We start from the raw sequence: 72,089 nt of genomic DNA, 5'->3' as shown, positions 1-72,089 counted from the left end.
GTACCAGACTTTTGTAATATTAAATAAGGTTCAAGGGCATTTTGGTCATTTCGCGTGTGAGCTAGATTGGGATCTTAAATCCCATCCATCCATTTCATTTCTTCATTTTTTTTTTCCTTTTCTTCTCATTTTCCTCTCAAAAACTTCAAACCCCAATTTATTCTAAGGAATTTTTGGAAAGGAAGAAGCGGGTTTTGATCGAAAGCGTAAGAGACAAGTTTGTTCTCCTCGTTCTTAGCTACAAGGTGATACTAGCGGTAAGCTCAAACTCCGAAATTCGTTTTTGTATTCATCATTCAAATTTAGGGCTTTTGATTGTATGATCATACATGGAACCCCACTAGTTGTTAATGGAAGATAATAACTAGGATTCGAGTTTATTAGTGATGAAGGCGGGTTTTGGGTTGGTTGATGATTTAGCCTTGTTTAGGGCTTTACATTGAGTGTAATCACTATGTTTAGTGATTATGGAAGCGTTGGAACTCATTTGGGTGTGTTTGGTTGACTAATTTTAAAATTGGTCAAAATTAGGATTTTGGTGTCAAATTGGGCAAGACAAGTGTTTAACACTTGAGTTCGGGTTTAATTAGCTTATTAGGACCATTGTCACTAGTGTTAGTGATTATTGGTTAGTTTGGGCGCGGTTTATGCTTGGAGGTGCATTTGGGTCGAGATTGCACTAGTTGTCAATTTGGGTTGGTTTGTAAATCCTCCCTAATTGTGTTTTTGTATTTGTGATAATGGAATAGGTACATTTCATCGGCGAAGTTCGGATTATTCGGTGGCATTCATCAAGGCGACAAGGTGAGTGTTAATATCATATGTGCATATGTATGTGTAGGATGGGTGCGGGTCGGGTGAAGTGATTCTCGGCTATAGAGCTCACTTCACATATAGGTGGATTTGATGGACTTGTGTATGTGTCCAATTAGCACGGTTGTGCGTTTTGGTTGACCACCTTTGACGAGGTGCACACTTTGTGTGTACGTTATCACATGTGATTGTGATGTGGACTATTTAACCCCAATGGCGAAGGGTTGATATTGAATCGTGTTGTGAATTGGATAACCCCAATTGCGAAGGGTTGATGGGAGAAGTCAGTCACGCGTGGATGCGGATTCACGATGACGCGTGTAGTTCGGTCATCTTATCGGAAGTGAGTCTCGTGTAGTTCGGATTCACGATGACGCGTGTAGTTCAGTCATCTTATTGAGGTAGTGATCTCGTGTGGTTGCAGATTTACTAAGGCTCGTGTAGTTCGGCCAACCTCGATGTTGTTGTGGTATTGAAGATAGTAGTCTCGTGTGGATGCGGATTTACTAAGGCTCGTGTAGTTCGGCCAATCTTCATTTTGGTTTTTGGTTTTCGGTATTTGGGTTAAAGGGGTTAACCCTGGGTGGTTTACGCTTTGTTATATATTAATGTATTGTTGTGATGTAGCTAACCCTCCGGGTGTAGCTTTTTGGCGTTGTTCACATCGTCGTTAGTGAACTTATATTTGTTGTTAACTTAGCTTGTTGCTTAGTGATCGTACGGTATGCTTAGCTTAGCTTGCCTTTATGATTGGATGCTCCGGTATGTGTTATTTGATTGTTATCGTGTGGCGTATCCATTTTATGCATATATATGTATGTAGTATATTCTCACTCACTAAGCGTTAGCTTACCCTCTCGTTGTTGATATTTTTATAGGTTCGCGTGATGGCGGCTCGGGTAAGCGTGTGGATTAGAGATCTTGGCTAGGTTGCTTTAGAAGATCTTACTTTTGTACTCGATTTAGGATTGGGTAGCGTAGTCCCGATCACCATGCTCGGTTTATGATTTATCTAACGTATTATTGTATTGAGAAGTTTAAATTATTGTTGTACGTTTTTAACTTCGATGAACTTACTTTGACGAAAAAATACATTATGGAAATTGTGCAATGGGACCTAAAGTGTTATTTAACGTATATTAAAAGGAAAAAAATTTTGTGGGCCGGTTTAAATACGGGTTGGGTTGTTTCAAGTGGTATCAGAGCATGGTCTAAGGGATTTAAGCGACTTGAGATAGGTGCCTAGACTTAGACTTTTGTGGAACGGGTTACAGTTAGTGCCTTGTTTGTAGGTGGACTAACTAGGATTTTGGCTTGTGTTGTGATGTAATTCTTGCGTGTGTTTATAACGCGTAGAATTTTTGGTTTGTGTTGGTTTATATCATCGAGCGAGGCGGTCGTTGTACTAACGAGTTGAGACGACGTGTGTGCGTAATAAGGACTTGCAAACCTTATTACGGGTGCAAATCGTGTCTAACAAGTGATGTACGATGAGTGTTTAGAAAGATGGGGCGGTGTGGTGCGTGTGATTTTATACGTTCGTGGACTAATCGTTTTGTATTCTTTAGAATGACGAGACGAAACGAGTTCGAGACGAATGACGTTGAGTTTAACGCTAGAGTTGCGGCCGCCGTTGCGGAGCAAATGGGTGCGTTTCAAGAAGAAATGGATAGGAAGTACTCTGATTTTCGGAGTTGTGGTGTAATGGAGCGTTGTCTTAAGAGCTTCATGAGGACTAAACCTCCGATGTATGACGGGAAACCGGATCCTTTAGTAAGCACAACTTGGATCTCGGCTGTCGAAGGGTGTTTTCGTACTATTGAATGCCCTCTTGAGAAAAAGACAAGACTCGCTACTAGTTTGTTGCGGGGTAGGGCGAAGGATTGGTTGGATGGTAAGATTGATCTTATCGGTGGTGAGCGGTTTATGGCGTTATCGTGGGACGAGTTTAAGGAGGAATTCTTTGAGGAGTTCCGGACATCAGCTGACTTGTCGGAATTGCGTAGTGAGTTGCGAATTTTGCAACAGGGTTCTATGGATTTGAATACTCTCAAGACGACCTTTATGGCGAAGGCTCATTTTTGCCCGGAGTATTTAGGGAATGATCGTTTGTTGATGGAGGATTTCTATCGAACTTTGAATGATGACTTAAAGAATAAAATTAGCCGGGGTTACGCGAAGTAGTTTGCAGAGTTATTCCCGGTGGCTAGGGGTTTGGAGTCATATTTGCGATCAAAGATTGGTGAACCTTCAAGTGAGAGAAGGGTTGTTTCGTATGGTGCTCCAAGTAAGAGGATTAAGGGTCCGAGTGTGAGCACGGGTGGTACAAGGACGAGTATATTGGATTCTAGTGCGTCTAGATGTTACAATTGTGGCGTGAGGGGTCACAAGTCTTGGGAATGTTCGGTGCCAAAGGGTGATGGCCTGGTATGCTTTAATTGCCAAGAGGAAGGACATCGTAAGTCGGAATGTCCCGAGTTAGCGGGGACGGGTGCGGTAAGGAGACGTTAAGGTACGTTTCATTTTAATAAATATGTCATTTGATTATTTATTATGTGTCGTTGAGTTTGGGTTTGTTAATTGCATCGTGTTGTGAATATTATTGTTGTGGGTGACGTTCCTAATGGAATTACCCTACGGTGATGTTTTGATAGATGGGCGAAGGACGTAAGACTTGGTGCAACCAAGCATTCCTTAGTGTTGGGAAATGTTTCTACCAAGCCATGAGTATGGGCTTTGGTGTTCAGTTGTTAAGCGTGTATTTGCTTTGTATTGAAGTTGATGAACCATGAGGTTCGACGGGTGGTTAAAACCCTAAAGATCGAGTGTTTGATCTCGATGTGTATGTTGGTAATGGAGTCTACGTGACGCGATGTTAGGTGCCTCTTTCATACCTACTAGCATGGTATTCGACTCCGATGGTGTTCCGGTTACATTGTACTTAGGGTACCGGAGAGAAACCCTTAGGTACATGAGTGACTAGGTGGAGATTGGCAAACTATAGCAATTGGAAGGTTGCAAGAATGAAGTTTGTGTGAGTTGTGGTAAACTCTTCGTTCGAAGTGTTTGAGGATTTGTTAAAATCTTTCGTATGCTCAAGGTTGGAGCAAGATGTGGTGATGGGTCGTGTGAACCCAATTGTTAGTAAAGTCTACCCTTGGTAGCATTGTACGGTTGTACAAGATGCGGTTATGGAACGTGATTCCAAGTGGTGGAGTTACACTCCCGCACGAGGAGGTTTTAGTGTGAGATTTTGGATGATACTCTTAGTAGATCCGGAATTGGTGTCGGGACCTAGATTTGGTCGAATTGTGGTAAGAGTACGATTTGGAATAAATTGTACTTATGATTTTGAATTTAAATTATCACCGAGGTGGTAATGTGGTGAATCTCGTTGAGAGATAATGGACGTGTTTGATGAGCAAGTGAGATCCCTCGGTTAAGGGATGTGCGTGTCGGATTCTCTTCTAGAGAATTATTATTTTATGCCTATGTGCGGTATGGACGGTTCTTGCTCGATTGTGTTGGCGTTGTGTACGCATACGTATGATGCGTGTACGTATATAATGTATTTATTTGTGTAACGTGTGTAATGGGTGGGATTGTCACGGTGTTTAAGACACCACTCATTGGTTTGATTGACATGTGAAATTGTCGCGGTGTTCAAGACACCACATTGTCATGGGGGTGAGTTAGTCGCGGTGTTTAAGACATCACCTGAGGAATTAGTGATTACACGGCATATGTACACTAATGGATGGTTAGTGTAATCCGTTAGGATTCACTATGGCGTAGCAGTGCGCGATGTTACACTACTCGTTGTATGAGGCCAAAAGAGCATGTGTGATAGGAGTAGTGTTATATCGGCATGGTATAACATTATCGGGAAATGCGAGTACCGGTGGGAAATGGGAGTACCATTCCTGTGTTGAGATTTGGGAAGTGGATCACGTGTGGATGCGGATTCACGGTGACGCGTGTAGTTCGGTCATCTTATTGTGGAAGTGAGTCTCGTGTAGTTCGGATTCACAATGACTCATGGGGATGCGGTCATTACATTGAGGAAGTGAGTCTCGTGCAGTTCGGATTCACAATGACATGTGTGGATGCGGTCATTCTTTTAGGGATAGTGATTCTCGTGTAGTTCGGATTCACTAGGGCGCGTGTAGTTCGGCCAATCCCGATTGTTGTGCGGTGGAGGTAGTGGTTCGCTTGTGGTTGCGGATTCACTAAGGCGAGTGTAGTTTCGGCCAGCCTTCATGATTGTTGGATGTGTGATCTATTGGCTATTTTATACGCCAATGGTGGGGTCGTAAGGACCATGTTGTGTGATCTATTGGTTGTTTTATACGCCAATGGTGGGGTCGTAAGGACCATGTTGTGTGATCTATTGGTTGTTTTATACGCCAATGGTGGGGTCGTAAGGACCATTTTGGTGTGAATAGTGATGCAATAGTCGTATTTTGCTCACGTGTTTGCGGTAGTTGCGTATTAGACGTGTTTGCGCACTACAAGGGATGTTAAGTGGTAAGTGTTATCCGTTAGATTTCACTTTTATTTGGTCTTCATCGGTTAGATGGTTGACTTTAGTTTGGGACGTGTTTACTTTTAGCATTGTACTTGGTATGGTATGCTAAAGGGTTGATATCTCGGTACGAGATTGGTGGAGTTTTCCCGATATGAGGGATTGAGCAAGTTTTAGTGCTCGGATTTGTGGACTTGATAAATCGCGAATGACGATTTAGTTGTTAAGGGTAACTCTAGGAGAAGAATTGCCTAGAGGAGTTGGAAGGATACGTGGCGGATTCGCGTATTCTATGTGATCGTTATAGACTTCGGATGTCGCGTGTATTGCACGGCTCGAAATGCGTGCAAGTGTGTAATTAGTTAATGAATTAATCTTCGGGTTAATGAGGAATGTGTTAGAAGTCGGATTGGAACGATTGTTTGAGAACCATCGAGTGTAGGTTCGATTTGGTTAAGTGATTAGGATCACGAGGACGTGATCGAATCTAAGTGGGGGGAGTTGTAACACCCCGTTTTTCCCCGTACATGATTTACAGGTGTATCGTGTATGTACGATAGGTGTATGAAGGAATTGAGACATGTTCGTGCGTTAAAGTTCTTGTATGCGAAAAGTGATCAGACCAAGTTAAAGGTCGCGGCGCGGAGGAGTGGGTCGCGGCGCGACATTACAAACAAATCAGGATCAGGAGGCATGGTAAGGAAGGCACCAGACCACGCCTTGGGTCGCGGCGCGACAAGGCTCGTCGCGGCGCGGCATTTCACTGGTTTCAATTTCAGGAGGCTCGACAAACAAGCATTAAAACACGCGTATTCCCGCGGCGCGACGAAGAGGGCCGCGGCGCGGCGTTCTGGGCGAACTGGTACCAGACTTTTGTAATATTAAATAAGGTTCAAGGGCATTTTGGTCATTTCGCGTGTAAGCCAGATTGGGATCTTAAATCCCACCCATCCATTTCATTTCTTCATTTTTTTTTTCCTTTTCTTCTCATTTTCCTCTCAAAAACTTCAAACCCCAATTTATTCTAAGGAATTTTTGGAAAGGAAGAAGCGGGTTTTGATCGAAAGCGTAAGAGACAAGTTTGTTCTCCTCGTTCTTAGCTACAAGGTGATACTAGCGGTAAGCTCAAACTCCGAAATTCGTTTTTGTATTCATCATTCAAATTTAGGGCTTTTGATTGTATGATCATACATGGAACCCCACTAGTTGTTAATGGAAGATAATAACTAGGATTCGAGTTTATTAGTGATGAAGGCGGGTTTTGGGTTGGTTGATGATTTAGCCTTGTTTAGGGCTTTACATTGAGTGTAATCACTATGTTTAGTGATTATGGAAGCGTTGGAACTCATTTGGGTGTGTTTGGTTGACTAATTTTGAAATGGGTCAAAATTAGGATTTTGGTGTCAAATTGGGCAAGACAAGTGTTTAACACTTGAGTTCGGGTTTAATTAGCTTATTAGGACCATTGTCACTAGTGTTAGTGATTATTGGTTAGTTTGGGCGCGGTTTGTGCTTGGAGGTGCATTTGGGTCGAGATTGCACTAGTTGTCAATTTGGGTTGGTTTGTAAATCCTCCCTAATTGTGTTGTTGTATTTGTGATAATGGAATAGGTACATTCCATCGGCGAAGTTCGAATTATTCGGTGGCATTCATCAAGGCGACAAGGTGAGTGTTAATATCCTATGTGCATATGTATGTGTAGGATGGGTGCGGGTCGGGTGAAGTGATTCTAGGCTATAGAGCTCACTTCACATATAGGTGGATTTGATGGACTTGTGTATGTGTCCAATTAGCACGGTTGTGCATTTTGATTGACCACCTTTGACGAGGTGCACACTTTGTGTGTACGTTATCACATGTGATTGTGATGTGGACTATTTAACCCCAATGGCGAAGGGTTGATATTGAATCGTGTTGAGAATTGGATAACCCCAATGGTGAAGGGTTGATGGGAGAAGTGAGTCACGTGTGGATGCGGATTCACGATGACGGGTGTAGTTCGGTCATCTTATCGAAAGTGAGTCTCGTGTAGTTCGGATTCATGATGACGCGTGTAGTTCGGTCATCTTATTGAGGTAGTGATCTCGTGTGGTTGCGGATTTACTAAGGCTCGTATAGTTCAGCCAACCTCGATGTTGTTTTGGTATTGAAGATAGTAGTCTCGTGTGGATGTGGATTTACTAAGGCTCGTATAGTTCGGCCAATCTTCATTTTGGTTTTTAGTTATCGGCATTTGGGTTAAGGGGTTAACCCTGGGCGGTTTACGCTTTGTTATATATTAATGTATTGCTGTGATGTAGCTAACCCTCGGGGTGTAGCTTTTTGGCGTTGTTCACATCGTCGTTAGTAAACTTATATTTGTTGTTAACTTAGCTTGTTGCTTAGTGATCGTACGGTATGCTTAGCTTAGCTTGCCTTTATGATTGGATGCTCCGGTATGTGTTATTTGATTGTTATCGTGTGGCGTGTCCATTTTATGCATATATATGTATGTAGTATATTCTCACTCACTAAGCGTTAGCTTACCCTCTCGTTGTTGATATTTTTATAGGTTCGCGTGATGGCGGCTCGGGTAAGCGTGGGGATTAGAGACCTTAGCTAGGTTGCTTTAGAAGATCTTGCTTTTGTACTCGATTTAGGATTGGGTAGCGTAGTCCCGATCACCATGCTCGGTTTATGATTTAACTAACGTATTATTGTATTGAGAAGTTTAAATTATTGTTGTACGTTTTTAACTTCGATGAACTTACTTTGACGAAAAAATACATTTTGGAAATTGTGCAATGGGACCTAAAGTGTTATTTAACGTATATTAAAAGGAAAAAAAATTTATGGGCCGGTTTAATGTAACAACCCAACCCGTTATCCAACTGAAAATGCTTAATTTTTTATTTTTTTTTTAAAAACAGTCCAGTTTCAGGCATATGGAGCGCCGCTCTATATAGGGGCGCGCCGCTCCAAAGTGGCATGTCCACTTTCTTTTTATGCTCGTTCGTAAAACACGTTCCGCAACACTTTTAAATGAAACAATTTATCATAACACGTCAATATAAGTAAAACTAAGAGTTTCCCACAATAAAATCGAGTTTTACAGCACCGGGCTCACATCGACCCAAATTACGACAAAGTGACCATTTTGACCCATTTTAGTTTAATACAAAACATAGACCGAGCATGGCGATTGGGAATACGCTACCCAATCCTAATCAAATCTAACATCACGTCTTCTAAAGCAAACTACGCAATTCCACAAGTCCCGCACACTTACCCAAGCCATCCTCCACGCAAATCTATAAAAATGTAAACAACGAGAGGGTAAGCTAACGCTTAGTTAATGCAATAATTATACACATACATATATAATATACCTACTTGCAAACACTTACTCACATACCGCATACATGCTAGCAACACAATTAGCTTATCATCACAAGTACAAAGCTATAACCTTTAATATCACAAGCTAGAACAACAATAGCATATATATAACCCGAACAATATAATATGCTACACTACAACACAATAACCATGGTTAACCAATCGTACAAGGGAATGGCGCCCGCGAAAGGTCATCGGAGTTCACAACATCCATTAGTGTACTTAGCACCTCGTATCACTAACCCCCGGGTGGCATCTTAACACCTCGATACTTCACCCTCAGGTGACGTCTTAACACCTCGACACTTCAACATTTATTATGGAGTGGCATCTTAACACCTCGACACTTCACTCCTAGGTGGCATCTTAACACCTCGATGCTTCACCTCGAGTGGCATCTTAACACCTCGATGCTTCACTCGTCACGTGAAACATGGTGTCTTAGCACCTCGACACTTCACATCTCACGCTACAACAAATAGATACATTATATACCTACACATATAATTATTTCACTCACCTTGGAATGCCCGCACAAGTCATGTACATCATGATCTTCGTACTCAAATCCGAGCAAGTAACCACCTATATCACACGTAGGTACAATATACACATAAATAGCCATTCTCTAAAAGAGAACTCGACACAAACACCCCTTAGCTGAGGGATCACACCTTGCTCGCCAAAACCCGCCCATTTAATCTACTAATCGACTTAAACCAATTACCACTTCGGGTGGTAATTCAAACCAACATAACAAAGTACAATTTAACCCAAATCATACTTTACACCAATTAGACCAAACCTAGGTCTTAATGCTAAATTACTACTTAGGTAGTAATCATTTCAAACGCCAATTACACCAAAACCTCAACACGTGCAATATTGACCCATAACACGGTTGACCACGTTTGACTGAATCTTAAAATATCATTTTTAACCCAAAATTACTTCTCGCGAGTAATTACATCCAAAAACATCATTTAACACTTAACAAAAGCGTTTAACATCCATTTAATCTAAATTAGTGTCATCCTCAATTTTGACCCAATTCAAATTACCCATTTTGACCAAAGTCATAAAACGCCCCAAAATCACTAACGACTAGTGATTATATTTCCAAGACAACCACTAACACTTAAATCAAGTATTTACCTACTTGATTTACCAAAACATGACTTAAAACTTAATTTAACACCGAATCAAGCTTACTTGTCCCAAAATACCCATTTGACTCGTTTTGACCTAAATTAGGGTTTACACCCAAAAACCAAGTCAACACAAGTGTTCTAACATTTAACTAATACACGCAAGACCCAAACTCAATATTTCATCACTCGAAACCCTAAGTCACCCATTTAGGCTTACTTACTTGAATCTTACCCAAAACCCCCAAATTTCACAATAAAATGGGTTTATAACACTAACTAACACAAACCCTAACTCAAACAACAATCTTAACAAAGAAATTCGGATTTAGAATTTACCATAACAATCAAAACGTAGCCGAGAACGAAAGGAACAACTTTAACACTCGCACCTTTGATCGATTCAAGCTTCATCTTCATCAAAGCTCCAAATCTCTCTCTAGAATCTCCCTCTCTCTCTCTCTAAGATAAGATGAGAGAGATGTGTGGATGTCAAAATGATCCAAAAGTGGATCTAAAACTGCTCTAAGTGCCACAAATCCGTCCACAAGTGAAAGGACCAAAGTACCCCTCATTTAACCCTTTAAAAATGCTAAAAATTGCATCAGACGCGATCGGAGCGCTGCTCCAAAGGGTGGAGCGCCGCTCCAACCTTCAGGTCAGTTTTCAACAACTTGTTTTGGCCATAACTTTTTTGACCGTAGCTCCGTTTTCGATGAATCAAATATCGTTGGAAATGTAATAAGATTTCCTTTCTAATGGTAAGATTTTGAAATATCAACTCAAACTTTATTTGGGGTCGAAAAGGTAAGTACAAACCTTGTGACTCCAAACATGTCTCGTACACATCATACACGCATCATACACCATAAATACATTATGTACAATAAATATTTAGGTCTTACAACTCTCCCCCACTTAAACTCGATCACGTCCTCGTGATCTTCGTCACTCAACCTGTAGTGACCCGAACTTTTCCATGGTTATATATATTAATTAAGATTGATATTTACATGATTAAATATTTCCAACATGTTAAGCAATCAAACTTGTTAAGACTTGATTAATTGAAATAGGTTTCATATAGACAATTGACCACCCAAGTTGACCGGTGATTCACGAACGTTAAAACTTGTAAAAACTATATGATGACATATATATGTATAGTTAACATGATATTATGATAAGTAAACATATCATTAAGTATATTAACAATGAACTACATATGTAAAAACAAGACTACTAACTTAATGATTTTTAAACGAGACTTATATGTAACGATTATCGTTGTAAAGACATTTAATGTATATATATCATACTAAGAGATATTCATACATGATAATATCATGATAATATAATAATTTAAAATCTCATTTGATATTATAAACATTGGGTTAACAACATTTAACAAGATCGTTAACCTAAAGGTTTCAAAACAACACTTACATGTAACGACTAACGATGACTTAACGACTCAGTTAAAATGTATATACATGTAGTGTTTTAATATGTATTTATACACTTTTGAAAGACTTCCATACACTTATCAAAATACTTCTACTTAACAAAAATGCTTACAATTACATCCTCGTTCAGTTTCATCAACAATTCTACTCGTATGCACCCGTATTCGTATTCGTACAATACACAGCTTTTAGATGTATATACTATTGGTATATACACTCCAATGATCAGCTCTTAGCAGCCTATGTGAGTCACCTAACACATGTGGGAACCATCATTTGGCAACTAGCATGAAATATCTCATAAAATTACAAAAATATGAGTAATCATTCATGACTTATTTACATGAAAACAAAATTACATATCTTTATATCTAATCCATACACCAACGACCAAAAACACCTACAAACACTTTAATTCTTCAATTTTCCTCATCTAATTGATCTCTCTCAAGTTCTATCTTCAAGTTCTAAGTGTTCTTCATAAATTCTACAAGTTCTAGTTACATAAAATCAAGAATACTTTCAAGTTTGCTAGCTCACTTCCAATCTTGTAAGGTGATCATCCAACCTCAAGAAATCTTTGTTTATTATAGTAGGTTATCATTATAATACAAGGTAATAATCATATTCAAACTTTAGTTCAATTTCTATAACTATAACAATCTTATTTCAAGTGATGATCTTACTTGAACTTGTTTTCGTGTCATGATTCTGCTTCAAGAACTTCGAGCCATCCAAGGATCCGTTGAAGCTAGATCCATTTTTCTCTTTTCCAGTAGGTTTATCCAAGTAACTTAAGTTAGTAATGATGTTCATAACATCATTCGATTCATACATATAAAGCTATCTTATTCGAAGGTTTAAACTTGTAATCACTAGAACATAGTTTAGTTAATTCTAAACTTGTTCGCAAACAAAAGTTAATCCTTCTAACTTGACTTTTAAAATCAACTAAACACATGTTCTATATCTATATGATATTCTAACTTAATGATTTAAAACCTGGAAACACGAAAAACACTGTAAAACCGAATTTACGCCGTCGTAGTAACACCGCGGGCTGTTTTGGGTTAGTTAATTAAAAACTATGATAAACTTTGATTTAAAAGTTTTTCTTCTGGTAAAATGATTTTTCTTATGAACATGAAACTATATCCAAAAATCATGGTTAAACTCAAAGTGTAAGTATGTTTTCTAAAATGGTTATCTAGACGTCGTTCTTTCGACTGAAATGACTACCTTTACAAAAACGACTTGTAACTTAAATTTCCGACTATAAACCTATACTTTTTCTGTTTATATTCATAAAATAGAGTTCAATATGAAACCATAGCAATTTGATTCACTCAAAACGGATTTAAAATGAAGAAGTTATGGGTAAAACAAGATTGGATAATTTTTCTCATTTTAGCTACGTGAAAATTGGTAACAAATCTATTCCAACCATAACTTAATCAACTTGTATTGTATATTATGTAATCTTGAGATACCATAGACACGTATACAATGTTTCGACCTATCATGTCGACACATCTATATATATTTCGAAACAACCATAGACACTCTATATGTGAATGTTGAAGTTAGCTATACAGGGTTGAGGTTGATTCCAAAATATATATAGTTTGAGTTGTGATAAATACTGAGATATGTATACACTGGGTCATGGATTGATTCAAGATAATATATATATCGATTTATTTCTGTACATCTAACTGTGCACAACTAGTTGTAGGTTACTAACGAGGACAGCTGACTTAATAAACTTAAAACATCAAAATGTATTAAAAGTGTTGTAAATATATTTTGAACATACTTTGATATATATGTACATATTTGTTATAGGTTCGTGAATCGACCAGTGGCCAAGTCTTACTTCCCGACGAAGTAAAAATCTGTGAAAGTGAGTTATAGTCCCACTTTTAAAATCTAATATTTTTGGGATGAGAATACATGCAGGTTTTATAAATGATTTACAAAATAGACACAAGTACGTGAAACTACATTCTATGGTTGAATTATCGAAATCGAATATGCCCCTTTTTATTAAGTCTGGTAATCTAAGAATTAGGGAACAGACACCCTAATTGACGTGAATCCTAAAGATAGATCTATTGGGCCTAACAAACCCCATCCAAAGTACCGGATGCTTTAGTACTTCGAAATTTATATCATATCCGAAGGGTGTCCCGGAATGATGGGGATATTCTTATATATGCATCTTGTTAATGTCGATTACCAGGTGTTCACCATATGAATAATTTTATCTCTATGTATGGGATGTATATTGAAATATGAAATCTTGTGGTCTATTATTATGATTTGATAATATATAGGTTAAACCTATAGCTCACCAACATTTTTGTTGACGTTTTAAGCATGTTTATTCTCAGGTGATTATTAAGAGCTTCTGCTATCGCATACTTAAATAAGGATGAGATTTGGAGTCCATGCTTGTATGATATTGTGTAAAAACTGCATTCAAGAAACTTATTTTGTTGTAACATATTTGTATTGTAAACCATTATGTAATGGTCGTGTGTAAACAGGATATTTTAGATTATCATTATTTGATAATCTACGTAAAGCTTTTTAAACCTTTATTGATGAAATAAAGGTTATGGTTTGTTTTAAAATGAATGCAGTCTTTGAAAAACGTCTCATATAGAGTTCAAAACCTCGCAACGAAATCAATTAATATGGAACGTTTTTAATCAATAAGAACGGGACATTTCACAACCCATCCGGACCTACACCCTATGGTCCTTCGACGTACTTTCGAACTCGAAGTCTACGAAATTTCCCGCAACCCGAAGATCTCACACCGCACTTCAGCGACCCTTCCGATGAATCACCCCCTTTCAACTTAAATCTCCATCCGTGATTTACCAAATCCACGAATCCGAGCACTAGAAACTTGCTCAATCCCTCAAATCGGGAAGAACTCAACCAATATTTTAAAAGACCTACCCGGAGACATGATTGATGAAATCTTGTCTAGAGTTGGTCAGAATTCTTCGGCACAACTATTTAAGGCGAGATCAGTTTGTAAGACATTCGAAGAACGTTCCAAGAATGCCTTGGTTTATAAAAGGCTTTCGTTCGAAACATGGGGGATATCACATTGGGAAATTCATAAGTTACGATGTGTTTACTTTGACGCATATATTGCGGGGAACCCAAATGCTATTTTACGCAATGGGTTAAGATATTATTTTGACTCAATATATCCGAATATTGGACTTCGTGATTTAGAAAAAGCAGCTAACATGCAACATAAAGAAGCATGTTATGCTTATGGATTAGTAATGTTCGCTTCTCACCAAAGTGAGAACAAGAACATCGGGCTACAACTATTAAACAAAACGTTCCCACAAGTGACGGAGTCGGTAATTGGGGTAAGAAATGAGGTTTTTAGATTGTTACGGGACTGTTGGACATTACGTAACCCTCGTCCCTTTGACGACGTTACAACACGCTGTCTTATCAATGGCCATAACGGTTATGTTCCACAAGACCAAGGATGGGAAGTAGTCCTAGTAAAATCAGAATGCATGACTTGTTTCTGGACGTATGAATTATGTATCTTTATTGCCTTTGCTAAACGACTTGTGTACTAGCTAGAATTATCTTCACAACCATCTTGTATCAAATTTATTATGTGCTATATTTCATGCTATATGTAAAATAAGCGGTATTGTAAGTTTGTAAAATATTGTGTAAAAGTTTGAACTCGAAATATTATTATAATCAGTTTTTCATATAGAATTATAGTAGTTGAATTGTATATTAGCTACTAAGTATGAACTTAACGGGAAGGTACTACCCGAATTTAAACTTATAAAACGCTAATATGAAGAAAAAGCTTTTATAAATGAGTTCATATTATGCTACGAAATACAATTAACTACTCTTAATATTCTGTATGATTAACTTGTTCCATTTGACTATTTTGAAGGAAATGGCACCGACTACTCAACACACCGTGAATATGAATGAAGAGGAATTCCGTACTTTTCTAGCTTCAAACATAGCCGCAGTACAGGCTGCGCTACATACCAACAATAACCTTGGATCTAGCAGTACAGGAAATCGTGTAGGATGCACCTACAAAGAATTCACTGCCTGCAAACCTTTGGAATTTAATGGAACCGAAGGACCGATCGGATTGAAACGGTGGACCGAGAAGGTCGAATCGGTGTTTGCCATAAGTAAGTGTACTGAAGAGGACAAAGTGAAGTACGCTACGCATACCTTCACAGGTTCTGCGTTAACATGGTGGAATACCTATCTAGAGCAAGTGGGACAAGACGATGCGTACGCACTACCGTGGTCAGCATTCAAGCACTTGATGAACGAGAAGTACCGTCCCAGAACCGAGGTCAATAAGCTCAAGACAGAACTTAGAGGGTTACGAACCCAAGGGTTTGATATTACCACGTACGAAAGACGATTCACAGAATTGTGCCTATTGTGTCCGGGAGCGTTCGAAGATGAGGAAGAGAAGATCGACGCGTTTGTGAAAGGATTATCGGAAAGAATCCAAGAATATATAAGTTCACACGAGCCCGCCTCCATACAACAGGCATGTAGAATGGTTCACAAACTAGTGAACCAGATTGAAGAAAGAATTAAAGAACAGACTACTGAAGAGGCCAATGTGAAGCAAGTCAAAAGAAAGTGGGAGGAAAACGGTGATAAGAATAACCAATACAACAACAACAGCAATTACAACAATAATCGCAACAATTATCCAAACAATCGCAACATCAATCGCAACTACAAAAAACGGCCCAACAACAACAACAACAACAACAACAACAACAACAACAACAGCAACTACAACAATCATCCCAACAACAATAATAATCGCAACAACAACAACAATCAGAAGCAGCTATGCCAAAGGTGTAGTGACCCGAACTTTTCCATGTTTATATATATTAATTGAGATTGATATTTACATGATTAAATGTTTCCAACATGTTAAGCAATCAAACTTGTTAAGACTTGATTAATTGAAATATGTTTCATATAGACAATTGACCACCCAAGTTGACCGGCGATTCACGAACGTTAAAACTTGTAAAAACGACATGACTATATATATATGGATATACATATGGTTAACATGATATTATGATAAGTAAGTATCTCCATAAGTATATTAACAATGAGTTATATACATATAAACAAGACTACTAACTTAAGGATTTCGAAACGAGACATATATGTAACGATTATCGTTGTAACGACATTTAAATGTATATATATCATATTAAGATATATTAATATATCATAATATCATGATAATATAATAATTTAACATCTCATTAGATATAATAAACAATGGGTTAACAACATTAATTGAGATCGTTAACTTAAAGGTTTCAAAACAACACTTACATGTAACGACTAACGATGACTTAACGACTCAGTTAAAATATATATACATGTAGTGTATTTAGATGTATTAAAATACTTTTGGAAGACTTCAAGACATATATCAAAACACTCATACTTAACGAAAATGGTTACAGTTACTTTCCCATTCTTTTCTTTCATCAAGAATTCTAGTCGTATTCTTACCCGTATTATACACAGCTTCAAAACGTACTTACTATGGGTATATACCAATAGGAACTAGCACGGGATTCCACTCTTGATTATGTCATGTATGACTAATCAATTTTAACTTCTACCATGAGCTAGTCAACTAACTAGAACTCCTTTTAACCCCACTCACCACTCACCAATTACCAATCATCATTCACTCCATTTCACTTCCAATTCTCTTTCTAATTCTCTCTCAACACACCCACACTATTATGAACGTATTTTTCCAGTAGTTAATCATCATCTTCATCAAAAATCACTTCAAGAATCAAGCTATAATCATCATAGGAAGAACACTTCAAGAACACTTCAAAAATCCCTTTAAGTTTACTAATTTACTTCCAAGCTTTCTAATCCATTCCAAGTAATCATCTAAGATCAAGAAACCTTTGTTATATACAGTAGGTTATCTTTCTTATTCAAGGTAATATTCATATTCAAACTTTGATTCAATTTCTATAACTATAAACTATCTTAATTCGAGTAAAAATCTTACTTGAACTTGTTTTTGTGTCATGATCCTACTTCAAGAACTTTCAAGCCATCCAAGATCCTTTGAAGCTAGATCATTTCTTGTCACTTCCAGTAGGTTTACCTACTAAACTTGAGGTAGTAATGATGTTCATAACATCATTCGATTCATATATATAAAACTATCTTATTCGAAGGTTTAAACTCGTAATCACTAGAACGTAGTTTAGTTAATTCTAAACTTGTTCGCAAACAAAAGTTAATCCTTCTAACTTGACTTTTAAAATTAACTACACACATGTTCTATATCTATATGATATGCTAACTTAATGATTTAAAACCTGGAAACACGAAAAATACAGTAAAACCGGATTTACGCCGTCGTAGTAACACCGCTGGCTGTTTTGGGTTAGTTAATTAAAAACTATGATAAACTTTGATTTAAAAGTTGTTATTCTGAGAAAATGATTTTTATTATGAACATGAAACTATATCCAAAAATTATGGTTAAACTCAAAGTGGAAGTATGTTTTCTAAAATGGTCATCTAGACGTCGTTCTTTAGACTGAAATGACTACCTTTACAAAAACGACTTGTAACTTATTTTTCCGACTATAAACCTATACTTTTCTGTTTATATTCATAAAATAGAGTTCAATATGAAACCATATCAATTTGATTCACTCAAAACGGATTTAAAATGAAGAAGTTATGGGTAAAACAAGATTGGATAATTTTTCTCATTTTAGCTACGTGAAAATTGGTAACAAATCTATTCCAACCGTAACTTAATCAACTTGTATTGTATATATTATGTAATCTTGAGGTACCATAGACACGTATACAATGTTTCGACCTATCATGTCGACACATCTATATATATTTTGGAACAACCATAGACACTCTATATGTGAATGTTGGAGTTAGCTATACAGGGTTGAGGTTGATTCCAAAATATATATAGTTTGAGTTGTGATCAATACTGAGATACGTATACACTGGGTCGTGGATTGATTCAAGATAATATTTATCGATTTATTTCTGTACATCTAACTGTGGACAACTAGTTGTAGGTTACTAACGAGGACAGCTGACTTAATAAACTTAAAACATCAAAATATATTAAAAGTGTTGTAAATATATTTTAAACATACTTTGATATATATGTATATATTGTTATAGGTTCGTGAATCAACCAGTGGCCAAGTCTTACTTCCCGACGAAGTAAAAATCTGTGAAAGTGAGTTATAGTCCCACTTTTAAAATCTAATATTTTTGGGATGAGAATACATGCAGGTTTTATAAATGATTTACAAAATAGACACAAGTACGTGAAACTACATTCTATGGTTGAATTATCGAAATCGAATATGCCCCTTTTTATTAAGTCTGGTAATCTAAGAATTAGGGAACAGACACCCTAATTGACGCGAATCCTAAAGATAGATCTATCGGGCCCAACAAGCCCCATCCAAAGTACCGGATGCTTTAGTACTTCGAAATTTATATCATATCCGAAGGGTGTCCCGGAATGATGGGGATATTCTTATATATGCATCTTGTTAATGTCGGTTACCAGGTGTTCACCATATGAATGATTTTTATCTCTATGTATGGGATGTGTATTAAAATATGAAATCTTGTGGTCTATTGTTACGATTTGATATATAGGTTAAACCTATAACTCACCAACATTTTTGTTGACGTTTAAAGCATGTTTATTCTCAGGTGAATATTAAGAGCTTCCGCTGTTGCATACTAAAATAAGGACAAGATTTGGAGTCCATGTTTGTATGATATTGTGTAAAAACAGCATTCAAGAAACTGATTTCGATGTAACATATTTGTATTGTAAACTATTATGTAATGGTCGTGTGTAAACAGGATATTTTAGATTATCATTATTTGATAATCTACGTAAAGCTTTTTAAACCTTTATTTATGAAATGCAGTCTTTGAAAAACGTCTCATATAGAGGTCAAAACCTCGCAACGAAATCAATTAATATGGAACGTTTTTAATCAATAAGAACGGGACATTTCAAAAGGTGTGAAAAGTATCACTCGGGGTTCTGTACCAAATTTTGCAACAAGTGTAAAAGAAATGGTCATAGCGCGGCGAAGTGTGAGTTCTACGGACCAGGGGTTAATAGAACGAAATGAACAAATGGTGTCGGAACAAGTAATGGCGGAGCAAGTAGTGTCGGAGCAAGTTATGCCAATGTAGTTTGTTATAAATGTGGAAAACTGGGCCACATTATTAGAAATTGCCCGAACCAGGAGAACACGAATGGACAAGGCCGCAGAAGAGTTTTCAATATTAATGCGGCAGAGGCACAGGAAGACCCGGAGCTTGTTACAGGTACGTTTCTTATTGACAATAAATCTGCTTACGTTTTATTTGATTCGGGTGCGGATAGAAGCTATATGAGTAGAGATTTTTGTGCTAAATTAAGTTGTCCATTGACGCCTTTGGATAGTAAATTTTTACTCGAATTAGCAAATGGTAAATTAATTTCAGCAGATAATATATGTCGGAATCGAGAAATTAAACTGGTTAGCGAAACATTTAAGATTGATTTGATACCAGTAGAGTTAGGGAGTTTTGATGTGATAATCGGTATGGACTGGTTGAAAGAAGTGAAAGCAGAGATTGTTTGTTACAAAAATGCAATTCGCATTATACGAGAAAAAGGAAAACCCTTAATGGTGTACGGAGAAAAGGGCAACACGAAGCTACATCTTATTAGTAATTTGAAGGCACAAAAACTAATAAGAAAAGGTTGTTATGCTGTTCTAGCACACGTCGAGAAAGTACAAACTGAAGAAAAGAGCATCAATGATGTTCCCATTGCAAAAGAATTTCCCGATGTATTTCCGAAAGAATTACCGGGATTACCCCCACATCGATCCGTAGAATTTCAAATAGATCTTGTACCAGGAGCTGCACCAATAGCTTGTGCTCCTTACAGACTCGCACCCAGCGAGATGAAAGAACTGCAAAGCCAATTACAAGAACTTTTAGAGCGTGGTTTAATTCGACCAAGCACATCACTGTCGGGAGCTCCAGTTTTGTTTGTCAAGAAGAAAGATGGTACATTCAGGTTGTGTATCGACTACCGAGAGTTGAATAAACTTACCATCAAGAACCGCTACCCACTACCGAGAATCGATGACTTATTTGATCAACTACAAGGCTCGTCTGTTTATTCAAAGATTGACTTACGTTCCGGGTATCATCAAATGCGGGTGAAAGAAGATGATATTCCAAAGACTGCTTTCAGAACACGTTACGGTCATTACGAGTTTATGGTCATTCCGTTTGGTTTAACTAATGCACCAGCTGTGTTCATGGACCTTATGAACCGAGTGTGTGGACCATACCTTGACAAGTTTGTCATTATTTTCATTGATGACATACTTATTTACTCAAAGAATGACCAAGAACACGGTGAACATTTGAGAAAGGTGTTAGAAGTATTGAGGAAGGAAGAATTGTACGCTAAGTTTTCAAAGTGTGCATTTTGGTTGGAAGAAGTTCAATTCCTCGGTCACATAGTGAACAAATAAGGTATTAAGGTGGATCCGGCAAAGATAGAAACTGTTGAAAAGTGGAAAACCCCGAAAACTCCGAAACACATACGCCAGTTTTTAGGACTAGCTGGTTACTACAGAAGGTTCATCCAAGACTTTTCAAGAATAGCAAAACCCTTGACTGCATTAACGCATAAAGGGAAGAAATTTGAATGGAATGATGAACAAGAGAAAGCGCTTCAGTTATTGAAGAAAAAGATAACTACGGCACCTATATTGTCATTGCCTGAAGGAAATGATGATTTTGTGATTTATTGTGACGCATCAAAGCAAGGTCTCGGTTGTGTATTAATGCAATGAACAAAGGTGATTGCTTATGCGTCTAGACAATTGAAGATTCATGAACAAAATTATACGACGCATGATTTGGAATTAGGCGCGGTTATTTTTGCATTAAAGACTTGGAGGCACTACTTATATGGGGTCAAAAGTATTATATATACCGACCACAAAAGTCTTCAACACATATTTAATAAAAAAAACTGAATATGAGGCAGCGTAGGTGGATTGAATTGTTGAATGATTACGACTTTGAGATTCGTTACCACCCGGGGAAGGCAAATGTGGTAGCCGATGCCTTGAGCAGGAAGGACAGAGAACCCATTCGAGTAAAATCTATGAATATAATGATTCATAATAACCTTACTACTCAAATAAAGGAGGCGCAACAAGGAGTTTTAAAAGAGGGAAATTTAAAGGATGAAATACCCAAAGGATCGGAGAAGCATCTTAATATTCGGGAAGACGGAACCCGGTATAGGGCTGAAAGGATTTGGGTACCAAAATTTGGAGATATGAGAGAAATGGTACTTAGAGAAGATCATAAAACCAGATACTCAATACATCCTGGAACGGGGAAGATGTACAAGGATCTCAAGAAACATTTTTGGTGGCCGGGTATGAAAGCCGATGTTGCTAAATACGTAGGAGAATGTTTGACGTGTTCTAAGGTCAAAGCTGAGCATCAAAAACCATCAGGTCTACTTCAACAACCCGAAATCCCGGAATGGAAATGGGAAAACATTACCATGGATTTCATCACTAAATTGCCAAGGACTGCAAGTGGTTTTGATACTATTTGGGTAATAGTTGATCGTCTCACCAAATCAGCACACTTCCTGCCAATAAGAGAAGATGACAAGATGGAGAAGTTAGCACGACTGTATTTGAAGGAAGTCGTCTCCAGACATGGAATACCAATCTCTATTATCTCTGATAGGGATGGCAGATTTATTTCAAGATTCTGGCAGACATTACAGCAAGCATTAGGAACTCGTCTAGACATGAGTACTGCCTATCATCCACAAACTGATGGGCAGAGTGAAAGGACGATACAAACGCTTGAAGACATGCTACGAGCATGTGTTATTGATTTCGGAAAAAGTTGGGATCGACATCTACCGTTAGCAGAATTTTTCTACAACAACAGCTACCATTCAAGCATTGAGATGGCGCCGTTTGAAGCAGTTTATGGTAGAAAGTGTAGGTCTCCGATTTGTTGGAGTGAAGTGGGGGATAGACAGATTACGGGTCCGGAGATAATACAAGAAACTACCGAGAAGATCATCCAAATTCAACAACGGTTGAAAACCGCCCAAAGTCGAAAAAAGAGCTACGCTGACATTAAAAGAAAAGATATAGAATTTGAAATTGGAGAGATGGTCATGCTTAAAGTTGCACTTTGGAAAGGTGTTGTTCGATTTGGTAAACGAGGGAAATTAAATCCAAGGTATATTGGACCATTCAAGATTATTGATCGTGTCGGACCAGTAGCTTACCGACTTGAGTTACCTCAACAACTCGCAGCTGTACATAACACTTTCCACGTCTCGAATTTGAAGAAATATTTTGCTAAAGAAGATCTCACTATTCTGTTAGATGAAATCCAAATCAACGAAAAACTTCAATTCATCGAAGAACCCGTCGAAATAATGGATCGTGAGGTTAAAAGACTTAAGCAAACAAGATACCAATTGTTAAGGTTTGATGGAATGCTCGTAGAGGACCCGAGTTCACCTGGGAGTGTGAAGATCAGATGAAGAAGAAATACCCGCATCTATTTCCAAAAGATTCGTCAACACCTTCAACAGCTTAAAATTTCGGGACTAAATTTATTTAACGGGTAGGTACTGTAGTGACCCGAACTTTTCCATGGTTATATATATTAATTGAGATTGATATTTACATGATTAAATATTTCTAACATGTTAAGCAATCAAACTTGTTAAGACTTGATTAATTGAAATAGGTTTCATATAGACAATTGACCACCCAAGTTGACCGGTGATTCACGAACGTTAAAACTTGTAAAAACTATATGATGACATAGATATGTATAGTTAACATGATATTATGATAAGTAAACATATCATTAAGTATATTAACAATGAACTACATATGTAAAAACAAGACTACTAACTTAATGATTTTTAAACGAGACTTATATGTAACGATTATCGTTGTAAAGACATTTAACGTATATATATCATACTAAGAGATATTCATACATGATAATATCATGATAATATAATAATTTAAAATCTCATTTGATATTATAAACATTGGGTTAACAACATTTAACAAAATCGTTAACCTAAAGGTTTCAAAACAACACTTACATGTAACGACTAACGATGACTTAACGACTCAGTTAAAATGTATATACATGTAGTGTTTTAATATGTATTTATACACTTTTGAAAGACTTCCATAAACTTATCAAAATACTTCTACTTAACAAAAATGCTTACAATTACATCCTCGTTCAGTTTCATCAACAATTCTACTCGTATGCACCCGTATTCGTACTCGTACAATACACAGCTTTTAGATGTATATACTATTGGTATATACACTCCAATGATCAGCTCTTAGCAGCCTATGTGAGTCACCTAACATATGTGGGAACCATCATTTGGCAACTAGCATGAAATATCTCATAAAATTACAAAAATATGAGTAATCATTCATGACTTATTTACATGAAAATAAAATTACATATCCTTTATATCTAATCCATACACCAACGACCAAAAACACCTACAAACACTTTCATTCTTCAATTTTCTTCATCTAATTGATCTCTCTCAAGTTCTATCTTCAAGTTTTAAGTGTTCTTCATAAATTCTACAAGTTCTAGTTACATAAAATCAAGAATACTTTCAAGTTTGCTAGCTCACTTCCAATCTTGTAAGGTGATCATCCAACCGCAAGAAATCTTTGTTTCTTACAGTAGGTTATCATTCTAATACAAGGTAATAATCATATTCAAACTTTGGTTCAATTTCTATAACTATAACAATCTTATTTCAAGTGATGATCTTACTTGAACTTGTTTTCGTGTCATGATTCTGCTTTAAGAACTTCGAGCCATCTAAGGATCCGTTGAAGCTAGATCCATTTTTATATTTTCCAGTAGGTTTATCCAAGGAACTTAAGGTAGTAATGATGTTCATAATATCATTCGATTCATACATATAAAGCTATCTTATTCGAAGGTTTAAACTTTTAATCACTAGAACATAGTTTAGTTAATTCTAAACTTGTTCGCAAACAAACGTTAATCCTTCTAACTTGACTTTTAAAATCAACTAAACACATGTTCTATATCTATATGATATGCTAACATAATGATTTAAAACCTGGAAACACGAAAAACACTGTAAAACCGAATTTACGCCGTCGTAGTAACACCGCGGGCTGTTTTGGGTTAGTTAATTAAAAACTATGATAAACTTTGATTTAAAAGTTGATCTTCTGGGAAAATGATTTTTCTTATGAACATGAAACTATATCCAAAAATTATGGTTAAACTCAAAGTGTAAGTATGTTTTCTAAAATGGTCATCTAGACGTCGTTCTTTCGACTGAAATGACTACCTTTACAAAAATGACTTGTAACTTAAATTTCTGACTTTAAACCTATACTTTTCTGTTTAGATTTATAAAATAGAGTTCAATATGAAACCATAGCAATTTGATTCACTCAAAACGGATTTAAAATGAAGAAGTTATGGGTAAAACAAGATTGGATAATTTTTCTCATTTTAGCTACGTGAAAATTGGTAACAAATCTATTCCAACCATAACTTAATCAACTTGTATTGTATATTATGTAATCTTGAGATACCATAGACACGTATACAATGTTTCGACCTATCAGGTCGACACATCTATATATATTTCGGAACAACCATAGACACTCTATATGTGAATGTTGGAGTTAGCTATACAGGGTTGAGGTTGATTCCAAAATATATATAGTTTGAGTTGTGATCAATACTGAGATATGTATACACTGGGTCGTGGATTGATTCAAGATAATATATATATCGATTTATTTCTGTACATCTAACTGTGGACAACTAGTTGTAGGTTACTAACGAGGACAGCTGACTTAATAAACTTAAAACATCAAAATGTATTAAAAGTGTTGTAAATATATTTTGAACATACTTTGATATATATGTACATATTTGTTATAGGTTTGTGAATCGACCAGTGGCCAAGTCTTACTTCCCGACGAAGTAAAAATCTGTGAAAGTGAGTTATAGTCCCACTTTTAAAATCTAATATTTTTGGGATGAGAATACATGCAGGTTTTATAAATGATTTACAAAATAGACACAAGTACGTGAAACTACATTCTATGGTTGAATTATCGAAATCGAATATGCCCCTTTTTATTAAGTCTGGTAATCTAAGAATTAGGGAACAGACACCCTAATTGACGTGAATCCTAAAGATAGCTCTATTGGGCCTAACAAACCCCATCCAAAGTACCAGATGCTTTAGTACTTTGAAATTTATATCATATCCGAAGGGTGTCCCGGAATGATGGGGATATTCTTATATATGCATCTTGTTAATGTCGATTACCAGGTGTTCACCATATGAATAATTTTATCTCTATGTATGGGATGTATATTGAAATATGAAATCTTGTGGTCTATTATTATGATTTGATAATATATAGGTTAAACCTATAGCTCACCAACATTTTTGTTGACGTTTTAAGCATGTTTATTCTCAGGTGATTATTAAGAGCTTCTGCTGTCGCATACTTAAATAAGGACGAGATTTGGAGTCCATGCTTGTATGATATTGAGTAAAAACTGCATTCAAGAAACTTATTTTGTTGTAACATATTTGTATTGTAAACCATTATGTAATGGTCGTGTGTAAACACGATATTTTAGATTATCATTATTTGATAATCTACGTAAAGCTTTTTAAACATTTATTGATGAAATAAAGGTTATGGTTTGTTTTAAAATGAATGCACTCTTTGAAAAACGTCTCATATAGAGGTCAAAACCTCGCAACGAAATCAATTAATATGGAACGTTTTTAATCAATAAGAACGGGACATTTCACAACCCATCCGGACCTACACCCTATGGTCCTTCGACGTACTTTCGAACTCGAAGTCTACGAAATTTCCCGCAACCCGAAGATCTCACACCGCACTTAAGCGACCCTTCCGATGAATCACCCCCTTTCAACTTAAATCTCCATCCGCGATTTACCAAATCCACGAATCCGAGCACTAGAAACTTGCTCAATCCCTCACATCGGGAAGAACTCAACCAATCTCGTACCGAGATATCACCCAACGCGATCTACTAGGTCCACTACGCCGTGAACCAAGTCTTGCATTAATCCAAATCGAGAAGGATTTATGTCGCGTCAAACCTCCGGACTTCAACGACTCGTAAACCAACCAATTAAGAATGTTCTATGAATCAAGAACCAACTTCCCCCTGTCTGCACCACCGGGTCATTTCTTCGACGAAGAAATTTTGGTATCGCCAAATAATCACACTAGGGACACAACTTTCCCATCAATTAATCCACACACGACCATCAGTCTCTGAATTAATCCAGGACGAAAATAATACACCACGTGCCAAACAACTCACCAATACTCAACACAGGGTTTCTCCCCTAAACCCTGCAACACATCCATACAATGCGGCTTCCTAGCACTAGCATGGAAACTATTCGTGCACTAGAATCCTGTCAACAGTGAATTATCATTCCAACAATTCGCAATTCGTCACGTGACCTTCAAAAATATTCACCAACACTCGGTAAATCCTCTTACCTAGACCGTCCGTTAAGGATAGCCTCGACATTTTAATGCAACCAACACGTCACATCACTAGGGAACATACCCCCGCAAAGAAACAATATCCGCGTGTCTCTATGTGAGACAATCGGAACCGGCACTCCGCGCCTCACAATCGTCCATAAAATTGAATAATCCACTGACGATTTCCACGATCACGTTTCCCGAAAGGGAAAATATAGTATCCATACCGAAATCGAACTTGTACCTACTCAACAGTACTATCCGGGTTTCGCACCAACCCAATTTTACATCACGAGAGCACCCGAACGACAGTTTCATTCTCTTACTCCGGATTCTCAAACTTCATATTTGGTCTCATACCGCACATTGGTACTACACGGCCACTTTACATAAGAAGACTTACACTCCCTTTGATCCCACCATCACAATCTTCACGCATAAAATTCTGGAATTGTAACTCACAATCGTAAAGCACGATCTCGAGTCGACATTAACTACCCGTCACTCTTCCTCGTTAGGAACCCCGAATACCTATTGAGGCTTAGCACGGTACACTCCGACATTTCACTATTCATAACACCACTGGAGTTCTCCTCGGGCGGCAGTAAAAACTCCCCCACTTAGTCCTCACTGCCAAGATGATAACATCCCGCGGAATTGTAATTCCACGTCATACCTGACCATTCTCACCGTTGGTCATAAACATCAAATTACCGCAAATTCACTTTAGGCTCTTAGAGCCAACATGCACAACCACTTGAGACGTCGTGCACGCGACGACATCACACCTTCATACCACAAATCACAATTAATAGTTCTTCATCGTTCGCAAAGCGAACTCCACCAAAGTCCCACATACGCCTCTATGACTAGGCATATGCCACTCTGCTTACTTAGTCATGATTCTCAATCGGGATCACCCGACCTTCCACTCGACGAATCGTTATCAACAATTGCCCACTCTCATGGAGAAGAGTGACCAATCCGACACAATAATTGTATCAACCGCAATATCAACGCTCCATCATAACCTTCGACCTAATCGACCATTAAGTCCATCATCGGCTCACCGGTTATCTTTACCCGTCTAACACTTAAGAGCAACAATATTCGCTCATTCGCCACTTCATAAGAAGTATTTACTGCAATGCTCTTAAACTTCGACTATCGCAACCGTCGAATTACTATCACCCATCGATCACTATTTAAAATCTTCGATGCTTCCAAGGGTATCTCACGGGCACCCTAAGCACAAAGTGATCACACCATCACCGGAGTTGAACATTACACTAGCAGGTATAAGAAGGCACCTGACGCCGTGTCATGCAGACTCCCACCACAATCAACCGAATTTTTAGAAACCCGATCTTTAGGTTCCATACACCCGATGTCACCCATCTCTTAATAATAATGACCCGCAGTCATACCTACCCGGCAAACCTTACGGTTTATCGTCTTATCGAAAATTCCTAGCAATCACACGCTACCCGCAATTGTCTACAAGGCCAAATGATATAGCCTCACGAAACCCTTCATCTAACACTAAAGAGATGCTTGGAAACACCAAGTCTTACACTCTTTCGCACATCGACACAACCACGTCATCAAGGGGTATTCCGTTAGGAATGTTACCCTAATATCCCCAACATACTAACGCACTACGCAATCACCGTCATATGGGTCCCACTCCCATGAGTTTAATGACCCGAAGACTCCTCGATTTCACCAATTCCAAGGCGACTCACAACAAGAATCCTAACACTATTCTCTAACCACACTCTACCGAGTGTAACTCAAAACTACAACCATTAGACTTATTGCATTCCATTACGGAATTCAAGTCTTCGCCGCACACATGCACACGTAAATCGGTCATCCTAGTTACAATAGGTAACTAAAACCAATAACATTCTCAACAGTACACCCACTACTTAGGGTGACTAAGCATGCGCCAAACTCGTGAGTTGCTCACTCACCTTAGCTAACCGAATCCAGCGTAACACTTCCCGACTCGTAAAGAACTCAACGTGACAACAAGCACATCACTTGAGACCACTATATCCTAGGAACCAATAAAAGATTCCTAATACGTCCCGTTCTACCCCAACCATGCCACGTTTTCTCCGTTCGGTACTTGTCATGTCATGCTTGGTGTCAAAATACACTTTCATAATAATGGTGATCAGTCACTATTACAAATGCGTACCTTACCATTTCCACATGGTCATGCAAAGTACTTTTCTGGACTGACGCAACATTCACACAAAATAACACGCGATAACTCCTAGTACCCGAATGACCCAAGTCCTTACCGTGAACTTGATCACTCAAACCGCCAAACATGCGAATCTCTCCAATAAATTCGTCCCTAGGACACCGTACCAAAAGATACCTGTATATATACACCAATATACAATAATAATAAACGTACACAAGTATACCACAACAACAAGTCAACCTACAACCTAGGTGACTATGACTAAAACAACGTCCAAGTTCGCCTACTTACGTTAGGCACTAGCGATCTAAGGCACTAATTTACACATGAAATAGGGCCCCACAAAATTCCACATTGGACAAGCACAAGTCCTAGTTAGTCACCTACTCTAAGGCACTAACAAATCTCAATCCGACCCGTAATCCTACAAGTCCCGCAATTAACGCACTACTATCAATAAGTCTAAGACTAGGCACCTATTCCAATGTCACCTAATTCCCTTAGACCATGCTCTGATACCACTTGTAACAACCCAACCCGTTATCCAACCGAAAATGCTTAATTTTTTTTTTTTTAAAACAGTCCAGTTTCAGGCATATGGAGCGCCGCTCCATATAGGGGCGCGCCGCTCCAAAGTGGCCTGTCCACTTTTTTTTTATGCTCGTTCGTAAAACACGTTCCGCAACACTTTTAAATGAAACAATTTATCATAACACGTCAATATAAGTAAAACTAAGAGTTTCCCACAATAAAATCGAGTTTTACAGCACCGGGCCCACATCGACCCAAATTACGACAAAGTGACCATTTTGACCCATTTTAGTTTAATACAAAACATAGACCGAGCATAGCGATTCGGAATACGCTACCCAATCCTAATCAAATCCAACATCACGTCTTCTAAAGCAAACTACGCAAGTCCACTAGTCCCGCACACTTACCCGAGCCATCCTCAACGCAAATCTATAAAAATGTAAACAACGAGAGGGTAAGCTAACGCTTAGTGAATGCAATAATTATACACATACATATATAATATACCTACTTGCAAACACTTACTCACATACCGCATACATGCTAGCAACACAATTAGCTTATCATCACAAGTACAAAGCTATAACCTTTAATATCACAAGCTAGCACAACAATAGCATATATATAACCCGAACAATATAATATGCTACACTACAACATAATAACCATGGTTAACCAATCATACAAGGGAATGGCGCCCGCGAAAGGCCATCAAAGTTCACAACATCTATTAGTGTACTTAGCACCTCGTATCACAAACCCCTGGGTGGCATCTTAACACCTTGATACTTCACCTTCGGGTGGCGTCTTAACACCTCAACACTTCACCCTTTATTATGGAGTGGCGTCTTAACACCTCGACACTTCACTCCTAGGTGGCATCTTAACACCTCGATGCTTCACCTCGAGTGGCATCTTAACACCTCGATGCTTCACTCGTCACGTGAAACGTGGTGTATTAGCACCTCGACACTTCACATCTCACGCTACAACAAATAGATACATTATATACCTACACATATAATTATTCCACTCACCTTGGAATGCCCGCACAAGTCATGTACATCATGATCTTCGTCCTCAAATTCGAGCAAGTAACCACCTATATCACACATAGGTACAATATACACATAAATAACCATTCTCTAAAAGAGAACTCGACATAAACTTTCCTTAGCTGAGGGATCACACCTTGCTCGCCAAAACCCGCCCATTTAATCTACTAATGGACTCAAACCAATTACCACTTCGGGTGGTAATTCAAACCAACACAACAAAGTACGATTTAACCCAAATCATACTTTACACTGATTAGACCAAACCTAGGTCTTAATACTAAATTACTACTTAGGTAGTAATCATTTCAAACGCCAATTACACCAAAACCTCAACACGTGCAATATTGACCCATAACACGGTTGACCACGTTTGACTAAATCTTAAAATATCATTTTTAACCCAAAATTACTTCTCGCGGGTAATTACATCCAAAAACATCATTTAACACTTAACAAAAGCGTTTAACATCCATTTAATCTAAATTAGTGTCATCCTCAATTTTGACCCAATTCAAATTACCCATTTTGACCAAAGTCATAAAACGCCCCAAAATCACTAACGACTAGTGATTATATTTCCAAGACAACCACTAACACTTAAGTCAAGTATTTACCTACTTGATTTACCAAAATTTGACTTAAAACTTAATTTAACACCGAATCAAGCTTACCTGTCCCAAAATACCCATTTGACCCGTTTTGACCTAAATTAGGGTTTACACCCAAAAATCAAGTCAACACAAGTGTTCTAACGTTTAACCAACACACGCAAGACCCAAACTCAATATTTCATCACTCGAAACCCTAAGTCACCCATTTAGGCTTACTTACTTGAATCTTACCTAAAATCCCCAAATTTCACAATAAAATGGGTTTATAACACTAACTAACACAAACCCTAACTCAAACAATAATCTTAACAAAGAAATTCGGATTTAGAATTTACCATAACAATCAAAACGTAGCCGAGAACGAAAGGAACAACTTTAAAACTCGCACCTTTGATCGATTCAAGCTTCATCTTCATCAAAGCTCCAAATCTCTCTCTAGAATCTCCCTCTCTCTCTCTAAGATAAGATGAGAGAGATGTGTGGATGTCAAAATGATCCAAAAGTGGATCTAAAACTGCTCTAAGTGCCACAAATCCGTCCACAAGTGAAAGGACCAAAGTACCCCTCATTTAACCCTTTAAAAATGCTGAAAATTGCATCAGACGCGATCGGAGCGCCGCTCCAAAGGGTGGAGCGCCTCTCCAACCTTCGGGTCAGTTTTCAGCAACTTGTTTTGGCCATAACTTTTTGACCGTAGCTCCATTTTCGATGAATCAAATATCGTTGGAAACGTAATAAGATTTCCTTTCTAATGGTAAGGTTTTGAAATATCAACTCAAACTTTATTTGGGGTCGAAAAGGTACGTACACACCTTGTGACTCCAAATAACGTCCAGTTTTCTTCGACGTTCGAGCAAGCAACACGTACATGTCTCGTACACTTCATACATGCATCGTACACCATAAATACATTATGTACAATAAATATTTGGGTCTTACATTTAAATACGGGTTGGGTTGTTTCACAAACACTATATGCTGTTTTAAAATAAGTTTGCATTCATAAAAAGAGGTGACGTCTTAACCAACATCAGAAGTTTTATAAACGAAAGTATACTTCTATGAATAGAAGCAATTAACATAAGTACGAGACCCGAAGGTCATTACAAATTCATTGTTCAAAAGTAACATAGTTTGTTAATGCAAGGTAAACGTTTCATGCAGAGACATCTCTAACAAAAGCAGCGGGAGTCTACACAGCAAGATTACTACAGTGGAAGCATCAAACCTCTAAGCACCTGAGAAAACATGCTTAAAAATGTCAACACGAATGTTGGTGAGCTATAGTTTAAATGTAACAGTAATGTAAGGTAGGCCACGAGATTTCGTATTTCAAAATAGTATGAAAAATATATGTTCAACCGTGGGCACTTGGTAACTAACTTAACGTAAATATCACCCCCTAAAAGTACACTTGGCGAGTCCGTAAGTTTACGAAGTATTAAACACCCATTAAATGCTAGCGCGACTAGCCCGAGTGGGGATGTCAAACCCTATGGATCCATATCTAAGATTCGCGTTTACCTGTTCAAAAATTAATGACTAAACATTACCGAGCTAAGGGGAAAGTTTATGCCATTGTATAACCCACACATATATAAAGTTTAAGTACTCGTGCCTAGTATGTAAAACGTAAAAAGCGCATGTATTCTCAGTCCCGAAATAGTTAAAGTAAAAAGGGATGCTATAACTCACAGTGAAAAGTAGTAAAGTCGGTACGAGATAAGTAAGCAAGTAGTTGGTCCGTAAGGTCCTCAACCTAAGTCAAAAGTTACTAAGTCAGTAAATCGTTCCCAAAGGTTTAAAAGTATGTAAATTAGGTCTTAAGTATCATCTTCATTCAACAACATAAGTAAAAAGTAAAGTAAGTTTTCAATCAAGAATAGAGATCGAAACAATGGATGACTTCGTTTAGCTGCTACGACCTCTATACAAATCTAAATGACGCATAGTCAGTGGCCATGGCTCCGTATATGAGTCATTTAACCACTGCCAATTTTCAGAACCAAACTCGTCTTCGTTTGACCGCGGCGACGGTTTAAGTGCGAGTAGGTCAGAAATTTCAGCATAACGTTACAAAGGTGTAGTGACTTTAGGAAGGCTATAAATCCTAAAACGTAAATCGGATTAAGACGAGTCCTAAATGAAAAGTCATCTACTCGAACCGAAAAATTAGGAAATCAAATTTTCCAGTAGCCCAGTTGACTGATCAGACCTCAAAAGCAGTAAGCAAAGTGCTCCGGTGGGTTCTTGGTGTTTGGTGTTCATCACGGTTCTCATCTTTGATGCTTGTAGCTTCAAGTGTACAACTCGTTGATGTGTTTGCATCACCTTAACCAAGTTTTGACCCTCATGACACTAATGTATGTCTAAGATAAATAGCACAACTCATTTAAGGGTTGTATGAAGGTTGATGAACCAAAGTTACATCAAGATCTTAGATCCTACACATACATGAGTTCTAATAGTAATATTAAGCTATAAACTTGAATGTAAACTAAATAAACAAGATCTTAAGTTGTAGAACTTAGATCTTAGTTAGATCTTGAAGATCCTAGACTAGAAAGTCTAGATCTAGTGCACATGATGATTTTTAACAGAAAAATTGACGATCGTTAGCAGATTGGACTCCCCATGAAACGAGTGCAAACCACAGTGACCCCCCAAGGTGAAAAAATTCTTTTGGACTCCACTTGTTATTTCGAACATACTACAGGGACCCCCGGTGCAATTTTGTCAGAACAATATAATAATTGACTTTCAGTCCAATTAGCAAGATAAGTTTGGTGTCCCATAAAGTAAATAACAAGAATTCAATAAGGACAAATGCATCCACTCAGAATCAATTCCATATGATCTAGATTGCTTTTATTAAGAACAATATAATAATTGACTTTCAGTCCAATTAGCAAGATAAGTTTGGTGTCCCTTAAATACTAATTTAATCATGAAAGTGTAAGTTAATAACGCTAGTTTCCTACACGCTTATTAAGAACACAATCAACCAAGTTAATTACTCAAGATGGTGATTCAATTGAAGGGTAAATTAGTGTCCCTTTTTAGCTTCACAATTACATACTTTGATTAATGGTTCAATTGCTATTGTCTACTTGTAGTTTGGTGTCCCTTGTATAATTCAACGAATCCTAAATCACTTATCAATAATCTAGAAAAGTTATTAATCATCTTAACTGTCGTTAGCTAATCAATAAACATGCAATCGAATGGATTAATCAATGGGAGTAATCAATTAATCATGGATCTAAAGTAATTTATCAACCATATAAACATAAAGATTAGCTATCATTCACTTAGGTTCAATTATCTATAAAAAAAAAAATAAAATAAAATAAAATAAAAATTAGCTCATAATATTCTTGAATGAACACAACAAATAAAAAAAGTACTCGCAAATCATGTTTCGTAAAAACATAATAACTGAATTTAAGGTACTAATATTCATTTGATATTGATCAACAAAATATGAATTAAATCCTTATAAAGAAAATAAGTCACCTAAATTAAATATTTGATAAAATGATAATGAGAACTTGAAGTTTTTGCCAGGTGTCGACAAAAATGGGAAGTGATATGTACACAACTCAAAATTGTTATGTACACAACTTTCATGCTTTATAGTGTTGTACTGTACAATACTGTAAAACATCATGGTTATGTACATAACAATTTTAGGTTGTGTACATATCATCACCCGACAAAAATATGAGATGTTGTTGTCTCCTCAATTTCACATACTCACCATTCTAAATTAAAAGAATGAATTCAAAACTCAAACCAAATTGGAGATTCACCCTTCTAAATTAAAAGAATGACTTACTATCCTTATAAAGAATGACTTAGTTTAATAACTAAAAATTATGTACGTGCCCTCTCCAAAGAAACGTACAGGATTATTGCGTCCTCCCTCATGGAACCATATATATTGAAATGAAAAGTTAAAAGAATGGGCCAATAGCCTAGTGGTGAATGACTCACTCTCCCTTAGGAGAGGTGAGGGTTCGATTCCCACTAGATGAGGATTTTCCAAATAATTGGATCAAAAACCATTCTTACCAGGCCCAAATGATCCCTTGGTCCCACGCATGCGAAGATTGAAACAATGACAATGCAGGTTCGTTTATCGGGTCTGGCATGCTGTGGGGAAATGAGTGATGGTGTTTCGCCAGGCTCCAGTGGGCTACCGGGGACCGCTGAATGGGTTGACAAAGTCAACACAGGGCTAACATGTCCCTGCCGATACACATGTTTTGAAACAACAATATATATTGAAAAGTTTGGTGTGTGCTAGGCCCAAATTAAAACCACAGAGCCATCACCGACATGTATATTGCGTTACTCACGTCCGGCCCATTTAATTAAATAACCGACCCAATTTCGTGTTTAGCTAGATCCAAACTCCGAACCCGAAATCTATGTTTCATATGCGACAAAGTGGTCAGGAGTAAACTTCATTAATTTCTTCTAATCTCACGTTTCAAATTAATATTAACTTGTTTTTAACCCTCGCTTCGTGCCGGAGTTCGATTTTTATTGTGTTAATCAACATATATGAAAAGTACCCTAAATATTTAGCGTTTTTTTAAAAATGTCCGTTTTGCGTATAGTTAGTGACATTGTGTTCATAAAATTATTTCGAGTTTAAGGATGGTATCGGAAAAATTTAACTCGCCGCGAGCGAGAATATATGACCTGTTGAATATTTGAGTGGAGTTTATTTAAGATATTTTATGAAAATTTTGATTTGACGCTTTAACCCCCTGTGTTGGGGGTCGATTTTAATTTTTGAATGCTTTTGTGGTGTTACTTGAAAGAAAGAAGGGAAAAGGGGGGAAAAAAGGTGAAAAGACGAAAATACCCCTGGTATCATTCATAAGTTTTGTCTAATAGTTAATATGATAATATTTCAAGAATGGTAACTATCGTAAATTGCGAGATGATAAATGATCATTTTACCGTTCACAGGAATATAATATTCAGGGGTAATTTTGTCTTTTAACATGCCACTTGTTTTGTCTAATAGTTAATATGATAATATTTCAAGAATGGTAACTATCGTAAATTGCGAGATGATAAATGATCATTTTACCGTTCACAGGAATATAATATTCAGGGGTAATTTTGTCTTTTAACATGCCACTTATTAGTTCTAGACTGTTCCCACATCCATTCTACGCGTAACCTAATTCCAATCTGCTTCTCTCTCGCCCTCTTAATCACCTTCACCACCATCATTGCCGGCAGACCCGACCCATAAGGTGTGCAAGTTGTACAGCTGCACATGGCCCATTAATTTTGAGGGCCCAAAAAGTTTTATCAATACACACCATTTACTAAGCACACAATTCAAGAGCAACTTTAATTCATCTTGGTTATCTACCCAAGCCTTTATATTTTATAGAATAGTATTGTTATTATACCCATCGATGTGGGATGAAAGAGTAATAAGGAATAGATGGTTAAGCAAAACACAAAAGTGAGTTGCTGGACAAAAAGCGCATGCACGAGCAACATAAAAAACGATTTTATTAATAATTAAATAATTACCTAACTAGTATGTATCATGGAAGATTAATTAACTAGTAGTATTCAATTTAATTAACTTATCCAGTTAATTAAATAATTAACTCATGAAAGGTTCTTGCTAAACAAATACAAACAGTAGGTATCTTGCTTTCATATATATATATATATATATATATATATATATATATATATATATATATATATATATATATATATCTTCCATATTCTAACAAGTGCTCAAAAAACCTGATTTCGGAAGTAAACCGACCTCGAAAAACCTGAATCGAAACCGGTACGTAATTCTAATGCTATATTCTTTATATAATTGATACTCCGTATAACGTTAGTTTTCGCTTTTTAACTAACTGAATTATATTATTCGTTACAACGTAAGGGTCTTTTTTCTTCCTCGTTCTAGGTACCTAAATTCTTGAAACCGGTTCTGCCGTTAGGTCCTATTTTTTCGCCTCGCTCAGGGCACTCAAATTCTCAGGACCGGCCTTGGTTGCCGGCCTCCTTCTTGACATCACCTTTGCCACCATCGTTGCCGGCGTAATCACCATTCTCCATCTGATTCTTCGTCACCCACTCACCACCAATTCCGATGAACGGTAAACCTTTGAATAGTTATCAGGAAGACCAACCACCACCGCTGCTACATCTGACGCCGTCAATGTCGTTGATGTTACCACCATCATCGCCGCCGCTATTGTGTACTTGGTGTAAATCGATAGTTGTCCGGATTGCAATTGGTATGTCCCTGCTTCGATTACAATTTTTTTTATACGAGTCCTACCATTAGATGTCTGTTGTCGTATAGATCAGTTAATTTTCAGGTATTATTTTGTTCCAAGTTGTCTTAGGGTTTCTTTATCTACATGATTGATTAATTAGGAATTTTGACCTTCAAACTAGTTGAAGCCTAGCTATGATTTTGGGTTAAATTTGTTTCAATTACTTAATTTTATATACGAGTGTACTTCATGCTTTGTGCATTTTGTTTGTTATTATTTTCTCAATTCGATCTACAAACATACAACTATATAAGAAGGTACTAATTTGGTAACTAAGATTCGGGTTTACTACAATCACCTTGACCATCATACTTAGCACTCTAGCAGGAAGAAATAATGGTGTGAATGAATTGTTTTAAAAGAATGACAATTATTTATGTAGAAAATGGTATATTCAAGTCATTTAAATTGGAAAGTTGATTTAGAAGTTTTTCACGTACTGTTGGAAATCATACTACACCCACAAACTTTTTTGTATTTGACCCACCATTATTTTGAGTGTAGCATTTGACCCACCATTATGTTGAGTGGAAAACCCATTTACATATGATAGTACACTCATAAGGTAATTAGTACAATGTACTTATGGTATTACACTAATATGGTAATAAGTATCATTTACTTGTGGTAGTACGTTATTTGGTATTAAGTACACTAGTGTCTCTATAAATAGAGTTAATCACTTCTTGTTAGAGACACAAGAATAGTAACAAACACACAAGTGATTTGAGAGAAACATCAATAGAAACAAGATATTGTTCTTGTTTGATCCATGTACATTTAATGCAAACAATACAAGGGAAATTTAGGTTGTGAACCATGAAAGCTTTCCGTTTGTAATTGCTTTTCCGACCGGTGATCTAAACCTCGATCCTTCTGGCTTCCGCAACTAGCTTTCGGGTATGTCTCGAATTCTTAAAATACAACATTGGTATCAGAGCCATAATGTTTATTTCCCGATTAATTTTTAATATTTAATTTTCCTTTTTTGTTGATGGTACATGACTGGTAAATTTATTTAGTTTTGCTAAAATCAGTTAATTCATCAACTAAATAAAAATAAAAATAAAAAAGAACTTGCTTTAAATATTTTGATGTTTTTATACACTCTTGACATACTATATAAGACAATATTGATGAAATCCTTTTTAAGAAACTTGTTTGTGATTTGAAATTTTAAAACGTATAGTTGCATGTGAATATATCACACTTGTGTCTTGATTTATGAGTTTGAGGATTCAAAATTAATAGCCTATATGTTATTCTCAAAAGATTTGTTCAGTCTATGGAGTTAATATTCTACGGTATTAATATGTATATATGTATGTGTTCAACGAGTACATTTTGAAGAAACCAAATAGTCAATTTAGTTCAATTTTTTTTTAAACATCTGAATTATTTGGAAACCGAAGCAGTTACATATTAATTACTTAGCATTAGAAATTATTATACCACATGTTATTTTATTCTTTAAGATATGAGTCATGTAATACATTTTGGTTGTTTCATGCATGTGAAAATCAAATAAAGGAAAGGAAAACTAAAAGTATTAGAATTCGTAGAAATTTTCTATTTGGATTGATCAAACGGTAAGAACTAGTATTTAATGAGATTTACCCATGAAATTGTGTCGTGTGAAAGTTATTTTATATGTTCAATCTACTAAAATTAAGTTGGGTTTTATTTTGGACACAATAATAAGATGTATAACCTTGCTTCTTACCGAGAATGTGATGGAATTTAGTTATTAAATCATTTTTTCTGTCTACTCTTTTGACCAAATAAATATTTGTGTAAATTTTGGTATTGCACATACGAATGTTGGTAAGAAAGTTTTACTATTTTTATTTATGATAAGAGTTTTGTGCTCCGTAACTCATAACTATATCAATATAATTTGTGGTTAGTTACATTGATTAACGAATAATTTTACAATTAAATCGAAATAAATACACTTTAATATAGTATCGTGACTCTTGGGTTCTGGACTAGAGAATCATAAAGTTATTTTTGTAATAACTAACGTGTGTTTACAATGATTTATTAAACGAATTTGTAACGGTTCAAACATTAATTTTTCGGTCCATTAATTATCTTTGTGATAATTGTTATACCCATTAATATTCTTCTATATACGTTATAAATATCATTTTAAAGAAAGTTTTGTATTGAGGACAAAACTTGGCTAATTATTTTTGTAATGATTACAAATTTATTTCTTTTTAAATTAATGAAATTGTGACCATAACAATTAATTATTTTAGTAATAATTATGATAAACTTTCATTTTGTTTGAAAGTAATGTTATAACTTTTATCATTTGAAATAGGTATTTCTATACGAAATATTGAATATTAAATATATATACATTTGTTGGTGTAAATAAATATTTCCACGATTTGATTTATTTATTTTTCAAAATCGATTCATGCTATTTTAGTTTTGACATGAAGTGAGGTTATGTATCCAATTTAATATTACCCTTCGATTCTATATTTGTTATAGAAACTATTAAGGAAAAGAAAGAAAAGTTTCTACGGGGACCAAATTTTATATTTCTTAGTGAAATATAATAAACATGAATCATTACTAAGTGTATTAATTAAATTTTTTTTTACGTTTAAAAGTAATTTCTTAGTGAAATTATAACATTTATGAAAATAGCATATGTGCTATAATTAGATAACTTTGCATGATTAATTATGTTAATTGTAGTTTCATGGTAGACTTTGTGGACGATAATTGGGATCATAGTGAACTTTTTCTTCACGACCTACCGTGAACTATTATTTGACATGATTTTATTATTGACAAAGTGTTTTGTATATATTGATGGATATAATTTAGTCTTGCATAATTGTCTATGTATTGAACGTTGGTTCAATTTGAAACTGTCTCATTTGAACTGTGTTCTATCATGGCTTTCACATCCAACAATGTTGTTTAACTTAACGAGAATTTTAAGTTAAAAATAAACAATTTTTAAAACGGAGAAGCAGGAATACCCAACGCGTTTGGAAGAGCAAGAGGCTCAAGGTGCTCTTACCGTATTTAAAACATGTATATGAAAAAGAAAATAAATCCCTAATTAAGTGGGAGTGTAAAGTGTGCGACACTTTACACACGTTAAACTGTCACTCACGTCATGTTGTTGAGTAATTTTTTGACTTTAATGACTTATTATCGTTAAAAATATACTGTCAATATCGGTTGATATATGATGATTAAAGTCTTACGCATGAACATTGGTTCAAGATTTAATTATTTTCTTACCTCAAATTTTGGAGCATATGACGTTGCACCTTACTTATAATGAAAACATCTTCGTTTTGGATTGTATATGGTTAACATGTGTTGGTAAACTTTGTGTTTGCATCTTGTCCTATATGTATAGTAGATTTGAACATGGAAAACTATTTATTAAAGAATAACGAAATCTTTGTAGATTTTTGATGAACTTCATTTTTTAAGTGAAAAGAATATATGTAGGAAATCACTCTTTAGATGGAGTTATAAAGAACGGTTCATACATGTTAGTCTTGGATGATGATCAAATTTAGATCCTTACATGATTGTTCATCAAAATAAATATCTATGTGATATTAGTTTTCATTATTGATTTCACAAAATGCGGTTGAGTTCTCTTTAAGAACAAACTCATTTAATATTAGTTTTATTCTAAATGATTTTATCGTTATCTAAGTGATAACTAAATAAAATTTCCTCACTTATAAATTTAATATGTTTGAATGAAGTAAGTGTGGCATGCTGGTTTAGTCATATTGACTAACAATACTTCTAGCTTAGTCTACCATTTTTCATTGGCTAGATATTGATAAAGTGAAAATTTGCACTTGTAAGCATCGCCAAGGAAATAGCTACGAAAAATCATGTAGAAAGTAAACTAAATTTTTTATTTCATTGCACTTGACTCATTTCAATTATGTGGTCTTACGAACGTTAGAGAAAGAGAAAGGACATATTGTTAATAATTTCCGTGTTAGTTGATTTCTCGAAAATCCAAAGCATTGGATTAAATTTCAAAATTATGTGAATTTTGTTGAGAATTAACTTAAACGAAAAATTATTAATAAAGTACAAACTGAGGATGTTAATATCTAATGATTAGTTCATAGCACTATGCGACGCTAAAGATATTTAAACATTATTTCTTTACTCCACAACAAAATGATGTTTTGGAAAGTTGGAATAAACGCTCCTCGAATTGGTTAGGGCGATGATGGGGTAATATGAAATCCCATATTTGTACCTAATTAAATGTCCTTGAAAATTAGTACCTTCCACACCATATAAGTTATGGAAAGATTATGACCACAATTACAATGTCATAGGACATTAAGGTTGTGAAACGTATATATTAAATTTATCAAATAAATTTTGGAAAATAAATTTTGTTTTTACCAAATACGTTAACAATCAAGAGGTTATATGTTCATACGTGAACACATCAGTGGGAGTCTAACTCAATTTAAAACTTGAGAAATGAGTTTCCAAAATCTCTAGAAACAAATAAAGTTTCGTCTTTATTTGATGCCACATGATTATCTCATTCGAGTGGGAGAAATTTGAGGAACGATGTTAGAGAATTTGTTTATCTATGCACGATTCCTCAAACTATTGCGAATGATGATAATCCTTAGTTTCAAAGAAATCTCAATTACGACAAATAATTTGTCGTTATAAACCCTATTCGATATGAGATTGAATAAGAATAATGGAATAAAAATTGGAGTGAGTATCCTGAAGATACAAAGGTAAAGATGTGGCAGAAGGCTACAACCAACAAGAAAAGTTTATTTTGTGAGAACCTCGTATCTTGTTATAATTTCACCAAGTTAGGTTGATTCTAGCCATAATGGCAAACAATAGACCGTGAATTACATTATATCATTGTTAATAGTCTTAACTTCTCAATAAAGAACTGTAGCAAGAAATCAATGTGTAGATTTTTTAAACAATGGCCACAAACATATGGTTTGTAGATTGTTTGAATTAATCTATGGTCTCAAACAGTCTTTGAGAAAATGATATATGTACTTTCACAATGTAATCATATCGAATGATTTCATTATGATCAATAAGGATCATGAGTATGTACTAAAAGGTCTAAATGTTTATTTTATCATTATACGTTGATGATATTTTCTGTGGCTTGAATAAATAAGAAGAATGTTATTGTGAGAGAATTTTCATGTATTCTTGAAATTAGAATTTTAAGAGATTGTTCAAGGAAGTTAATATCTCTTTCAGAAGAGCTTATATTAACAAGATCCTTGAACGTGTTAAATAATCTCACGGAGAATCTTATGGTGAATATTGAGCATATCTTTTTGTTCTTAGACTCCAATATGAAATGAGCAAATGAAGTTTGTATTTTATGCGAATAATGTTGGAAATCCTTTATACGTTATGCAATGTACAAAGTTGATTAATTTCCATTTAGGATGGAAAGCAATTGAAAAGCCATGAAAATGATACTAAGGTATCTAAGTAGTAATGGTATCTTATTGTGCTTTAATGAAAACGATTTGAAATCAAAAGGCTGTACACATATTGACTAGGTTGTTATCTCATAGAGTAACAAGAATTAATCATATGAAGCCTTGTTTACAATGGAGGTTGATTTTTTTAATGTCAACTAAGGTTCAATAAGCTGTTTATCTTAACCAATCTCTTGAGAAACTTGGAGTTTATAACAAAGTTATCGATTGAGTAATAGTTTACTCAAATAGTTAGTACTTTGTAGTTCATTCCAAGGTCCATTGTAAGTCAAGCACATAGTTGTAAAATGCATCATTACTTAGAGACATGGTTGCAAGAGTTTTAGTAAATATGTAGTACATATCTACGAATGAAATGGTTGCAAATCATTTGAGAAATTCATACCTAGAGAGATATGATTATGTGACATGTCACGTCTCAGGGGTTGCGTAGATTTTGAGATTGTATTGAGTTTTTTATTTTTCTCAACATATTTAGTGTTTGATATCCATGACAATGTGTTTGTCAAATCTTATATACAGAGTATTATTGTGAGAAAAGTATGTCGGACAGATTAGAGATCAGCCCACTCACATGGGTGATCAACTCCATCACTTTAGTAGTGACTGGTGAAATAGCGCATTTTAAGTATATTGTCCGAGTGATAACTGAGCACAAACTTAAAATATTTGACGCTACAGTTGTAACGTTTACAACAATATGTGAATTATTTAAGTTTCACATTATCTGTCTTATATATCCAGATGTGAGTTCTTGTGAGAAAGACGTGTTTTATGAGTAGATAGTGAACTCGAGTTTGAACATTGAGTATGTTTAAGCTATCATCTGTGCAACATTGATTTAAAGACATACCTCTATTGGGAAAGGAGAAATGTTGCAGCATGTGATTCATACCACATGTGATCAAAACGACCAATAAGGGAAATAGAAGAAAAGATCTCTACTTCTATGTAATGTGAGTCCCTTGAGGTATTAGTAACCTCAATTAATATCCTTATGACTTTATCTTATCTCTTAAGGCTTAGTTTGATGTTTGCTATCTTAAGGCGTTGCCTAAGGGTTATGAGCGATTCGACCTGGCGGGACATTCTTAGAAAAGCAAGTCGAGTTAAGGCCAAAGGATTCTAAGAGAAAGGAAGATCATTTGAAGTTCGCATTGATTTGTATTCACCGGCCGGCCAATTATCCTCTCTTAGTGACAAGTCTTAGTAATAAATGATAATTGGGAATACAATATAGTTATATGAGCAAAACTGAGATCATGTGAGTTATTAATGTGATTAATGATCTAGGATATTGCATACTAAATTTACTCTTATCATTTTCTTGAGGCGCTATATATTCCTAACAGATGTATAGCACGTGTGATCTCAAAGTATGCCGGTCGCACGACCTATTTTTCTAGTATGAACTGTTTGCAAGTTACACGTTTGTTCTCTCGAGATATAATGAGTATATCAAATTTGTTTGTGTGCGAGTGGGAGATGTTGGAAATCATACTACACCCACAAACTTTTTTGTATTTGACCCACCATTGTTTTGAGTGTAGCATTTGACCCACCATTATGTTGAGTGGGAAACCCATTTACATATGATAGTACACTCATAAGGTAATTAGTACAATGTACTCATGGTATTACACTAATACGGTAATAAGTACCATTTACTTGTGGTAGTACGTTATTTGGTATTAAGTACACTAGTGTCTCTATAAATAGAGTTAATCACTTCTTGTTAGAGACATAAGAATAGTAACAAACACACAAGTGATTTGAGAGAAACATCAATAGAAACAAGATATTGTTCTTGTTTGATCCGTGTACATTTAATGCAAACAATACAAGGGAAATTTAGGTTGTGAACCATGAAAGCTTTCCGTTTGTGATTACTTTTCCGACCGGTGATCTAAACCTCGATCTTTCTGGCTTCCGCAACTAGCTTTCGGGTATGTCTCAAATTCTTAAAATACAACACGTACCTTCTTATCTAATGTCATATACTGCCACTATGATTGAATTGCACAAGTCTCTTTGTTGTGTTATAACTTTTAACTTACTTAAACCTGCATATATAAATTTGGAACATGATACATATTTTACCATGAGGTTAACTTGGGTTTCTCTATTTGTCGTATGTTATTTTTAATTTCATCATGGGTGTTACAGATTCGATGTTAAACATGTCTAAATATCACGTTGTAATTTGTTGTTTCAGGTACAGATTGTTATTTTAAAGATGAATAAGACATTTCGTGTTGATGGATTGCTCCCCATTTTTATAAATCCACACAGATGAACTGCACATCATTCAACCATTACAATTAGGGCCATGGTGGATAGGTACTAATTGTCCTGTTTTGCTGATATCTAAAGTTAATAACGTCGGACTAAGTGTAATATTTGGATGCAGACTCTATACGTATTTACATAAAGTTTGGATACAAGGAAACAAAACCACAGATGTGCAGTTTGTGTTAGATTTTTTTGTTTCAAGTACATTTGGGTTATCTAATTTTAATGTTGTTTGTTGCATATTGTCAGGGTAGTTTCACTTGCTCTTCCTCCTCTCACTTTTACGGTAGTTTAAGAATTCATCCATGAATGTTTGCGTGTTGTGTATCATGTTTGTGCCATTTGATTCCTATTATCTTTTACTGAATGTGAGTTTTAGGGGTGGGTAGGCTTAGAGGGGTTAGAGGCGGTAGTAGGGTAGCCACCCTTGGTAAGATTAGAGTGGGTAGTTGGAATATAGGAACCTTGACGGGCAAGAGGAATGAGCTCGTTGATACCTTTATCAAGAGTAATGTGCACATAGGGTATGTTCAAGAGACTAGATGGAAGGGTGAAGGGGCGGTAGATATTAAGGACTATAGGTTGTGGTACTCAGGTTCTAGGATAGCAGGGAAAGGGGTAGGTATCTTTTTGGGAATACACAAGGATAACGTTGTTGATGTGGGTAGGTTTAACGATAGGATTATGTCGGTTAGTCTAATTATTAAGGAGGACACTTTCACGGTCATTAGCGCGTATGCACCTCATGCGGGTTTAAGTGATGTGGAAAAGAAGAGTTTTTGGGAATTGTTAGATGAGGCAGTGAGGGGGTGCCCAGCGGATCCCCGACTAATTATAGGGGGTGATCTGAATGGACATGATGTTGTAGGGGGTGTATACAAAATAGTATTATTTTTAGTGCGAAATACTATTAAATATGCTACAATTTTACACAAGTTATTTATTTATTTATCGAGTGGGATATACTTAAACCTTGCTACAACACTTATAGGCAGTGTACCTAATCGTATTATAGTATAGTTTTTAGTAAGTCCGGTTCGTTCCACAGGGAAAGCTCGAGAAGTTTAACGCACACAAAATAGAAAAATAGAAAAATATATATATGTACTAGTAGTATTATTATATAAAAGGGGGGTTTTTTACCGTTTAATGACCGGTTTGTCGATTTTAAAACTTTAGTCGCAGTTAAAACCAAATGTAAAATATAAAAAAAATAAATACAAGACTTAAATTAAAGCGTAAAGTAAATAACGATAATGAAATTGCGAATAATAAAAGTGCGATAAAATAAACTTGCGATAATTAAAAAGTACGATAATTAAAAGTGCAATTAAATACAATAACAATAAAAATGCGATAATTAGAAGTGCAATTAAATATAAAATAAAGGAAATTAAATATGAAATAAAAGAATTATGCTTATTTAAACTTCCGTAATCATGATGTTTGATGTGTTGATTTTAGTTTTATGCCCATGGGTTAATTGTCCTTTGTCCTGGATTATTTAATATGTCCGTCTGGTTTTTGTCCATAACAGTCCATCAGTCATAAATATAAAGTGCGAGTGTCCTCGTCAAATTTTAATTATACCCGAAGTTAAATATTCCAACTAATTGGGGACTTAAACTGTAACAAGATTTTAATACTTTGTTTAATAATTACACCAGGATGTCGACTGAGTGTAACCCAAGGTTTTAATATTTTGTTATCAATTATACCAAGTGTCCTTGTACATAATTTCACCCCTTTTTTAATTATTCTAGTGGCTATTAATCCATTCCCGTGTCCGGTTAGATGAACGATTATTCGTACATATAAATACCCCGCCCATCGTGTCCGATTGAGTGTATATGGTAATTTATAGGGACGCCCAATTGTAAATCTTTATATTAATATTAACAAATTATCATTTAGTTAAACAAATATAAAGCCCATTAATAGCCCAAAGTCTAATTTCCACAAGTGTCTTTCTTTTGTCCAAACCCCAATTATGGTACAAAGCCCAATTACCCAATTTTAGTAATTAGCCCAACATCATGATTACTTCGGATTAAATAAGCATAATAATAACTTAGCTACGAGACATTAATGTAAAAAGGTTGAACATAACTTACAATGATTAAAAATAGCGTAGCGTTACACGGACAGAATTTCGACTTACACACTCAAACGATCTCTATCATAAATCTTATTATTATCATAATTTAAAATTAAAATTAAGATTATTGTTATATCTTATTAAGTTAACATTATGATAGAGATATAGAATATAGATATTGGATATTAGATATAGATATTTGATCGATATATAGATAAAAAGAGGATAGAAAAAGGCGTTCCTAAAATTGATCGAATACACTGCCTTTTATAGGCGAATTTTGAAATTGAATTTTCATTTACGACCCCTGAACTATGCTCAATTAACAACTTTTTATTATTTAATATTATTCTTATTATGAATTATTTAAATATTATATTTTATTCTTGTGCATAGTTGACTCGTAATTTTTACACCGTTGCGTCGAGCGTTGAGAGTTGACTCATGTCCCGGTTCCGGATTTTCGAACGTCCTTTCGTACAATTTTATATCGTGTACTTTGCGTTTTGTAACTTGTACTCTTGTCATTTTTAGACGTTCTTTATCAATAATTTGAACCTTTTTAATTGAATCTTGTACTTTTTAGCTTTTTGGACCTTTCTGTCTTCAATTCGTCGTTTTCGCCTTTTGTCTTCGCACTTATTTAATATAAACGAATATTACTTGAAAATGGAACAATTGCAACTAAAATCTTGTCTTTCTTGGGGGATAATGCAATGAAATATGTGTTCATTTTTAGCCTTATCAATATTCCCACACTTAAGCGTTGCTTGTCCTCAAGCAATATAGTCTTGAAAAACACTTGAATCACTTCTTTATTCTTCACACTTTGTACATCAGTGATTTCAATATGGCGGTATGAACAATGGTAGTAACAATGTAACCATGGTTAAAGGTGGGTGTGTCATCCACAGTTGCCTCGGGTTTAGGTCAACGACACTTGCAATCAAATAGCCGATTTACTTTCGGTTTCCAAAGCAAAGTGCACATTTGAAAGGCGGTTTACAGTCCCACATGACTATAAAAATTTAGATCCTTAAGGAAATTGGATCTTTATGAAAACATTTGATCTTTTGAAAATTCAAGCTAGATTTTACCCTAGACAAGTTTTCTGAATTGATCCATCATTGGTGTTGCAAAATATATTTGTGGATCAATATTTTGGCTAAAACTTTTAGGTTCGTGTAATCCACTGCTATCCCGATATCGGAAAGCACACATCCAGTTTACTTGTTCCGTATATTACCTTTCGGTAAACTACCGTCCGGTTGTAAAGGAAAGCGATGAACAAGAAACTGTTAAGGCAATGTCCCGTGAGATGCAGATGATTATGGTCTTTTAACGTGTCGGATGCTAGAACTATCCTTGGTAGGAGCAATAGTAAAGATCATCCTATGATTTTTCGGTCTGGCACAAGGTCCTGTCTCCGACCATGCTATGCAACCACCGTTCTTACGGTTGACACCCGATTTTGTTCAGGTGACCTAATGAATTTCAGGTGAATTCCTAGGATTTTACGTTCAATGGTAATGAACGCATTGAAAATGGATTTTCAGAAAACAAATCGGTTTGTATTTTTGATCAAAATATTTTCTCGTTCAAGCTCGAGTTTAGATATCATTGAATTCCATGAGTTTGAATTCTCAATCTTTAAGGCCAATCTCAAGGATTGAGTAATATCAGTCTTAAAAGCTGATTTTTAATCTTTAAGGAGATTATCCTTTCTGGGGATCTGATTCATTAGTCTTATCAAGCTAATTTGCACGGTGCCCCCCCATTGTACAAGATAAATCCTTCTCATGGTTAGGATAAATCTGACCACCTGGCGACCCTGTTTGATGCTGAGGTCCGTGGATTTCCAGCCGATTTTAGTGATGACTTTTCTAGATTTTTCGTCAACCTACAGCTGGTCTGGACGACAACTTCATGACCTAAATCAAGAAGCACGTGTCTTTTTCGGAAGACTTTACTTCCTTTTAATGATGGAATTGATTCATCGTGTAGATCTATCTCTTCTTTTCTTTCATCGGATATAACAGTTGATTATCATTCCAAAACAAAAGTATTTTCAAAAATTTGTACAAAAATATGTGATATATGTTTTGAATAGTTTGGTAAAGTTTTCCCACACTTGGCTTTTATTTATGTTTTTCTTTGTCTTTTTCTCCTTTATTCCATTCTTAAATGAATTCTAACATTTTGGTTGTTTCTCAATTTATGTCCTTTCCGAGGTAATGATAATTTCGGTGTTAAAACCTAGTTTTATCGTTCATAAATATGTATAAACATAATTTTTACTAGAATTGGGTAGTCAGTATATAAGACTAGGGTTGTTCCTTGTTATCGGAGAGCACTAGATTCTAATACAACTACTGCGTTACTAGTATTTTTATTGGTAACCAAGTGTTTAAATCAAAAAAATTTTAAAATCCGAAAGAATTTAACCCCTTCCCACACTTAAGATCTTGCAATGCCCTCATTTGCAAGAAATCAGTAACAATTTAAATTATTGAGGGTGATTAGCGTAGAAAAATGATTAAATTTTACCAAAACTTCCAAACATATTGGCGTTTGTTTTGAATGATAAATGGTGCACGTCATTTGTTCATTCCGTTTGTTGTTACATCACATATAATTTTGCATCTTGTCATTAAAATTAGTTACTTTTGCTGAACTTAATGCCAGTCTTTGAAAACGCGTTGTTTTACCCTGTTTATAAGATAAACTACAAACAAATATATACATACTTTTTTTTTTTATAAAACCTTTAACTTATAAAACAAATATTAATTAATTCTAAAATTTTGTTTCTTTTTAGGACGAGGTCGTTTCGGAACGATGCCCTAGTCCGTCCCTCGACAAAATTTTAAAATTTGTCATTTTCAAGCGATTGTTTTAAAAGCTTAAGATTTTTTTTTTTAATTTTTTTTTTGGCATACTTTAAATCAATAAGATTAAAAATAATGATAATAAAAATTCTCGTCCCTCCCTTGGGTAAAGCAATTTCAGTTCAATGACCTAGTCTTCAACTTACGACGAATTTTAAAAATCATATTTTTAACTTAATGAGATAAAGTAAATTTTTGTTTTTAAATTCACACAACTTAAATATAAAATTCAAAATTAATATTAAAAATTCACACCAAACTTAAAAATTTGAAATGCATAAAATTAAAAATTCATATTTTAAAAATTAAAAATTCACACCAAACTTAATTTTAAAAATTCATATTATAAATTCACACCAAACTTATATTAATTTTTCAAATATTTACAATTTTAAATATATTGTTTTTACAAAGTTTACAATATTAATTTAAGATTTATATATTAATTTTAAAAATATGGTAAAAATAAAATTAAAAATCTTTTTGGCTTTTTATCCCACTTTAATCAATCAAATATTATCAAAAATATGCGCCCCTCTTTTCGGTAAAGTAATTTCGGTTCCAAGACCTAATTTAACTCATGACGAATTTTTGAATTTTTTTGGGTTGATTGATTAAAGATATTTATACCTTAAGAATAAACGTTAAATTTTGCAGTGATGTAATAAATTTTTGAATGATATCAATAATTTCGGTCGCCAAACCTAATTTTATTCAATACCAATTTAATACTTTTTAGCGAACAAATTAGCGTTTATTATCAAAAGGTTAAAAATAAAAATAAAAATAAAAACTGTACAGACATACCTGTGAAATAGATTTCTTAGTTATATGATCTATCCCATTCATAAGATAGTCGGTTTAATTGGTTTTCCATGGCTACATAGGCGTAACCTCGAGCATTCAGTGTCTTTTCTTCTAAACATATGAACAGTCCGTCTCTGCATAAAGTAACAAATTCGGTATTTGAATAGGTTTGATTATTTTAACATTTACCTCCATGTGACCATTTTCCGTATTTGTGACATCTTTCTAGGTGTCGTGCTCTTCTTTTCGCTGCGGATTTTGATTTTCCTTTACCAAATTGTAACTTATTATCTTCGCATCTGGATTCTTTTCTAACTCCGTCCATTCTTTCTCTGATTACTGATACTATTTCACTCGGTAGTATGTCATTATTACGTTTAGTGATCAAAGCGTGTAGCATTAGACCATGGTTTAGTTCACAGGCAGTCTTCATTTTGTAAAAACCTAAAAAAAAAAAAAATTCAGAATGGGGGGAGAAGACTAGTTCTTTAGGGTCTGCTAGGGAAAGACCATTCGGGTTCCATTTTCGAGAATTACACGAAAACAGAAAATCTAACTCTAACAGAAATACATATTATCCTTTAAAGACTTGATTCTCCCCACACTTAGTTAGCTGTGGTGTCAAAATTGTGATTAACTTCGTTGTCGACTTCCATTGGACCATGTATGTAATGTTTAACTCTGTGACCATTAACTTTAAATTCAATCCCATTTGAATTTATTAATTCTATCGTTCCGTATGGGAAAACTCTTTTGACTATGAATGGTCCAGACCATCTTGATTTCAATTTTCCAGGAAATAGCTTGAATCGTGAATTGAAAAGAAGAACTCTGTCTCCTTCTTTAAATTCTTTTGAACTTCTGATTCTTTTATCATGCCATTTTTTCGTTCTTTCTTTATAGATTAACGAATTTTCGTATGCTTCATGTCTTAATTCTTCTAATTCGTTTAGTTGACTTAATCGTAGACGTCCAGCTTCATGTAAATCAAGATTACATGTTTTCAAAGCCCAAAATGCTTTGTGTTCAATTTCTACTGGAAGATGACATGCTTTTCCATAAACAAGTCTAAAAGGTGTGGTTCCAATTGGAGTTTTGTAGGCTGTTCTAAAAGCCCAGAGTGCATCCTCCAATTTAATGGACCATTCCTTCGGATTTGATCCTACGGTTTTCTCTAGAATACATTTTAAAGCTCGGTTGGTATTTTCAACTTGTCCACTTGTTTGTGGATGATATGCGGTTGAGATTTTATGAGTTACTCCATAACGTTTGAGAACTTTCTCAAGTTGATTATTACAAAAATGAGTTCCCCGATCACTTATTAAAGCTTTCGGTGTTCCAAACCTTGCAAAAAGACGTTTTAAAAAGTTGACTACAACTCGTGCATCGTTAGTTGGGAGAGCTTGTGCTTCCGCCCATTTAGATACATAATCAATGGCTACGAGTATATATAGATTATTATGAGATTTTGGAAATGGACCCATAAAGTCAATACCCCAAATGTCAAATACTTCACATACTTGGATGACATTTTGTGACATTTCATCACGTTGACTTATTTTTCCGGCCCTTTGACAAGCATCACAGGATTTGCAAAGAAAGTGTGCGTCTTTGTAAATTGTAGGCCAATAGAATCCAACATCATAAACTTTTCTTGCTGTTAGTTGAGGCCCATAATGCCCTCCTGTTGGTCCTGTGTGACAATGGTTTAATATTTTACTAGCTTCATCTCCAAATACACATCGGCGTATTATTCCATCGGGACAACTTTTAAACAGATGTGGATCTTCCCAAAAATAGTGTTTTATATCACTGAAGAATTTCTTTCGTCTTTGGTACGATAATCCTTTTTCAAGGAATCTACAAACTAAGTAGTTTGCATAGTCTGCAAACCATGGGATTTCTTTATAATCTATCTTCAATAGATATTCATCAGGAAAGTTGTCTTGTATGGCCGATTCATTTAGAACTTCTAACTCAGGATTTTCAAGACGAGAAAGATGATCAGCGGCGAGATTTTCTGCTCCTTTTTTATCTCGAATTTCAATATCAAACTCTTGTAAGAGTAAGATCCAACGGATTAATCTTGGTTGAGCATCTTGTTTTGAAAATAAGTATCTAAGAGCAGAATGGTCGGTATAGACCACCGTTTTTGCTAGAACGAGATATGATCGAAATTTGTCAAAAGCAAAGACAATAACAAGGAGTTCTTTTTCAGTAGTTGTATAGTTCGTTTGTGCTCCTTGTAACGTATTACTAGCATAATATATAGGTTGAAATCGTTTTTCAATCCTTTGTCCTAAAACGGCTCCCATTGCAAAATCACTTGCATCGCACATTAGTTCAAATGGTAGATTCCAATTTGGTGTTATCATGATCGGCGCATTAGTGAGTTTTTCTTTAAGAATATTAAAAGATTTGATACACTCATCTGAAAAGATGAATGGCGCATCCTTTTCTAGGAGTTTATTCATAGGAGTGGCAATTTTAGAAAAATCTTTTATGAAACGTCGGTAAAAACCGGCATGCCCTAGAAAACTCCTAACTCCTCTAACATTTGTGGGATGTGGAAGTTTAGCAATTACATCTACTTTAGCTCTATCCACTTCAATTCCTTCTTTTGAAATTTTATGTCCAAGAACGATGCCTTCTTTAACCATGAAATGGCATTTCTCCCAATTAAGTACTAGATTTGATTGTTCGCATCTAAGAAGCATTCATTCCAGATTAACTAGACATGATTCAAATGTATTACAGAAGACTGAAAAGTCATCCATGAAAACTTCCATGCATTCTTCTATCATGTCGTGAAAAATCGCCATCATACACCTTTGAAAGGTTGCAGGGGCGTTGCAAAGTCCAAATGGCATGCGTTTGTAAGCAAAAGTACCATAAGGGCACGTAAATGTGGTTTTCTCTTGATCTTCGGGTGCTATTGGAATTTGAAAATATCCGGAAAATCCATCTAGAAAACAATAGTAACTATTTCCGGCTAATCTTTCCAACATTTGATCTATGAAAGGTAAGGGAAAGTGATCTTTTCTGGTGGCGTCATTTAATTTTCTATAATCAATACATACACGCCATCCTGTTACAGTCCTAGTAGGAATAAGCTCATTTTTCTCATTTGTAATGACAGTCATGCCACCCTTCTTAGGCACGCATTGAACTGGGCTTACCCATGGACTATCAGAAATTGGATAAATTAGACCTGCGTCTAGCAGTTTAATAATCTCTTTCTTAACTACATCTTGCATATTAGGATTTAGTCTTCGTTGGCGTTGAACATACGTTTTATGACCTTCTTCCATACGGATTTTATGTGTGCAATATGAAGGACTTATTCCTTTAATATCATGAATCTTCCATGCAATGGCTGGTTTATGGGCTTTCAACACAGAAATGAGTTGTGATTTCTCATTTTCAGTAAGAGAAGACGATATTATTACAGGTAATTCAGATTCACCATGTAAATAAGCGTATTCCAAATGGTTTGGAAGTGGCTTTAACTCTAATTTCGGAGGTTCTTCTATCGATGATTTGTATCGATATCTGTCTTCTTCTTTTAGCATTTGAATTTCTTCTGTTGTTGGTTCATATCCATTAGCTATAAGTGTAGCTAACATTTCAGCTTCATCAATTGGTTCATTACCTTCTCCTAAAGAATATTCTCCTGTTCCTTGTAATTCTGGAAATTCTTCTAATAATTCTGCATGTGCATCTATAGTTTGAATATAATAACATGTATCATCTGCAGATTGTGGTTGTTGCATTGCTCTATCAACTGAAAAGGTAACACTCTCGTCCTCTATACTTAGGGTCAGTATCTTACCGAACACGTCTATCATTGCTTTAGCCGTGTTTAAGAATGGTCTTCCTAATATGAGAGGAACTTGAGAATCTTCTTCCATGTCCAAAACAACAAAATCTACTGGAAATACTAAATTACCAACTTTAACTAGCATGTTCTCCATTATCCCTATAGGATATTTTATTGATCTATCGGCTAGTTGTATGCTTATTCTGGTTGGTTTCAATTCTCCAAGGTCTAGTTTAGCGTATAGTGAATACGGCATTAGATTTATACTAGCACCTAAGTCTGCCAATGCTTCTATTGAACTAAGACTACCCAGAAAACATGGAATTGTGAAACTTCCTGGATCAGATAGTTTTTCTGGTATCTTATTCAACAGCACTGCTGAACAATTAGCATTCATAGTAACAGCCAAGAGTTCTTCCATTTTCTTTCTATTTGAGATTAGATCTTTCAAGAATTTAGCATATCTAGGCATTCCTGAAATCACATCAATGAAAGGAAGATTTACATTTATCTGTTTAAACATATCCAAGAATTTGGATTGCTCGGCTTCAAGTTTTTCTTTCTTCATTTTACTCGGGTAAGGAAGTGGTGGTTGGTATGGTTTAACATAAGGTTTATCCTTAACTATGTTATCTTCATTAACCTTTTCAACTACCGGTTCTTTTTCCTTATCTTGATCAGGTTGTGGTTCTTGTGGAGTAGGAATAGTTTCATCAGAAGTTACAGGTATTTCCGGTGGTTTAAGTGTTGTACCACTTCTTGTGGTAATGGCTTTAGCTGTTTCATTCCGGGGGTTAGCATTTGTATCACTAGGTAGACTTTCCGGTTTTCTTTCACCTATTAACCTTGCTAGGTTACTTACTTCTTGTTCCAGATTTTGAATAGAAGCTTGTTGATTTCTAAATGCTTGAGTATTTTATTCATTGGTTTGTTTTTGAGATGTGAAAAACTGCGTTTGAGTTTCAACTAGCTTTGTCATCATATCTTCTAAATTCGGCTTTTTATCATCGGTTTGTTGTGGTGGTTTGTTTTGAAAATTCGGTCTTTGCTGATTGTAATTATTATTGGATACTTGTTGATTGCTAAGACCTTGTTGGTTGTTGTATGGAATATTTCGGTTATAATTCTGGTTTTGATTGTAAATCGGTCTTGGCGGTTGATAATTATTCTGATAATTATTTCCAGGCCTTTGGTTTATGTATGAAATATTCTCTCTTTGTTCCATTGTTAATTCAATACTGAGACAATCTTTTGTCAAATGTGGTCCTCCACACTGCTCACAACTATTTCGTATTGAGTGAATATCTTTAGTCATCTTTTCCATTCGTCTCTCCACAACATCTATCTTTGCGGAAATGGAATCTAAGTCATGGCTAGAATCAGCTCTAGCTGCTTTAGATGATCTAACGATATCTTTTTCTTGGTGCCACTCATGTGAGTGGGAAGCAGTATTATCAATAATTTTATAAGCATCAGTTTCGGTTTTCTTCATAATAGAACCACCAGCTGCTATATCTATGTCTTTCCTTGTAGTGATGTCGCATCCTTGGTAGAATATTTGTACTATTTGACCGGTGTCTAAACCATGTTGCGGACATCCTCTTAACAACTTTCCATATCTTGTCCATGCCTCATATAGAGTTTCATTTGGCTTCTGTGTGAACGTAACAATTTCTGCTTGAAGTCTTACGGCTTTAGATGCAGGAAAGAATTGTTTAAGAAATTTGTCAACTAAAACATCCCATGTATCAATCGCCCCTTCAGGTAACGATTCCAACCAATCTTTGGCTTCTCCCTTTAAAGTCCAAGGAAATAACATGAGATATATCTGTTCATCCTCAACTTCTCGGATTTTAAATAGTGTGCAGATCCTATTAAAGGTACGTAGATGTTCATTTGGATCTTCCTTCGGCGCACCACTAAATTGGCATTGATTAGTCACCATGTGTAGAATTTGTCCTTTGATTTCATAATCTGGCGCATTAATGTCAGGATGAGTAATTGCGTGACCTTGGCCAGTGCGTTTAGCTCTCATTCGGTCTTCCATACTTAAAGGTTCCAGATTCTCCATAATTGAATTTGTTGAATCGGTATCACTAGATGATTCTGATTTAATGGTTCGTTCCTCAACAATCTCTGTTTGAATGATTGGTGGCTCCGGAGGAAAGTTTAATGGTTCAGGATCTACGAACCGTTCCTGAATATTCTCCGGATTCTCAATTGTGAGGTCGGTTTCAAAAAATGGATTATCGGAAATTTGAACTGAAGTACTTGGTTGACTGGATGACGATTCTAAAGAGAAATCAACGGCGGTTATATTTGTTAAATGTCTTGATCGAGTTACAGGTGGTGAACGTACAAAAGGTGGTGAACGTCTTGCTCGGTGCATTCACTGAATATCCTATTAGTTTTTAAAAAGGAAAGAAAAATTATAATAAGTTATCCAATTAATAGACTTTTCTGATTTTGCCCACGTTTCGAATAGCCAAAAGATGCAGCAGAGGGGCATGATTCGTTTGGTCTCAATATAATTGAGGACTGTTTGGCTCCAATAACCCGGTCCACGTACAAATCCAACTATTACTACGAACCAGAAAATTTTGATGTCTATTAATTTAACCACTTAAAATAAATTTTCGTAATTTTAAGAAATTTAGAGAAGAAGTAGAAAAAAATTCTAAGTCCTAAAAACTAGAATGGCGAGAAATAAGAGAGAAAAAAATTGTGCGTCGAAAAGTGTCGAAAAATGAAAAAGACGAAGAGTGGTTTGTAAACACGCGGTTAATCCAACCTTATAACTATCACTATCTTAAAATTAAAACTACAAATAGAGATCACTAATTGGAATTGTAATTGATACATAGGTAAACGGCGTCGAAAGATAAATAAAAATAAGAAAGTAGCACGAAAAATGGCGTCGCAAAATTCTAAAGCGCCTAAAACTTAGTTTAAGGAATAAGCACTTAAGGGATTTTACGGCAATCCTAAAAAAATCTAGAAATAAAAATAACTATGGCAAAACTAATCTTAATACTAAAAATTTTAACTAGAGTGTTATTAAAAAAAAAAAATACTTTAATAATTAGGTAGCAAAATTACATATTTCATTGGTCATGTCGTTATAAATATAAATGTGCCCGTTTTTTTTTTACTACGAAATAACTTTGTGTAATTAGTAAATTTGAGTGTGGGGAGACTTATTTACAATAAATAAAATAACTTGTATAAGGTTATTAGTAAAAATAACGACATGGTCATAATTATAAATGCGTTTGTCCACTTCCTTTATTAATTTAGCAAAATTACACTTGGCGGACTCATATCGTTTTTTTTTTCTTTTAAAAAAAACACGATTTTTTTACACAATTTTTTTTTTACGTTTTTGTTTTTGTTTTTTTCGTTTTTTTTTTTTTTTTTTTTTACGTTTTTTTTTTTTTACGTTTTTTTTTTTTTTACGTTTTTTTTTTTTTTTTAAATATATATATTTTACAAGAACTAAAAAAAACTTAATAAAAAAAAACTTTTATGTGGCGTTTCGCTTCGGCGTGTCCCCGGCAGCGGCGCCAAAAATACTTGATGTTGTAGGGGGTGTATACAAAATAGTATTATTTTTAGTGCGAAATACTATTAAATATGCTACAATTTTACACAAGTTATTTATTTATTTATCGAGTGGGATATACTTAAACCTTGCTACAACACTTATAGGCAGTGTACCTAATCGTATTATAGTATAGTTTTTAGTAAGTCCGGTTCGTTCCACAGGGAAAGCTCGAGAAGTTTAACGCACACAAAATAGAAAAATAGAAAAATATATATATGTACTAGTAGTATTATTATATAAAAGGGGGGTTTTTTACCGTTTAATGACCGGTTTGTCGATTTTAAAACTTTAGTCGCAGTTAAAACCAAATGTAAAATATAAAAAAAATAAATACAAGACTTAAATTAAAGCGTAAAGTAAATAACGATAATGAAATTGCGAATAATAAAAGTGCGATAAAATAAACTTGCGATAATTAAAAAGTACGATAATTAAAAGTGCAATTAAATACAATAACAATAAAAATGCGATAATTAGAAGTGCAATTAAATATAAAATAAAGGAAATTAAATATGAAATAAAAGAATTATGCTTATTTAAACTTCCGTAATCATGATGTTTGACGTGTTGATTTTAGTTTTATGCCCATGGGTTAATTGTCCTTTGTCCTGGATTATTTAATATGTCCGTCTGGTTATTGTCCATAACAGTCCATCAGTCATAAATATAAAGTGCGAGTGTCCTCGTCAAATTTTAATTATACCCGAAGTTAAATATTCCAACTAATTGGGGACTTAAACTGTAACAAGATTTTAATACTTTGTTTAATAATTACACCAGGATGTCGACTGAGTGTAACCCAAGGTTTTAATATTTTGTTATCAATTATACCAAGTGTCCTTGTACATAATTTCACCCCTGTTTTAATTATTCTAGTGGCTATTAATCCATTCCCGTGTCCGGTTAGATGAACGATTATTCGTACATATAAATACCCCGCCCATCGTGTCCGATTGAGTGTATATGGTAATTTATAGGGACGCCCAATTGTAAATCTTTATATTAACATTAACAAATTATCATTTAGTTAAACAAATATAAAGCCCATTAATAGCCCAAAGTCTAATTTCCACAAGTGTCTTTCTTTTGTCCAAACCCCAATTATGGTACAAAGCCCAATTACCCAATTTTAGTAATTAGCCCAACATCATGATTACTTCGGATTAAATAAGCATAATAATAACTTAGCTACGAGACATTAATGTAAAAAGGTTGAACATAACTTACAATGATTAAAAATAGCGTAGCGTTACACGGACAGAATTTCGACTTACACACTCAAACGATCTCTATCATAAATCTTATTATTATCATAATTTAAAATTAAAATTAAGATTATTGTTATATATTATTAAGTTAACATTATGATAGAGATATAGAATATAGATATTGGATATTAGATATAGATATTTGATCGATATATAGATAAAAAGAGGATAGAAAAAGGCGTTCCTAAAATTGATTGAATACACTGCCTTTTATAGGCGAATTTTGAAATTAAATTTTTATTTACGACCCCTGAACTATGCTCAATTAACAACTTTTTATTATTTAATATTATTCTTATTATGAATTATTTAAATATTATATTTTATTCTTGTGCATAGTTGACTCGTAATTTTTACACCGTTGCGTCGAGCGTTGAGAGTTGACTCATGTCCCAGTTCCGGATTTTCGAACGTCCTTTCGTACAATTTTATATCGTGTACTTTGCGTTTTGTAACTTGTACTCTTGTCATTTTTAGACGTTCTTTATCAATAATTTGAACCTTTTTAATTGAATCTTGTACTTTTTAGCTTTTTGGACCTTTCTGTCTTCAATTCGTCGTTTTCGCCTTTTGTCTTCGCACTTATTTAATATAAACGAATATTACTTGAAAATGGAACAATTGCAACTAAAATCTTGTCTTTCTTGGGGGATAATGCAATGAAATATGTGTTCATTTTTAGCCTTATCAGGACACATAGGAGTGGAGGTAGGAGGTTACAAGGGAGCCCATGGGGGTTTTGGGTTTAGTCCTAGAAATGAAGAAGGGCGCTCAATCCTTGAGTTTGCCATTGCCCACGAGTTGGTTGTAGCTAACTCTTTTTTCAAGAAGAGGTATGCTCAGTTAGCCACTTTTTATAGCGGGGGCCGTTGCACCCAGATTGACTTTTTGCTCCTTCGCAAAGGGGAACTTAGGACATGTAGGGACTGTAAGGTCCTTCTAGCATATATGTGCTCCTCCCAGCACAGATTGTTGATCATGGACCTAGTTACCCGGGGAAGAGTTGGTAGGAGGGCTAAGGTTGTGCAAAATAGAATCCTTTGGAAGAACCTACATGGAGCGAAGGCAGAGACTTTTAGAACGACTGTTGCCGATAGATTGAGTGTAGAAGGGGATAACGTAGCCCCTGCTGACGTAGACCAGTTATGGAACCGCATGTCGTCCACTATCAGAGAGGTGGCAAAAGAAGCTTTAGGGGTGGCATTAGGAACATCGAGAGCCCATAAGAGTAGTAGAGAATCGTGGTGGCTTAGTGACGATGTCCAAACGAAAGTCGCGTTAAAGCAGACGATGTTTAGGGAGCTCATTACTTTTGGAGAAGGGACACCTGCAGAGAGAACTAGGGTAGAAGAAAGATATAAAGAAGCTAAAAGAGAAGCAAAGAAGGCCGTAGCAATTGCAAAAGACAAAGCTTATGAAGATTTATATAGGAAACTAGACTCTAAAGAGGGAGCCAATGACATATATAGAACAGCTAAAGCTAGGGAGCGAAGAGGCAGGGACTTAGTTAACGTCAAATATATCAAGGATGAAGCAGGTCAAAGTATAGTGAGAGAAGATCTTATTAAGAAAAGATGGGAAGAGTATTTTGCATTCCTTTTTGGTAGGGAAAGAACAGAGCGGAACGGGGAACTCCACGAGGTTCATAAATATCAAAACAACTGTTTCTGCACAAGGATTAACCAGGAGGAAGTTAGATCATCCCTACGGAAGATGGGGAGAAGCAAAGCAGTAGGACCAGACCAAATCCCGATTGAGGGGTGGAGGTGCCTAAGAGGCGATGGGTTTAGATGGTTGATAAACCTTTTCAACAAGACGTTTAGAAGCGCAAAGATGCCTATGGAATGGAGACTCAGTGAGGTCATCCCCATTTACAAGAACAAGGGAGATGCATAAATATGCAGTAATTACAGAGGCATAAAGTTACTTAGTCATACTATGAAGCTTTGGGAGAGAGTGATTGAGACGAGGCTCCGACGTGAGACAAAGGTTTCAGAGAACCAATTCGGTTTCATGCCAGGACGCTCGTTGATGGAGGCGATTCATATCGTTAGAAGCCATATGGAGAATTATAGGGAAAAACAAAAGAACCTACACATGGCGTTCTTAGACCTGGAAAAGGCTTATGTCTGTGTCCCGCGCGAGCTGATTTGGAAGACTCTTAATGCTAGGGGTGTCCCAAGTAGATATATAAGAACTATTAGAGATATGTACGATGGGGCGAAGACTCGCGTACGCACAACAGTAGGAAACACAGAGTTTGTAACATCCCAAATTTTATTTGCCAGCATCGAGCCGCTCCGCGGGTATTCCAGCCATGCCGCGGGCTATAACATATTCTGGTGGTGTTTTCTTTGTAAAGTCTCGACCTTGGATTTCAGCTTTAAGCCGCGCCGCGGGCTTCCCAACCGCGCCGCGGCCTATAACGGGAGAAAATGCTGGACAGCCTTTTTAATAAGGAATAAATGAGGGCATTTTGGTCATTTCGCGTATTGGGCAGATCTTATCCCCAAATCTGGTCCACTTATTCATTATTTCCATTTCCTTTTTCCTTTTCTTCCTCATTTTTCTCTCAAATTCTTCAAATCATTCAAGTGGGATTTTGGAAAGGAAGATTCGGATTTTGATCAAAGGCGTAAGAGGGAACTTTGTTCTCCTTGTTCTTAGCTACAAGGTGATACTAGCGGTAAGCTCTAACTCCGAATTTCATTTTCGTGGTCATCATCTAAAATTGGGGCTTTTGGTTTGTATGTTCATAGATGGAACCCATTTAATTGTTAATTGAAGATTAACACCAAGGTTCGGGTTTATTGTTGTTATTGGCGGGTTTTGGGTTTGGTGTGCAAGTTTATACATGTGAGGCTTGCAAAGAGTGAATAATCACTAGTATTAGTGATTATTGACGTTTTGGAGACCATTAGGGTTCATGAGGTTGACTAATTTTGACTAGAGTCAAAATTAGGGTTTGGTGATGATTATGACCCAATTGTCAATCTAATAAGGTTTATAAACTTAAAATGGATTAAGTTGAAGTATAAACTCGAGTTAAATATGTTTTGGTGTCAAAACTTGTTAATGGTGGGATGACCTCTTATGGGTCAAAATTAGGGTTTTGGTGTCAAATCGGGTATGACACATGTTTAACTCTTGTGTTTGGGTTTAATTGGCATATTAGGACCATTCTCACTTGTGTTAGTGATTATTGGTTAGTTTGGGCGCGGTTTGTGCTTGGAAGTGCATTTGGGTCAAAATTGCACTAGTTGTCAATTTGGGTTGATTGTAAATCCACCCTAATTGTGTTACTTGTTATGTGATAAATGGAATAGGTACATTCCATCGGAGTTTGCGGATTATTCGGTGGCATTCATCAAGGCTTCGAGGTGAGTGTTAATATCCTATGTGCATATGTATGTGTAGGATGGGTGCGGGTCGGGTGAAGTGGTTCTCGGTTATAGAGCCCACTTCACATATAGGTGGGTTTGATGGACTTGTGTATAGGTCCAATTGGCACGGTTGTGCATTTTGGTTGACCACCTCTGGCGAGGTGCACACTTTGTGTGTACGTTATCACATGTGCTTGTGATGTAGATTATATAACCCCAATGGTGAAGGGTTGGTAATGAGTTGCAGATGAGTAACCCCGATGACGTGGGTTTTGATATTGAGAAGTGAGTGGAATAATTATGTGTTTACGTATATAATGTATTTATTTGTATAGCATGAGTTGTGAAGTGTCGATGTGTTAAGACACCACATCTCATGTGACGAGTGAAGCGTCGACGTGTTAAGACACCACTCGGGGGAGAAGTATTGACGTGTTAAGATGCCACCTCAGGCAAGATGAATAGTGAAGTGTCGACGTGTTAAGACACCACTCGGAGTGAAGTATCGGCGTGTTAAAATTCCACTCCAAGAACTAGCACGGGTGAAGCGTCGACGTGTTAAGACGCCACCCGGGGTGAAGCATCGACGTGTTAAGATGCCACCCGCAGGATTAGTGTACGACGTGTTAAGTGCTCTAATGGTTGTTGTGAACACCGATGGGAAATTCGAGTACCATTCCTTGTATTATTGGTTAACCATGGTTGTACGTTGTGATGTAGCTAACCCTCCGGGCGTAGCTTATTGGCGTTGTTCACATCGTCGTTGGTGAACTTATATTTGTTGTTATTTTAGCTTGTTGCTTAGTGATCGTACGGTATGCTTAGTTTAGCTTGCCTTTATGCTTGGATACTCCGGTATGCGTTATTTGATTACTTGTGTGGCGTGTCTATTTTATGCATATATATGTATGTAGTATATTCTCACTCACTAAGCATTAGCTTACCCTCTCGTTGTTTACATTTTTATAGATTTGCATGGAGGAGGTGGCTCGGGTAAGCGTGGGGACTAGTGGACTTGCGTAGTTTGCTTTAGAAGATGTGCTTTTGGATCGATTAGGATTGGGTAGCGTATCCCCAATCACCATGCTCAGTTTTGTTGGACATTAAAATAGTCGGGTCGTGTTTACCCGTTCGGATATTTAAACTATGTATTAAATGTTTTAAAGCTCATTTAACTTATTATTGTGTTAAAGATGTTTTTGGAAACATAAATGGGACCTAAATATTAATGTATTAAAGAAAAAAAATTTACGGGCCGGTTTAAATACGGGTTGGGTTGTTTCAAGTGGTATCAGATCATGGTCTAAGGGATTTAGGCGACTTGAGATAGGTGCCTAAACTTAGACTTTTGTGTGTACTTATCTGTTGCGGGACTTGTAGGTGAACGGGTCGGAACGGGATATAGTTGGTGCCTTGTTTGTTAGTGGACTAACTAGGATTTTTGGCTCGTGTTGTGATGCGATTTCCTTGCGTGTGTTTATGTTTGCGTTTGCATATATCATCGAGCGAGGCGGTCATTGTACTAACGAGTTGATACGGCGTGTGTGCGTACTAAGGACTTGCAAACCTTATTACGGGTGCAAATCGTATCTAGCAAGTGATGTACGACGAGTGATTAGCAAGATGGGGCAGTGTTGTGTATGTGGTTTATACGTTCGTGATCTAATCATTTTCATTCCTTAGAATGAAGACAGAAGATGGATACGGAACGTACGAGCCTATTCCTGCGGGGAAGGATGACTTAACGTTAAAGATTGAGGCTTCGTTTGAACGATATGCCTCAGTTTTCGCCAATAAGGTTAAGCAAGAACTCCAGGAATGGATTGAAGGGCAAGTAACCGAAATGGTCCAAGACCAAGTGACTAAAGTCGTAAGGGAAGAATTTGAGAAGAGGTTTTCCGAACCTCGAGGTAGTGATGATGGAAAAGTACTTACAATGTTAGAGTCGCATGGTGCTCCTGATAAGAGGGCGAGAAGTACGCCTGAAGGCGACGGGAATGTGAAGGAGAAGAGTAAGGGAGGTTACGTGTCTACGTGTTATAACTGTTCACGGCGGGGTCATTTGTCGCGTGATTGCATGGATGCGCCTTCTAACAATGACGCATGTTTTAAGTGCCGAAAGGAAGGACACCGAAAGTCAGAGTGTCCCGGGTTGATTGCTGAGCAGACCAAAAAGTTGGGAGGTCACGGGCCTACGTGTTTTAAGTGTGCAGAACAAGGTCACTTGGCACGAGATTGTACGGGTGTACCTTCAAGCACGATCAGGTGCTTTGTTTGTCGGAGGGAGGAACACCGAAAGTTGGAGTGTTCCGAATCATTTGACGATCGGGTTAAGAGGTTAGAGCGCGACTACGGGATGGGTAGTGGAGCACGAAAGTTCGACGATGCTGCGTCAGGTACTTTTAATATGATATTGTATGTTGTTAGATAGTAATAACATGCGGTGTGATGTGCCTTGACCCAATTGTGCGAATCTTTGGGTGCTTAGGCATTTGGTTGGTATCGGGTCGTTAAGCTCGTTCGGGTGAGACCCTTAAGGTTTCGATTGTGCTGTGTGTAGTGACCCGAACTTTTCCATGTTTATATATATTAATTGAGATTGATATTTACATGATTAAATGTTTCCAACATGTTAAGCAATCAAACTTGTTAAGACTTGATTAATTGAAATATGTTTCATATAGACAATTGACCACCCAAGTTGACCGGCGATTCACGAACGTTAAAACTTGTAAAAATGACATGACGATATATATATGGGTATACATATGGTTAACATGAGATTATGATAAGTAAGTATCTCCATAAGTATATTAACAATGAGTTATATACATATAAACAAGACTACTAACTTAAGGATTTCGAAACGAGACATATATGTAACGATTATCGTTGTAACGACATTTAAATGTATATATATCATATTAAGATATATTAATATATCATAATATCATGATAATATAATAATTTAACATCTCATTAGATATAATAAACAATGGGTTAACAACATTAATTGAGATTGTTAACTTAAAGGTTTCAAAACAACACTTACATGTAACGACTAACGATGACTTAACGACTCAGTTAAAATGTATATACATGTAGTGTATTTAGATGTATTAAAATACTTTTGGAAGACTTCAAGACATATATCAAAACACTCATACTTAACTAAAATGGTTACATTTACTTTTCCATTCTTTTCTTTCATCAAGAATTCTAGTCGTATTCTTACCCGTATTATACACAGCTTCAAAACGTACTTACTATGAGTATATACCAATAGGAACTAGCATGGGATTCCACTATTGATTATGTCATATATGACTAATCAATTTTAACTTCTACCATGAGCTAGTCAACTAACTAGAACTCCTTTTAACCCCACTCACCACTCACCAATTACCACTCATCATTCACTCCATTTTACTTCCAATTCTCTTTCTAATTCTCTCTCAACACACACACACACACTATTATGAACGTATTTTTCCAGTAGTTAATCATCATCTTCATCAAAAATCACTTCAATAATCAAGCTATAATCATCATAGGAAGAACACTTCAAGAACACTTCAAAAATCCCTTCAAGTTTACTAATTTACTTCCAAGCTTTCTAATCCATTCCAAGTAATCATCTAAGATCAAGAAACCTTTGTTATATACAGTAGGTTATCTTTCTTATTCAAGGTAATATTCATATTCAAACTTTGATTCAATTTCTATAACTATAAACTATCTTAATTCGAGTAAAAATCTTACTTGAACTTGTTTTTGTGTCATAATCCTACTTCAAGAACTTTCAAGCCATCCAAGATCCTTTAAAGCTAGATCATTTCTTGTCACTTCCAGTAGGTTTACCTACTAAACTTGAGGTAGTAATGATGTTCATAACATCATTCGATTCATATATATAAAACTATCTTATTCGAAGGTTTAAACTCGTAATCACTAGAACATAGTTTAGTTAATTCTAAACTTGTTCGCAAACAAAAGTTAATCCTTCTAACTTGACTTTTAAAATTAACTACACACATGTTCTATATCTATATGAGATGCTAACTTAATGATTTAAAACCTGAAAACACGAAAAACACCGTAAAACCAGATTTACGTCGTCGTAGTAACACCGCGGGCTGTTTTGGGTTAGTTAATTAAAAACTATGATAAACTTTGATTTAAAAGTTGTTATTCTGAGAAAATGATTTTTATTATGAACATGAAACTATATCCAAAAATTATGGTTAAACTCAAAATGGAAGTATGTTTTCTAAAATGGTCATCTAGACGTCGTTCTTTCGACTAAAATGACTACCTTTACAAAAAATGACTTGTAACTTATATTTTCGACAATAAACCTATACTTTTTCTGCTTAGATTCATAAAATAGAGTTCAATATGAAACCATAGCAATTTGATTCACTCAAAACGGATTTAAAATGAAGAAGTTATGGGTAAAACAAGATTGGATAATTTTTCTCATTTTAGCTACGTGAAAATTGGTAACAAATCTATTCCAACCATAACTTAATCAACTTGTATTGTATATTATGTAATCTTGAGATACCATAGACACGTATACAATGTTTCGACCTATCATGTCGACACATCTATATATATTTCGGAACAACCATAGACACTCTATATGTGAATGTTGGAGTTAGCTATACAGGGTTGAGGTTGATTCCAAAATATATATAGTTTGAGTTGTGATCAATACTAAGATACGTATACACTGGGTCATGGATTGATTCAAGATAATATTTATCGATTTATTTCTGTACATCTAACTGTGGACAACTAGTTGTAGGTTACTAACGAGGACAGCTGACTTAATAAACTTAAAACATCAAAATATATTAAAAGTGTTGTTAATATATTTTAAACATACTTTGATATATATGTATATATTGTTATAGGTTCGTGAATCAACCAGTGGCCAAGTCTTACTTCCCGACGAAGTAAAAAAATCTGTGAAAGTGAGTTATAGTCCCACTTTTAAAATCTAATATTTTTGGGATTAGAATACATGCAGGTTTTATAAATGATTTACAAAATAGACACAAGTACGTGAAACTACATTCTATGGTTGAATTATCGAAATCGAATATGCCCCTTTTTATTAAGTCTGGTAATCTAAGAATTAGGGAACAGACACCCTAATTGACGCGAATCTTAAAGATAGATCTATTGGGCCTAACAAACCCCATCCAAAGTACCGGATGCTTTAGTACTTCGAAATTTATATCATATCCGAAGGGTGTCCCGGAATGATGGGGATATTCTTATATATATGCATCTTGTTAATGTCGGTTACCAGGTGTTCACCATATGAATGATTTTTATCTCTATGTATGGGATGTGTATTGAAATATGAAATCTTGTGGTCTATTGTTACGATTTGATATATATAGGTTAAACCTATAACTCACCAACATTTTTGTTGACGTTTAAAGCATGTTTATTCTCAGGTGAATACTAAGAGCTTTCGCTGTTACATACTAAAATAAGGACAAGATTTGGAGTCCATGTTTGTATGATATTGTGTAAAAACTGCATTCAAGAAACTGATTTCGATGTAACATATTTGTATTGTAAACCATTATGTGATAATCTACGTAAAGCTTTTTAAACCTTTATTTATGAAATAAAGGTTATGGTTTGTTTTAAAAATGAATGCAGTCTTTGAAAAACGTCTCATATAGAGGTCAAAACCTCGCAACGAAATCAATTAATATGGAACGTTTTTAATCAATAAGAACGGGACATTTCAGTTGGTATCCGAGCGTTGGTCTTAGAGAACCAGAAAATTTGCATTAGTGTGTCTTATCGAGTTTGTTAGGATGCATTAGTGAGTCTGGACTTCGACCGTGTTTTCTTTAAAAATGATTGCTTAACATTTTTGTTGGAAACTATATATTTTTAACATATGAATATTATGTGATATATTAATCTCTTAACGTGTTTGATATTATGTGATAGATGTCTACCTCTAGAACAAGTCCCATTGACTCACCTAATAATAATGAAGAGTCAAATGTAAATTGGAATGATTCGTGGACTGATTCACAAGTTCCCGAAGAGGAACCGGAAGAAGAGTCGGAACCGGAAGAAGAATCGGAACCGGAAGAAGAATCGGAACCGGAAGAAGAAATAGAACCGGTGGGGGAAATAATAAAACGGTTAAGTAAAAGAGAATCCTCAACCAACCGACCAAGGTTAATTATGGTCAATGGTGTTTCCGCCAAGGAAGCAAAATATTGGGAGGATTACCAATTCTCCGATGAATCGGATTCCGACGAGAATTCCGATGATGTTATAGAAATTACCCCAACTGAATTTAAAAAGGCAAAAGAAAATAATAAGGGAAAGGGCATAAAAATAGAGAAATCTAATTCCAACCCCGATGAACTTTATATGTATCGTCAACCCCCGAAGTCCTTAAGTTGTAACAATGACCCGGGAACCTCTAAACCACCAGGTTTTTCTAAACCAATGTGGACAACGACGGCTCATATTAGGGGAACATCATATATCCCTAGAAACTTGGCAAAACGAACCAAAACCGAACAAGAAGAAACGAGCGAGTCGGAATAAGATAGTTGTATTCGTGTGGTGTAATATATGTAATATAGTGTGCTTATGCTTTATGATATATGTAAAAATTGCTTGTATTAATAAGTATTTTTTTTATGAATCTAACTCTTGTCTATTTTACAGTATAAAAACACAAAATGGATAGACAACCCAATATTTTAAGAGACCTACCCGGAGACATGATTGATGAAATCTTGTCTAGAGTCGGTCAGAATTCCTCGGCACAACTATTTAAGGCGAGATCAGTTTGTAAGACATTCGAAGAACGTTCCAAGAATGCCTTGGTTTATAAAAGGCTTTCGTTCGAAAGATGGGGGATATCACATTGGGAAATCCATAAGTTACGATGTGTTTACTTTGACGCATATATTGCGGGGAACCCAAATGCTATTTTACGCAACGGGTTAAGAAATTATTTTGACTCAGTATATCCGAATATAGGACTTCGTGATTTAGAAAAAGCGGCTAACATGCAACATAAAGAAGCATGTTATGCTTACGGGTTAGTAATGTTCGCTTCTCACCAAAGTGAGAACAAGAACATCGGGCTACAACTATTAAACAAAACGTTCTCACAAGTGACGGAGCCGGTAATTAGGGTAAGAAATGAGGTTTTTAGGTTATTACGAGACTGTTGGTCATTACGTAACCCTCGTCCCTTTGACGACGTTACAACACGCTGTCTTATCAACAGCCATAACGGTTATGTTCCACAAGACCAAGGATGGGAAGTAGTCCTAGTAAAACCAGAATGCATGACTTGTTTCTGGACGTATGAATTACGTGTCTTTATTGCCTTTGCTGAACGACTTGTGTACTAGCTAGAATTATCTTCACAACTATCTTGTATCAAAGTTATTGTGTGCTATATTTCATGCTTTATGTAAAATAATCGGTATTGTAAGTTTGTAAAATATTGTATAAAAGTTTGAACGCGAAATATTATTACAATCAGTTTTTCATATAGAATTGTAGTAGTTGAATTGTATATTAGCTACTAAGTATGAACTTAACGGGTAGGTACTACCCGAATTTAAACTTATAAAACGCTAATATGAAGAAAAAACTTTTATAAATGAGTTCATATTATGCTACGAAATACTATTAACTACTCTTAATATTCTGTATGATTAACTTGTTCCATTTGACTATTTTGAAGGAAATGGCACCGACTACTCGACACACCGTGAATATGAATGAAGAGGAATTCCCTACTTTTCTAGCTTCAAACATAGCCGCAGTACAGGCTGCGCTACATACCAACAATAACCTTGGATCTGGCAATACAGGAAATCGTGTAGGATGCACCTACAAAGAATTCACTGCCTGCAAACCTTTGGAATTTGATGGAACCGAAGGACCGATCGGATTGAAACGGTGGACCGAGAAGGTCGAATCGGTGTTTGCCATAAGTAAGTGTACTGAAGAGGACAAAGTGAAGTACTCTATGCATACCTTCACAGGTTCTGCGTTAACATGGTGGAATACCTATCTAGAGCAAGTGGGACAAGATGATGCGTACGCACTACCGTGGTCAGCATTCAAGCACTTGATGAACGAGAAGTACCGTCCCAGAACCGAGGTCAATAAGCTCAAGACAGAACTTAGAGGGTTACGAACCCAAGGATTTGATATTACCACGTACGAAAGATGATTCACAGAATTGTGCCTATTGTGTCCGGGAGCATTCGAAGATGAGGAAGAGAAGATCGACGCATTTGTGAAAGGATTACCGGAAAGAATCCAAGAAGATATAAGTTCACACGAGCCCGCCTCTATACAACAGGCATGTAGAATGGCTCACAAACTAGTGAACCAGATTGAAGAAAGAATTAAAGAACAGACTGCTGAAGAGGCCAATGTGAAGCAAGTCAAAAGAAAGTGGGAGGAAAACGGTGATAAGTGAAATGTCCCGTTCTTATTGATTAAAAACGTTCCATATTAATT

Source organism: Rutidosis leptorrhynchoides, chromosome 10 (genome assembly GCF_046630445.1).
Source record: "Rutidosis leptorrhynchoides isolate AG116_Rl617_1_P2 chromosome 10, CSIRO_AGI_Rlap_v1, whole genome shotgun sequence".
NCBI lineage: Eukaryota > Viridiplantae > Streptophyta > Magnoliopsida > Asterales > Asteraceae > Rutidosis > Rutidosis leptorrhynchoides.
This window is presented reverse-complemented; position numbering follows the sequence as displayed.